The sequence below is a fragment of the Panicum hallii genome, chromosome 2 (genome assembly GCF_002211085.1).
Source record: "Panicum hallii strain FIL2 chromosome 2, PHallii_v3.1, whole genome shotgun sequence".
Classification (NCBI taxonomy): Eukaryota; Viridiplantae; Streptophyta; class Magnoliopsida; order Poales; family Poaceae; genus Panicum; species Panicum hallii.
In genome coordinates this window covers 8,464,370-8,534,083 of record NC_038043.1, presented here as the reverse complement: position 1 = coordinate 8,534,083, position 69,714 = coordinate 8,464,370, and the positions used below count along the sequence as shown (strand labels likewise).

The 69,714-nt window shown below is 45.7% G+C and overlaps 7 protein-coding genes and 1 non-coding gene across 10 annotated transcripts; 2 read left to right on the top strand and 6 right to left on the bottom strand.

The window, feature by feature from the left end:
* Window positions 1-797: 797 nt before the first annotated feature.
* On the bottom strand, window positions 798-2,902 carry LOC112883592 (BTB/POZ domain-containing protein At5g41330). Its single transcript, XM_025948917.1, has 2 exons — window positions 1,357-2,902; window positions 798-941 (listed from the first exon to the last, which is right to left on the bottom strand). Exon 1 carries the CDS (start codon window positions 2,822-2,824, stop codon window positions 1,379-1,381), a length of 1,446 nt encoding a protein of 481 aa, XP_025804702.1. The 5' UTR covers window positions 2,825-2,902; the 3' UTR covers window positions 798-941; window positions 1,357-1,378.
* An 18,807-nt stretch (window positions 2,903-21,709) lies between these two features.
* On the bottom strand, window positions 21,710-21,791 carry TRNAS-GCU. Its single transcript has one exon. It is a non-coding gene; the product is annotated as a tRNA-Ser (tRNA).
* Window positions 21,792-22,409: 618 nt separating this feature from the next.
* LOC112882488 (putative cyclin-dependent kinase F-2) lies at window positions 22,410-23,806 on the bottom strand. The gene has a single exon (XM_025947558.1). It carries the CDS (start codon window positions 23,590-23,592, stop codon window positions 22,576-22,578), a length of 1,017 nt encoding a protein of 338 aa, XP_025803343.1. The 5' UTR covers window positions 23,593-23,806; the 3' UTR covers window positions 22,410-22,575.
* Window positions 23,807-25,212: 1,406 nt separating this feature from the next.
* Window positions 25,213-28,291, bottom strand: LOC112879335 (ATG8-interacting protein 1-like). The gene is made up of 3 exons (XM_025943570.1): window positions 28,088-28,291; window positions 26,155-26,833; window positions 25,213-25,586 (listed from the first exon to the last, which is right to left on the bottom strand). Exons 2-3 carry the CDS (start codon window positions 26,821-26,823, stop codon window positions 25,470-25,472), a joined length of 786 nt encoding a protein of 261 aa, XP_025799355.1. The 5' UTR covers window positions 26,824-26,833; window positions 28,088-28,291; the 3' UTR covers window positions 25,213-25,469.
* A 1,520-nt stretch (window positions 28,292-29,811) lies between these two features.
* On the top strand, window positions 29,812-33,308 carry LOC112881385. Its single transcript, XM_025946042.1, has 9 exons — window positions 29,812-30,127; window positions 30,220-30,300; window positions 30,902-30,991; window positions 31,126-31,292; window positions 32,092-32,161; window positions 32,420-32,499; window positions 32,588-32,650; window positions 32,796-32,872; window positions 32,971-33,308. The coding sequence occupies exons 1-9, from the start codon at window positions 29,849-29,851 to the stop codon at window positions 33,069-33,071; spliced, it is 1,008 nt and encodes a 335-aa protein (XP_025801827.1). The 5' UTR covers window positions 29,812-29,848; the 3' UTR covers window positions 33,072-33,308.
* A 1,698-nt stretch (window positions 33,309-35,006) lies between these two features.
* LOC112883630 (probable alpha-1,6-mannosyltransferase MNN10) lies at window positions 35,007-37,627 on the top strand. Its single transcript, XM_025948968.1, has 5 exons — window positions 35,007-35,536; window positions 35,645-35,677; window positions 35,802-35,892; window positions 36,254-36,514; window positions 36,946-37,627. Exons 1-5 carry the CDS (start codon window positions 35,105-35,107, stop codon window positions 37,044-37,046), a joined length of 918 nt encoding a protein of 305 aa, XP_025804753.1. The 5' UTR covers window positions 35,007-35,104; the 3' UTR covers window positions 37,047-37,627.
* Window positions 37,628-37,831: 204 nt separating this feature from the next.
* Window positions 37,832-39,274, bottom strand: LOC112883631 (thaumatin-like protein 1). Its single transcript, XM_025948969.1, has 2 exons — window positions 39,181-39,274; window positions 37,832-38,566 (listed from the first exon to the last, which is right to left on the bottom strand). Exons 1-2 carry the CDS (start codon window positions 39,236-39,238, stop codon window positions 37,878-37,880), a joined length of 747 nt encoding a protein of 248 aa, XP_025804754.1. The 5' UTR covers window positions 39,239-39,274; the 3' UTR covers window positions 37,832-37,877.
* Window positions 39,275-61,239: 21,965 nt separating this feature from the next.
* Window positions 61,240-64,493, bottom strand: LOC112883613 (thaumatin-like protein 1). 3 transcript variants are annotated; one of them, XM_025948945.1, is made up of 6 exons: window positions 64,087-64,493; window positions 63,570-63,683; window positions 62,703-62,733; window positions 62,395-62,470; window positions 61,842-62,206; window positions 61,240-61,756 (listed from the first exon to the last, which is right to left on the bottom strand). In XM_025948945.1, exons 4-6 carry the CDS (start codon window positions 62,450-62,452, stop codon window positions 61,442-61,444), a joined length of 738 nt encoding a protein of 245 aa, XP_025804730.1. In that variant the 5' UTR covers window positions 62,453-62,470; window positions 62,703-62,733; window positions 63,570-63,683; window positions 64,087-64,493; the 3' UTR covers window positions 61,240-61,441. The 3 variants fall into 3 exon arrangements, with proteins under 3 accessions (XP_025804730.1, XP_025804729.1, XP_025804731.1); XM_025948944.1 differs by having other exon boundaries at window positions 62,395-62,733; window positions 64,087-64,492; XM_025948946.1 differs by lacking the exon at window positions 62,395-62,470 and having other exon boundaries at window positions 64,087-64,492.
* Between the last annotated feature and the right edge of the window lie 5,221 nt (window positions 64,494-69,714).

Here is a 69,714-nt window from a genome sequence, read left to right as displayed (position 1 = left end):
ACTTGACATACAGAGCGCGCATTACGCGCCAATAAGTCAAGTCTGCAGGACAGAATCACAGAACCATAACAAAAATGATCACAACCAAGTTATTCCACACACCCTTTCAATAAAAAAAATTATCCCCCCCTCCCCCTCCCCCTAATGTTTCATCTGTACAATTTCAGCACATATGACAGGAAACTGTCAGTGCTGCACAACTAGGGTATCCGTAAAAGGCATAATATTACACTTCTTTTTTTGAAATGGACAATTTCAGTTTCAGCAAAAGTAAAGTCTGAAAGCTAACTGCACATTTCTTCTTTTTCCCCTTTCTGAGGAGATAATGGTAGAAAAAGCCTCTACTGTGCATAGTATTGGTGATTGTATTCAATGATTCAATTGCAATCTAATGAGCAGAACACAAATGACACCAAATCTGCAAATGTTTTATCAAACCTTGTGTTCATCCACACAAGGATAATTGTTCATAACTCAGGAGGCCAATGCAAAAGATGCTGCAGGTATTATTTGTCGATCTAAGAAAAGCATCAAATCTATTATATTGACTAGATAGCAAGTTATCGCTTTACTTCTTTATTGGTCATTTCCACTTGATGTGCTCATCTAGTTAGTTAATTGCAGTGTTCACTTTAAGATGAACCAGGGCTAACTCTATAGTGTTTGCTTGTATCACCTCCAAATCTGAACTTTTGGCACATAAGAAATCAACTTCCATGGCCAAATACCCCCCCCCCCCCCCCCCCCCCCACAAAAAAAAAGAAAAGAACTATCCATTGCCTGTTTTCAGTTTCTGAGCAAAGGAGTGATTAGCTTCTACTCAATCTTCATACCTAAATGGTACACTTAATCATGTTGCTGAAACTCCAACATAAGTTTAGCCAAAGGTCACCAATCTGCAAAGCAGTAAGCATGGACTACTGCAAATCATGTCCTGGTTCCTGAATCATACGGGAACTGTGATGAGCTTATAAAGGCACCAAATCTAATATCTATGTAAGATAATTATACGAATTTACATCTATTTCTTTTAGGAAGTAAGATTTTCAATACTAGAATGGAATAACCTGGTTATACAAAGGAAGTTATTTCTGGTTAGCCAACAATTCTTTGTTCACATTTGCTTAAAAAGAGACTGCTCTTTGCCTAGGAGCTAGGTTGATCACAAACTTTGGCAGATTGCATAATCCCAAAATATAGATTTTATTCAACCTCCATGAGATCATCTTATACCTTCCAGGCAATTGTGTTCAACCATTCAGGAACCTAACTCAAGGATAAATCACAAACAACATGGAAAAGGACATGTACAGAGGAACAAGATCAGCAATTGAACATTGAGAAGCATCATCTTACTTTTGCAGTGTTCTCCCTCTATTCAGGGATTTGCACAGATTTTCGCCAAAGCACTATCCCATACTTCCACAGATCTCTTGTCAGCTCTGGCCAATGCCATCCTGCTGCCTCCAAATGCCCAGCTCACAATCTTAGCCTTCTCCTTGACCGCTTCCTCGCCAGCCCCCGCATCCATGTATGGTCCGCTGCCGACCCAATTCCTTTTCATCACCTTCTTCCCACCAGCCTCTGGTGCCAATTCGACCTGACTCCACACCTCCACATCTGCACCGCGTGTCACAAACACCCAATTGCAGTAGCACTCAATCATACAGCCATTCCCCTCTTTCCTTCTAGATGACGCCGCAGCAGCTGCCCTCTGTCCATCACCAATGCACACCCACGGCTCCAACCCAATGCCACCACCGTTACCAAGCCTCCTCAAGTCTGCCATGAACACCTCGCCAGATGCAGCCCCCACCTTGAACAGTGCAGACAGTGTGTCAGATGCGGCAACATCCGCAAAGCAGTCCTCCTTCTCCCTGACCTCCCACACAGGCACCGTAGCGCTGGCCCTGATATCCCACAGGCGTATGTCCCCCACCACCCCGCCCGGGCTGGAGTGCGAGCCAGCAGCGAGCAAGAGATTGTGCTCACAAAGCCACCCCAGCTTGGTCGCAGGTATCGCGGCCTCGACGTCCGCACCGAACACCTCCTTCCGCCCGATTTCCGCCACAGGAGACAAGGAATTCAGGTCGAACGCCACCATGGCGCTCGAGTTGCGCCGTGCGGACTCGAAGCTGGCGAAGAGCCATGGCGCCGATGGGGCTCCTGATGGCACTGTGGCCGCCATAGACAGCACGGTGGCGGAGGGCGAGCCCGGCCAGGAAAGCACCTCCGGAACAGCGGCGGCGGCTGGGTCGTCGTCAGAGAACCGGCAGAGGTGGACGCCGGGGAAGTCACGGGCGCCCGCGAGCGCGAGGGCAGGGGACACCGCGACGAGCGAGTCAACGGCTGGGAGCGGCGTGAGGACGCTGGCGCGGGTGGCGAGCGCGGCGTCGAAGCAGGTGACCACCCCGCCGTGCGCGGCGACGAGGGAGGCCGGGTGCGGCGGCGAGGGGCACACCGCCACGGCGGAGGGCGGGACGCGGCCGGCGAGCGGGAGGAGCGCGGAGGGCCGGAGCGAGAGCGGGGCGAAGGCGGAGGCCGGGGAGAGGGAGGCGAGGAGGGCGCCGTCGAGCGCGAATCGGCGGGCCTCGGCGAGAAGCGCGGCGGAGGGAGGGGCCGGCGCTAGGAGGCGGCCGTGGCGGAGGAAGGAGAGGAGCTGGGCGAAGAGGCGCGGGTCGCCGTCGAGGAAGTGCGGGGCGGATGGGGATGAGGGACCGAGGGAGGCGAGCGGGGACGCGGCCCCGGCCTGGGAGAGCGTGGCGGCAGTGGTCTGGAAGAGCTCGCCGCCGACGTTGAGGGCGACGGCGGCGGCGGCGTCCATGGCTGGGGAGTGATCCGACGGTGGATGTGCGTGGTTGGGTTGACTTCCGCTCCTTGGGTCTTGACGGTAGCACCGATTGAGTGACTGAGGCTTCTCTGGGCCTGCTATTTTTTAAGAGAGGAGGGAGGGAGTCCCTGGGCCTTGTCGTTGGGGGCCTGCACACAATGTTTCGGCCTTTTCAATATCCGCACCACCCCGCAGATTCTGGCCCATGACTCCTTAAACTTTTTTATTTTTATGTTTTTCAATTCCGCCTTTAGCAAAAATAAATGCTTATTTAAAAATCTTACAATTTATACCTCTCCCACCTATTCATCCGACGGGGAAGACCGCCGCCGATTCATATGGCTATAGCCTATAGCCAATTGAACCAGCTATAGCTGTTTTACTTGCGGATCCCGGAGCCTTGCAGACCAATCAAAAGTCAGTATATTGTTTCTTCGTGCAGCCTATTTTGAGAACAAATTCATAACTTTTGCGTATGATCTTTGATGAGGACAAGATTTATATGGAATTTGTAGAGCTCGATAGTACTTGCAAGTTTATTTATAGCTCAACACCTTTTCATTTGAAAGACATCTCAATACTAAATAATTGATACAAAGTTTAGATCTGTAAATACAAATATGATTATTTCTTTACCATCGAGAAGGTGACTGGGACCCACCTAACAAAAATTTGCCAATGCGGTAGGTCTGATTTTCATCATATGACAGCAGGTGATAGGGAATCTCGCCAATGTCAAGTGGCGGGGAAGATTTAGATTTATGAAATTTTTAATCGGATATTTATTTTTGCAAAAAAAATCATAATTAAAAAATGGAAAACATGGAAATTCATGGTTCCTTTCCATCCCCGCATTTCTTATCCTTCACTCTCTTCGGTCATATATTCTCTCTTCTCTCCTACTTAGGGTCTGTTTGGATGAATGGGAAAGAGAAAGAATGGGAAAGAGAATTGAGAAAATACAAAACTTTTGCTCTTTTGCACTTTTGGATCCAAACACCCCAAAGTGCAAAAGGGCAAATGCTACCGTAATTTTGCTAATTATGGATTAATTAGGTTTAATAGATTCGTCTCGTCATTTAGTCCTCATCTATATAATTAGTTTTTTAATTAAACTATATTTAATACTTCTAATTAGCGTCCAAACATCTGATGTGACAGGAGCAAAAATTTTGCCATTTGCCCTTTTGCCATTTGGGGTGGATCCAAACAGGCCCTTAAAAAAAGCTCTGCACTCCGTCATCTCCGTATCATGACTGGCGCTGACACGCGGGCTCACGACTCATGGGCTGCATTCCACTAAACTTAGCGAAGAGTTTTTCTATTTTAGACGAAACTCTAGGGAAGAGTCAGAGCATGTTTGGATAGGCTAAAGTTAAATGCTAAACTTTAGCACCCATTAACACTTATACTTCTACTAAAATTTTTAAGTCTCGATTAAAGTTTAATCTACCCTCTTAACTCTCATGTTTGGATGAGCTAGCGCTAAAGTTAACACTTTTAAACATTAACACTTAGATCCAAACAGCCCTTAAATACATCGGATGATAGTTTATCTGGTCTTAGTTTTCGTGTTTCAATAACTTTTTTTTGTTGGGTGTGATAGATGGCCATGCTACAATGATCTCCGAGACACATATCAAATTTGAAGGAGCAGAGTTTAGGAGTGAAATGTGTTAATTGTTCATGTTATCACGAGGTTATTAAAAATAAATAAAAGCTGCTTCGCATGCATAATAAACTAATAAACATTACAATTCGCACTAAAAACTAACTGAAGACACCACGACGCATTCGCATGAACCATCTGCCAAAAGGCGCGGTCTTCGTCTCCGCCACGGCGACGTCGCACTGGACGCGGAGCAGGTCGTTCCTGATGAGCAGCGGCGGCGACGTCCTGAGCTCCTCCGTCGCGACCAGCCGCTCGATGGCGGTCTTCCCCAGGAGCTCCTCCGTCTCGGCCTGCGGCTGGCCCCACGACGACGACGGGCGGCCGTAGCTGCCCCAGAAGCTGCGCGGGCCCACGGCGCCGCTGGTGCGCCGGGAGGCCCGCGTGGTCCAGGATGCTCACCCGGTACGACGCCGTGACCTTGGAGCCCTGCCCCCAGGCGAGCAAGAGCTCGGCGGAGACGAAGCAGCGGTGGCCGGAGTCGATGCCGTTGGGGTAGTAGAGGAGCTACCACCAGCGGCCGCCGACGAAGAACGGGCTGGAGCTGACGGACTCGCCGGCGACGATGGCCCCCTCGACGAGCGAGTAGCCATCGATCTGGTGCAGGTGCGTGCCGGCCGGTCGCCATCCGCGCCGTGGTCATCGTGCCGCTGAGGAGATGCCGGCCGCTGCTGCGTGCCAACGGCGGCAGGAGCTTGGCGACCGATGACATTATTAGGGGCTAGGTCGCTGGGCGACAGGATCAAAAGACCTGAATTGATTGTTGGAAAGAACTGTTTCTGCCGGATATAAATAGGACCTTGCATGCTCATCTATCAGAATTGCATGGATAGGTAGTGCACGCGTACCTATGTAGGACTAGTCCAAAACAACAAAAGGCACGCCTTTGATGTGTCCATCCTTCTTGCTATTAGATCCGGATTCTGGAACCTGTACCGGGGCTTTTTGTGACTCATTATCGATCAACTAAAGACATGATATTTGTTCATCATGAATACAACAAAACCTGAAAGTTCTTTGGGCATTTGTACTTAGGCATCGATTGCATTTGCGTTGAGTCAGACTCGGCCGGGAAAGCAAAGAGTAAGAGAAGATTAGATAGGTCTGAGGAGCTAGAGCTCTTGTACAATGCGGAGTCGGAGCAGACGGACCAAAATTTTGGGCGTGCATTATTTGTCAGGCGCGGGTTAAGGGCAAGGTCGTCTAAAATAAACCATTCCCAAGGAAGCATCAAGTTTCAAGGACTAACAGTAGAAAGCCGAGAAACAGGCAACAAGAATTGCAACATTTGCTGAGAGTATCCAACAAGTGGCCGACCGGGAAGCATGTTTATTATTTATTAGGTACTCCCTCCGTTTTAAATTATAGATCGTTTTGGAAAATTTAGATATATATATTTTCTATAAGCAAAATCTATGTATCTAAATTTGTCAAAACAATTTACAATTTGGAACGGAGGTAGCATAATTTTAGGCCTAATGGCCGAAGGTGATTAAGCCTTGCAGTGATATCGCCTAGAGCTAGCGCAAAACAACGACGAGGAATTGCCGACCAACATTAGCTGACGTGATGGGCCGGGAAATAGTGGGCGAAATGACTTGTTTCCCGTCAGCCACTTTATCAAAACTCTAGGCAAAAGTTTCGAATCTTGTAGTAGGAGACCAGCGAGCTGAGCCAGAAGGCAGTCAGTAATCTAACCAAAAGGCAGTAGCAAGGTCCTCACGACCTCACCTCAACCTTTTGTCAAATAAAGATTGGTAGCATTTCAGCTTGGTTTACACGCCAATCGCCCCAATGCAAGAAGCTGTCCGGGACTCCGCCACCCATGCCAGGTCTTCGCTGTCGGGAGTATGAACAAACCAATTACTCGTCCAAAGGAAGTTTTCACCTTGAAGGATCTTGTCGGCAATGGTTATGTCCGGGATGCCGTCATAAGGATATTGTTTGTCGGCAATGGCTTGAAGCAAGATTTGGATTGGTTGCTTGTTTTAGTCATCATCCGGTCGTAGCTAGAAAGCCTCACATTTTCCAGCCTACAAATTACAGATGTAACTCCGCCTTAGAGCCACCAGAGATCTTGCATCGCTTGGGGGGTTAGCTAATCCAAGGTGACTTAGCTTAACTTGCTCAGATCAATGTGGTTGTTGCGGAGCGTCACAGAAGTCAAAATTTACCTCACAGAGTATATATTCTTGAGGCATGGTGTGTCGTTGTAACTAATTCTGCATGCCGTGTAGCTTGCCAAATAAGAGAAGTTTTATATTCCCTAACAAAACCAATAATATCCATTAGTCCCTACACACATTTTTTTCTTCTTACCTGATAGTCTCGATCGTACCGACCACCTGCTCCTGTTTTCACTTCTTGCACTTCATCATCTGCTTAATTGATGAACAAAGCAACAGCACTAATTCTAGTTTCTCAGCTTCAAAAGCTTTGATAATGGCAAAAGGTACATGGCATGCACGTGTCATTTGGTATGGATCATTTATCATATTTTTGGGGAATGCAGTGCCGTGAGATTTTGAGTATCCACAAGCAGAAATTTGGGCAATAATTTCAAGATGATAATGTAGTTAATTTACAATATTATGATACCCATAAGGCACTGCATGTCTTCCTCATGGGCTGTGTGTAGTGCAAGGCTGGATTGATGAAAGGACATGCATTGCTTGGAGATGAGTGGCTTCGAGAAAAGCTTGTCAAGAAGAAAGTAAGGGTGTGTTTAGTTACATATACAAATTGGTTCGTGAATGGAATGGTTCAAGTTAGATGGTGATCCTTTTATTTGGTTCGGTCACAGCTAGACAGCTGACTTCTAATACCGGGTGTAAAACTCCGTTAGTACCGGCTGTGGCGACCGGTACCGCCTGGCTGGTACTAAATGGCTGGTACCGTACCAACTCATCCAGCATGAAGCCATCCCACCACTTGATATAATATTTTTACTGAGAAGATTCAAGGAAATTATTTGAACCACTCCATCCAAGATCATCCATGCGTGCAAGTGGAGCATGCAACCAAAAACACCCTGTTGTACAACAGTTGTGGTGCAAACCATGGAGCGAGCATATATTAGAGTGGCGTCCAAGATCCGAAGGCACCGGCCGGATGATGCCTAGCCTGCTGCTTGTCAACATGTGTAAACTAGTACATGCATTGGTGAACAGCTTCATATAGATGTGCCGAACTTAATTTTGAGTATAATTATGTCTTAACATTTGATTTGGAGTGTCAAATGTTTCAATTCCTGTCAAATGTTTCAATTCCTAGAGTTGTTTCTTATTGTGCCATGTATGTTCCTTTGGAGATTATCTACACAAATATTATTAGATACAAGGATTTCTAATTTGGGTTTTAAGAGAACTACCATTTGCTATTTGAGAAAATCCTAAATTTCAACTGCACTAAAATAGCTTCCTATAATTGTTATCTAACAATCCAGCCGACCATTCCACTCAATCAAGAGACTCCCGTCTCCATGCATGGCTCTTTAGCCTTTAAAGGAAACTCCAGTGTACACGGCTAGCTAGGCAATTGTTTGGTGTTTTCATCCAACAACCAGGGAACAACGACTCGTAGTGGTTATTTGTCTTTAATAAAGGCAATGGATGTTTGCCCTCACCCCCTCCCTAATTTTGTAATTTAAGACTATATTACTAAGGAGGGTAGATATGCATTTAGCGACCGATACCTTCACTCGAAGCATCAGAGATGAAGTGTTCTTAAAGCCAACAGCAACCCCATCCTTGGTTTCTAGATAATATTTCACCTTATTCACAAAGAGGCTGCCACTGATTTGGGCCATTGCATTGGTAGATGCCCACAAATTGTAGTTCACAATTCCCACTTGTCCCACTTGCTGGTCTTCCTCATGAACCTACATTGTGTTGGGTTAGATTGATGAGAGGGCATGCACGCTGCATATGAGAATGAGTGGCATCAAGAAGAGAGGAGTATGTAACCTCATGGACTGTGGCGATGTGTTTCCACAGTTTTGTCCATGGATCTGTCAAAATGGCACTTCCCTCCAAAGACGGCTTGCTGCTGTGGATTTCTCCCAATATCATGGGTTTGTCCTGATCTTCGAGTTCATGCCAGCAATATCGTTCATCATGCTCTACGTGATCAGGCATCCTTGCTTTCTTTTTGACTGGGCGTGTAGGATAACCGCACGCCTGTGCGAGTAGGTGTTTGGGATTACTTCTGACCCACCTACAGCTTAGTGTGCATGGCCGGTCGGCCACAACACAAACCATACACGGGACATGCAGAGGGTTCCAACTTCCTAAACTACGAGAGGATGAGATCAAGATGTCCTTTTGCAGGGTAGTCACAGCATGCCATACTTGTTATTAATTCCATTGAGTTATGATGGTCGATTGCACATATTTGCATGGTTGTTTATTTGTGTAGTGATTAGCAATGTCAGCTTGCCATGGTGTACAGTTAAATGACCCATGGAAATAATTTGAACCTCTGGTGCATTGAAAGTAGGTGTTAGTAGCAATGAATTATTGTAAGTTTTTTTCTTTTCTTTTGATGAACCCACTTTAAAGCATGTGAAAACTCCAAACTCACAATGTATGAATGAAGGTGAGTAACCCGGGATGCCATTATGAGGATATTGTTTGTGGTCCAACTTCATGTAAATAGGGACTTCCGGGCACATATGCTTCGTGTGATTTGTTATTTATGTATATTGCATATCACAACAATAATGTGCAGATATATTTGCACAATAATTTCCAAAGAAACTTTCTTACTCTGAAATATATACCACACTCATGTAGACACTACTGAGATGTTCCCTTCGTCTAAAATCCCAATCTCATTTGGAGTCGTTGAGTATGTGATTTTAGATGAGACAGTACATATAGAAGGACACTTATTTAGAATGAGTTGCACCAGGAATATGAATTGAAGCTAATCTTCAACTGGCTGCTTGTTTTAGTCATCATCCAGTCATAGCTAGAGAGCTTCGAATTTTCCAGCCTAGTCACACATGTAACTCTGTGAAGGACCGGATAGGCGACCAGAGGGGGGGTGAATGGGAGCCTTTAAAAAAATTCTCAAACAGAACAAGGCCTATGTCCCGAATTCAACCCGACGCACCTCTCTTCTAACCGTCATGGTGACACAAGCCAACTCGTGACGAGTTCACCATAGGAACGGTTTGAAAAAGCTCGATGCAAAGCGGAAGCACGCGAAGACCTATTTACTCGAGCTAGGTGCAATAGAAAGCGGAAGTACCGAATATCAGAGCGCTAAAAAGGCTTTTCCAATTAGTCTCGCAAAAGAGGCTTTCTCCAAAAATATTCGATGATTCAAGAACAAACAGTAAGGCTCAAAGCAAACACAAGCAAAGCTTGTTCAAATACTGACCAAACTCCTCACAAGAGAAACCAGAACTAAACACAACGAAAAGGACTAAGGCTCTCTCTAGAAAGGCATGTAAAGATCTAGAACCAATTAGCAAGATCAAAAACTAATTAACTCAAGCTAAGCAGGCAGCAAGTAAATTATTTGAATTACCACCGTCACAAAGATCTAGATTAGCAATAGCAATGATTAGGCAATGATTAATGACTATAGCATGAAAATGATGTTTGCAAGTGACTAAACAAAACTGCAGCCGTGCTCACCTTTGCCTGCTCCATTCAGGCTTGCTGATGCTCCACGCACGCACACGCTGCCGTCGGCCTGCAATACAACCACGAACACACGCAAGTGCAAATAAAAGAGCTAGTTGGAAATTTTCTCGAACACCTTGTGTGCGTTGCTTGTCTCCAGCTAGTGGCCAAGGATGTGCCTGCCCTGTCTTGCCCGCGCGCGTGCATCAGGTCACATGCGCGATGGGGATGGCGCCCTGGGACCGCGCTACCGCTGCCCGCTGGCCACACACATGCTCCTTCGACTGCCTGGGCCAAGAAACAGAAAGGAAACGAAAATAACAGCAGCAAGACAACTCGAATCTCCTCAAATCAAAAACCCCAAGAGGGCATAGGAGAGTAGGGCCTCCATTCCCAGCGAATCCATGGTACAAGGTCTCAAATTTTCATCACAAAATCCTAACCCTAGGGGAGAAGAGGGAGGAAAAGAAAGAACAGAGAGAAGGTTACGGGAAGAGCAGAGCCCTTCTGTTCTTGCGTCAGGGGAAAGAAAAACTGGCCGCACAAGAGGAAGGGGTGAGGGGATTTTTTTTAACCCCAACAACTCTCACCCCAAAAAAGACTACATTACCCCTAGACTCAAATAAACATTAGAAAGCCCGTAGGGGCAAAACCGGAAAAAGATACATGATCTCATCCGACGGCCGAGGTTTTTTTTTCTTCGAGTCGAAGTCTTCTCCGCGATGCCGCCGTGTGGACGAAGATCCGGTCCGCGGTTTTGGAGGGTCCGCGAAACCCGGGTAGGTGGCCGGTTTTGAGAAAACCGCCAAAACTCCACGCGCGGGAAGATTCCCGCCTCCACACCGTGGCCCTAGACGCCGTTCCCGCCTCGGCCTTCTGACGACCCTAGACGCCGCCCGACGCCCGTCACCTCCTCGCCCGCAGCGAGGCCCTAGACGCCGTCGACGCCCGTCGCCTCCGTCAGTCCCGAGACCGACGCCCGTGCCTCCACGACTTGGCGTCTTCAACCGCCGTCAGCTTCCTTGGTTTTGTGGCGCAAACCAAGAAACCCGCCTTCCGTCGCCGCTTGCGTCCTCGATCCAGGAGTGGATGCCACAGCTGCCGCCCGGCCCGAGCTCCTCCACGGCAACTCTCCGTCGACACTCGACGCCCGTGTACCTGCAATCCAAAGACCAAGCGCACGATCACACCGCACGGTTGACAATTCACTCATCACAGGCAGGATAGAGTACTCAACATTCCTCACTCTGCTTCAGCTAAAGCCAGCAAAGACATTGCTTACAGGGCTAGCTTGTTCAGGGTGAGACTTAGCTTAACTTGGTCCATGTGGCTGTTGGTCAGAGTCACTCGAGTCGCAATTCCATCACAATATACTTCATATAGAGTACTCTTGAGGCATGGCGTTTTGTTGTATCTTCAGCGTGCCATTATAGGTTGCTTATTAATAAAACAAATTAATCGTGCATGCCTCTAACAAAACCAGTACCCATTGCTCTGACCTGATAGCCTCGATCGTACTGATCATCTGCCCACCTGATTGTTTTACGCACGCGCGAGCGCACAAGTAGAAACTAGGAAGGGAGAGGCACACCCGCATGGAGTTCATTTTGCCTCACTCGATCGGTAGCCAATACTCCCCCTCTGATTGTCGTTCATTCCACACACGCACACATTCTCATGCATGTACACGAACATATCTTCTAAACTCTAGCGACAAGATTATACCTTTTTCCAAAAAAAAAGATTATTCCTAACAGTGGATAATATACATTAATTGATGAAGCATTTCATATGTCATGCCTCCGCCGCATCGAAATGAGTGTACAACAGTTGTGGTCCAAAGTCCAAACCATGAACCAAGCACCGTAATCATGCAAATGGAAGGAAACCTGCTATCATACCATATTTTAGTTCGACGCATGGACGAAGAAAAAGAATGAAGCTTAGTCTTCTATTTCTTTTCTTAGAGTTTTCCTTCTTGTGTTTTTAGCTCTTCGTTATTAAAGATTAGAGTCCAAGAACTCTCTGTTACCTTTGGTTGTATATATCCATAATGTGGATATTGAAGGCTGGATTTTATCCTTAATCTAAAAAAATACCGTATTTTAGTTTGTTACTATATGTGGCCTGAAGTTGGCACCAAGAAGAGTGGCGTCGTTCAACGAAACCAATGGCAGCAGATGTTGGCCAACCTGCTGCTTGTCAACGTGTGTAAACTAGCACATGCATTGATGAAAGGATTGACAGAGATGCGTGGGAAATTCTTACTTTAATTTATTTGATCCGGCCAAGAATTTCAGCGGACACTAACAGAAGGCTTGTTTAGTGGCTATCTCCGGGTACCAGCAACTATATCGTCTAAGAAAGTGTAACGGCAACAACCAATTATCCTAGCTGATCCCATTCCCAGCAGTTATATCATGTAGATAGCCGGGGATCTAAAAGCTTGATTCGATTAGACCCTCCAGGGCTCTAAAGGCAACACTACTGGAAAATAAGCCCTTAGTACCAGTTGAAAATCGGTATAGATCCTGGTTTTTCAACCGGTACTAGAAAACCGAGACTGAAAATCTCAGCTTTATACACCGAGTATTTTACCCGGTGCCCAAGGCACCCTTAGGTACCTGTTGGTCCGGGATGCCTCAGGGACCGCCACGCTGACGCAGGTTGGCGGCCCCTTAGGTACCAGTTGGTCTTTCCAACTGGTACCTAAGAGTTTTGTCCCCTTTTTCACAAATCATATTTTATTTGAATTGTTTATTACTATTTATGTTTGCAGAATTGCTACGCGTATCCGAGTTATATACTACTATATGTTCATTAGTCGTGTTCGTGTGAAAATAGTTAAATGTTGTTGACAATCATGTAATTAAGTTATTTAGACATAATAATATTTACAAATATACAAATATCACGATTACAAGTTCTAAGCCCTCAAGATGTTGATGCGGATGCTACTCTATTAATAGGGCCGTCGTGGTAAAACTCGCCTTTAGGATCCAGGATCTCCCTCATAATGAATCCTGCCAGCTGCTTCGACATGGCATCAATCGTATCCACATGTAGAACTTCATTCTTTATTTGCATCATCTATCATTTTTAAAAAAATAAAGCTCGATGAATTCGTGCATGCCATTAATAAACTCCATTGAACGCCGTTCGGTGTTGTACATCCATTGCCGACTCATCTGGAAGAATAAAGAGTAAATCTATAAATTACTTATGTTCAAATGTACCCCATTTCAATGCAATGATCAAATAAATGAATAAATTCTAATAATTTCAGTAACATGAATAATTATAAGGTCCAAATATCCATCACACACCATGATTAATTAAAAGGTCTAACCGATAATTACTCATTAACCTATAATTGAATATAAAAGTTAATAGAATTATTTTGACACTCTTCAGTTTTTTTTCAAACCGCATCTCCATAAATAGACTTTCAGAGATGACTACTTGTTTCTGAAAAGATTTATAAATTTCTTCCAACATAGCCTTCGGGATATTAAAATCTTTTAGGCTGACACTAAACCCTAGAGAATTAAAGATTCTATCAACACTAGCTGTAGTAGATCCAGAAATTGGAGAGTCTCTCCTAAACCCTTCTTAGACTGAACAGAGGACACCAAATCAATGAAGGAGTTATGAACAAAATTTTTATGAAGATACAACTTTATAACATCATTTATGAAGTTGGATCTTAATAAAATTGTGTCCATGGCTACTGATTTGGTGTCCTCTCTCTTACCGAGAAGGGTCTAGGAGAGTTTCTCCAGTTTATGGATGTGCTACAACCATTCTCAATGGGTTATAGTGTAAGCATGAAAGATTTAAATGTTCCTAAGGTCATGTTGGAAGAAACACGGAAATTTTTTAAGAAACATACCATATATACATCAAAATAATTTATTTCTAAAAACATAATTAGAACCTAAAATTAAATACACTAAAACCACCTCATTAGATTGTCTAAATAAATTAATTATAATATGTATAATAATTATTATAATAATAATAAACTAAACCAATTGCTAACTACATCTAAATCACATGGTATCTACATTAAAAAATAATTACCACGTCTAACAATTATTATATTAATAATAAACTAAATAGATAGCTAACTACATCTAACTCACTTGCAAACTAAAACTACAAAAATTAATTAGCAAGTGTATAACAATTATAAACTAAATCAAAGTCTAACTGCATAGAAGAAAATTAATTGCTAGCTCAAGAAAAAAAATTGAACCTTTTAAGAAAAAAATTGCCAAAATTTCCCTCCCCTCTCCTCACCCAGCTACCATGAACAGTGCTGAGTTTATGGCAGCTCGGGGAGGGGAGAGGGTCTGGTATTTATAGGTGGAGGCATTAGTACCGGATCGTGGCATGACCCGGTACTTATAGTCAATCATTAGCGTCGTGTACGACCCGACACTAATACTGCTGGAGCTATTAGGCACCGGGTTGTGGCATGAACCGCTGCTCATATCCGCTGCATAGGCACCGAGTCATGCCACGATCCGGTGCTTGAGGCTCCGCGAAGCCTTTGGTATCGGGTCGTGGCACGACCCGGTGCTCATATCCGCTGTATAGGCACCGGGTCATGCCACCATCCGGTGCTTGAGGCCCCGCGAAGCTTTTGATACCGGGTCGTGGCACGATCCGGTGCCTATGTTGGAGCATACGCACCGGTTCGTGCCACGATCCGGTGCCTAAGGCTCTCCCTAGGACAGCGGCTGTTGCAGCCGATACCGATGCGAATCAGTACCGGCTGCAACAGCAGCCGGTAATTAGAGCTGAATCTTTAGTCCGTTTTTTAGTAGCGCAACTCTGATGGTTATATATGGCTCGCTACTCGTAGTGGGTTAGTTGCCTTTAGTAAAGGCAATGGGTGTAGTACCCTCACACCCTCTATAATTTTGTAATTCAAGCCTATTACTCTAAGGAGCTAGGTGAGATAAGCATTTAGCGATCCATGCCTTGGTAGGCTACCTCCATCAATAAAAGTTACATAAAAGGTGGAGTGTTAGTTCTTAAGGTCAACAACAACCCTATCTTGAGTTTCACGATTTCACCTTATTCACAAAGAGGCAGCCACTGATTTGGGCAATCGCATTGGATATATAGAAGAATTCTAGTTGCATTCTGATTCACCATATGAAACTGAAATGCTAATAGTGTCATATACAACTGTATGTATGTATATCTGATCAGATTTAAATTACACCGTACTCTACTTCCTTTTAATTATGGCGGTGTTCAAATTCCCAACTTATAGGTACTGTAGGCTTTCCTCATGAGCTGCCCATAGTGTTGGGCTGGATTGATGAAAAGGCATGCACGCATTGCTTGGGAATGAGTGGCATCAAGGATAGCAGGTTATGGAATCACAGGGCACGTTACCGTGTTTGTCTACAAGATTGTCCATGCATCCATCAAAATGGCAGACCGCGCTGAGTTTCTCCCAATACCAGGGGCCAGGGGGGTTGCTCAGACATTCAAGTTCATGCCAGCAACATTGTTCGCCATGCTCTGCATGAGCAGACATCCTTGCTTCTTTTTGACTGAGCGTGCATGCCCTCAACCCCCTGGGCGAGCAGGTCTTTGGGATTACCACCGACCCACCCACAGCTTTAGTTTTGTGCATGGCCCGTCCGCCACAACACGAACCATATACGAGACAATGCAGGGTTCCAACTTCCAAATTATGAGAAGATGAGATATATCAAGATGTCCTTTTCTAGGATAACCACAGCATGTCATACTGTTACTGATTTCATTCAGTAACGATGGTTGATTGCATATATTTGTGTGGTTTTTTTGTAGTAGTGACGAGCAATGTCAGATTGCCATGGTGTATTGTTAAAGGACCATGGCGCAATAATTTGAAACTTAGGTGTATTGAAAGTAGGTGTTAGCTAGTAGCATTGAAGTATTATCAGTTCTATTTTTTCTTTTATGAACTTATTTTAAATCATGGAAAAAAGACTCACAAACTCACAATGTATGAATGTAGGCGAGTGAACCGGGATGGATCTTAGGCTACTCCTAATGGAGAATTTTATTATCATCAATTAGCATGCCACATAGGATTTTCTAGTGATATGTCATCAAATTTAAGAAGATAGAGAATGAACTAGTACCATCTAGATGAAACCATCCTTACACAAATACCAACTATTGATGAGTAATGAAATTTAATGCTATATGGTACGGTGCCCATGAAACTACAACATGAAATTGTGCACTAGAGAGGTAGTAGTTTCAAACACCACCCCTGGTCTAAAGTTCGGACAGACGGCTAAAAAAAAGTGGTGTCCAAACTCCAAAGCCCAAAGGCGGCGGATGTTGGACAGCATGTCAACAGCTGTATTCTAGCACATGCATTGATGAAAGGCTTCACAAAGATGTGTTGAACTTAATCTCCAATAACACTTTAACTTTTAATTTTGAGTGTCAGTTGTTTCAATTCCTGGAGATTTTTCTTCTTGTGTGGCATGTATGTTCCTTTGGAGATTGTGTACACGAGCATTGATATTGTTAGATACTTGAACTTCAAAATTCAGATTTTAGGAATTGCCTTTTGGGGTTTGAGAAAAATCTAACTTTAGACTGCAATATAAGAACTTCTTGCAAATCTATTAATCTAATCCAGTTGATGATCACTACATTCAATCAGACATTCAACTCCATTGTATACGGCTCGCTAGACAATTAATGGTGCTGTACTCATCCAAGCAACCAGGGAGCAACGCCTAGTGGTTATTTGCTTTTAACAAAGGCAATAGAAATTTGCCCCATCTCCTTCCTAAATTTGTACAAAGGCAACAGAAATCTAACCCATCTCCTTCCTAATTTTGTAGTTTAAGCCTATTGCTAAGGGCACCCGCAACGGGTCGATAGGCGTTCTGTATAGTAGAGCCACGTCAGCCTTCAGGCGAGAGAAACGAATAGAGAGAAGAAATTGTCGCAGGATGTGGTGAGAGTCGCTACACGCGATTCCACACTTAGCGGGCCCCACCCACGCTTTTCCCACACCGAGTGAAGGGAGATCTAGAGATCGAGTGCGGGTGAGGCGTATCTCCAATGGAGTCGCAGCTGTCAGGCCAGCAGCGCAGGTGGAGGGCGCCAAGCTCCAGCAGAGCCACGGTTGTCTAGCCACCGGTGCGAACCTAGGTGGGCAAAGCACGCTGAGCTCTAGTGGAGCCTCGCCGAGGAACGAGTGGGGTCTACTAAAATTTAGAAATAGATGTTATAGCTATCTTGTTGCGGGACGAGTCTCTAGTGTTCTTTATAGCTGATGTGGATAACATTATAAAGAGCATGCTCTCTATACTATTGTGGGTGCCCTAAAACGTGGAAAGCATTTAGCAAACAATGCCTTGGTAGGCTACCTTCTTCAATGCTCATCCAAAGCTGCATTAGAGCTGAAGTGTTCTTAAGGCCAACAACAGCCCCATCCTTGTTCTTTTGATTATATTTCACCTCATTCACAAAGAGGTAGCCACTAATTTGGGCAACCACATTGGACGGAGACCTATACGGATTGCACTTGCATCGTCATTCACCGTATGAAACTGTAGTAGTAATAGTTCTCCGTAGTACTGAATACCTCATGAGATGTAGATTACATCGTACTCTACTTCCTTTTATGATGTTCAAATTCAACATACAAGTATTGCAGGTGTTCCTCATGAACTGTGCATAGTGTTGGGCTGGATTGATGAAAGGGCATGCATTGCTCCAGCTGGGGAACGAGTGGAATCGAGAAGGGGGGGAAGTACGGGATCACACGGCATGTATGCGTTAAAATGGCACCGCAACCCTCGGTCCTCGGAGACGCCTTGCTACTGGGTTTCTCCGAAAATTCAGGCCGGGATTATCTTGATCTTCAAGTTCAGGCCAGCAACATCATGTCGTTCAAGATGCAGATTTGGATTATGGACACGCTCAATGAGCAGCAAATGCAAAATATTGAAATTGGACAATTTTTGCTGCTTTTGCTGTGCGTGCAGACGAACCGCCTGGGGGTGCTTCGGATTCTACCGCGCAGGTTTTGTGCGCAGCCACAACACAGACCTGACCTGCGACAACAATGCTATGTATTCGAACGTCCAAGCTACAAGGGAATGAAATTAAGACAGTTTTTTCCCATATAACAACGTTATGTCTTTGATTGAACCACGATGGTGAATATATATATATATATATATATATATATATATATTTCATATTTGGTTATAGTGACTAGCAATGTCTGCTTAATGGTGTATTGTTGAAGGACCATAGCAGTAGATTGGACCTTTGGTGCACTAAAAAGTATTACTCTCTAAATCACTAAAAAGTATTACTCCCTAAATCTCAAAATATAGCTACGTTTAGAATTATCCAAAGCCAAATATTTTCATCTTTGATTAACAATATCTCCAAAAATAGTTAATTTTAAATAGAAAAGATTACATGATATGATAGTTGGTTTTATGATGAATTAATTAACATCAATTTTATACTATCAATCTTTATGATTTGTTTTTCTATCCATAGTAAAACTATAAAAGATTTAGCTTGGAAAAAACTAAACATAGCTATATTGTAGGATAGAGTAAGTAGGAGTTACTAGCATTGAACTATGAATGAGCGTGTGTATAACCTAGGATTATACCTTATCATCGATGAACCTAATCCGATCCACTCGAAAAAAATCCTAATCCGGAGCTGACCCAACAATATGTGGACCAGGCTTGGCCGAGATTTGCAACTCGCAACAAAAATCAGGGCTGATTTTTGACACAAAATCTGAAAAAAAATTCCAACCCGACCTGAAAATTGTATATAAAAAGTCAGATGTAAGTTGTAACCCGACCTGACCCAACCATGTGTCGGTTTAGGCTCAAGCTAAAAAATCTAGCCCAACGGTCGTATTGGACTAGGTTCGAGCCGAAGAAAAGAAACAACGATTTTGTTTTACCCGACCCCAGGCCACCCATGATCAAGTTACCCAAGATGGATGTCAGATTTTTTTTTACAACCTCCGTGGGACAAGCGAAGTGATTAAATGCATCAATCAATATAGCATGGCGTGGGACAAAGCTGAGTTATGCCATCCACGAACTCATTCTACCTTCATATCTTATTATAAGACCTTCGAGTAACTCTCTCCCTCATCTGATTATTTAGTGTGTCCAGCATACCATAAACATAAGGAGAAGAGTGCTGTTGATCTATGATCTATGCACAACACTAGTTCCTCTAAAACCAAAACCATACTCTCGTACAGGCAGCTAATAATATAGCACATATAGTCTTCACAATTCTTGATGATGACTGCTTGACTTCCGATGAGGCAATATAGGTGCACACTTATTCGGGATGAGTGGCATCAGGAAGACGAATTGAGGTAGAAGTCAAATCCATTGCTTGTTTTAGGCATCAAAGGATCCCCCAGAGTGCCAAAACACTTGCCCAACAAAATATTAATGCACGTTCGTCCTTTATACATCTGAAGACATCGCATTATGGGGCTAGATTGGAAACTCTGTGAACACCTGAAGAGTCGGTCGGCTAGAGCCCCTCCTGTTTCATAAAGAAAAAACAGTCATGGCTCCGTCTCAATTTAGTTTTCTTATAGTTATTTCCAGTTTGGTGTACAAAACATTTCCTTTCGTAACCGATCCATACTTCTGCCATTTGGTTCAAACCACAGCCAAATATGCCTCTAGCTTACTACTGCACCGTAACCAAGCTGACTCGATCGAAGAAGACAATCAGTCAAACAATTCAGTTGTTCTCCTTTGATTTGTAACACTTTTCTACTATCTTCCCCAAGAAGAAAATGAGGACGGAATGGGTTCCCTAATGCTTCCAATCGAGAGACACATTTTTCTAGATCTAGTGATTGTTCTTCTTTTCTCTTTATGCCCAATTGGCATAGAGGTAGTTTAAACAGTACATTTTTAATATAGATCCTTTATCCATATTTCCATTTGTCATATATTCAAGGTTCGATCAAGTTGTACAACATTGTGTAGAGCTTCTTTAATATCGGATTTGTCTAATTTTCAACTGATTGTGAAAACTACATAATACTATTAGCAGTTCCGATATCTTATATTTAAATTCTGAGAACTTCGAGATGACCACATGCGTCCTATACTATTTATCATGTGGGGGCAGGTCCGTGTAAGGAGTAGACATTGGGTGCTTCATCGAGGGAAATTCTGCTTGCATTAGCTTCATTGGTTATACTTTTCTACTTCGTCCTAAATGATATCTCTCCGTTCCATCCAAATTGTAGATCGTTTTGATAAACCTTGATATATAGTTTTTATTATACATCTAGATATAGGCTATGTCTAAATACATACCAAAATTTATATATCTAGATTTGTTAAACGATCTACAATTTGAACTACAATTTGGAACCGGTGAGTAAATTATTTGGTGCCAAAAGGATATGGTTCGGGGTGAAGTCCTAGGTCAAAATCGAAGACAATACCAATGCGGCAGGCCCCGCACATCATGTACAAGAAAGCATGGGCAGTAAATCACAACCACAAAATAGAAATCATTGCGCGCGATCTGGAGGTGACACGTCACAGAAAGTATCCTCGTGCTCGTTCTTTGCTTCTTTTACGTCCTTTATCTTGGCCGAGTAACCCATATAGGTGCAATGGCCAGCTGACGTATGCATAGGATTATGTGCAAACGAAGATTCAAAGTAAAAAAAATTTGTAGTTTCAAAATTAGATGTCCAAATTAAAATCGGATTGTACCGTTGTCTTTTACAGTGAGATCTTAAAAATAAAACCACACTTAACCATATTTCGATAAAAACTTTTGGAACATTTTAATGAGAGGAACAATTTTTTTGTTAGTTTGGAACAATTATTCCCAATTCATAATAAAATTGTTCTACGTTCATAAAAAATACTCTACCAAAAAAATCATTCAAACATATTTAATTTTGATCTTATTTCAAAGATCTTGTCATAAGATATAGTGGTACAATTCGATTTTAATTTGCATATTTGTATTGAAGAAAATAGCTTTTTAACATTTGTACGAAGATTTTCTCTTATCTGAGGCCACGTGCGCGGCCTACAAATTCCTCTTCTGCGGAAAAGGGCCGCGAGCACCACCAGCCCAAACCGAGATCAGGCAAGGAGCCCAAAGTAGCACTCAAAGAGATCCACAACAACAGAGTAGGTGGGTTCCGTTGAGGTGGGGGCACTTGTGCTATGCGGCGCAGGAAGACACCACACGACAGCGTGCCGACGCAGATCGTGATTGCGACGAGCCGGCGGACGGCGGCCTCGGGCAGCTGCGGATGGTCGGCGGCAACTGCGCGTCCCGGCGGGAACGACCTGAGCTGAGCGGAAGAAGAACAGCAAGCCAGCAGCTTGGCGGAGGACGATGACTTGCCGCCGCCGCTGCCGCCCGTCCCGCATCCATCTCTGCACGGTCGCCGACGCTCAACGGCGGCCCGCCAAGTTGCAGGCTTCATCAATCAAAAAACAAAAGAAAAGGGAAAAAAACAGGAGAGAAACGAATAAAAGGGGAAAAAAGAGACGACGCCTGAGAGATTCGAACTCTCGCGGGGAAACCCCATGTACTTAGCAGGCACACGCCTTAACCACTCGGCCAAAGCGTCGTTGGATGTCAGAGAAGGGAACTTTCATCCCTTACCTTATATTGAGATGCTGGAGATCAGGATTAGTCCCTGTGAATTGTGCTTGCTCCGAACACTTTGTGATGGCTTTATCCTAGCGCTGATGGTTTTGATTTCAGAGTTCTCAGGCAACCGCGTCTAAACTTTAGACTTCAGGGGTAAAAAAGAAAAGGGCAAGTGGTTCCCCTGTTATTTTGCTCATGTTGGAGCATGCGCAAGTGCTGCAATGTGCAATTGTTCAATAACACCGAAGCTTAAAGGACTCAGGACGAAAAGCAGGGTTCTCAGAAGTCAAGAACATTCAGTTGTCAACGCAGCAGAAGAATGAACCTGTGTGTGTTGTCCCAGATCAACCAGCCCAGCTCAGGCAATATCACTGTAGCACAGAATAGTGCTGCACATCTGGCTCTGTAAACTGCTTGCCTAATTTCGCTCTCGATGTCTGAATACATAACATTTTGCTTATCTAGGACTAGGAAGAGGATAGATAACATTGTTGACAACCACAATTGCATCACAGTAATAAACTATTTCTTTTTATCAACCCATAACAGATGTCTGAATACAAGATGCTCAAAACAATTCTGTTGCCAAATCACATGGTAGCATTAAAAGAGTTTTATTGAACAGCTAACAACGGAATAAAGGGATCAACATATGCATTGCTTCATCTTCATGGATCATGCCAGCTGGTAATAACCAAAGATTACAAAAATAATGAACAAACGAATTGGATTACAACAGTCAATTCAATCCTCAGGAGCTCTCAGACCACGACGGTCACTACGCTAGCACTAGTGCTACTCCGAGCTGCTCTGCCTGCGCCGCAGCAGGTGGCGGCAGGACGTTCCTCCTCCTCCTCGGCGAACCACGGATGCTGGAGGGCGGCCGTGGCGGTGAGCCTGTCACTGGGCTGGACGGCAAGCAGGCCGGCGAGGACCTCTCGCGCTCCCGGCGACAGCTCCGGCAGGCCCTGGAACGTCGGCCACTCGTCGAACGCCTGCAGCCCCCTCTCGGCGAGCGCGCGCCGCAGGTCCATCACTTTGTCCATCATCTTCTCCTCCGTGTCCTCGTCGAACATGAACTGGCCGGTGAGGAGCTCGGCCATGACGCACCCTAGCGCCCAGATGTCGACGCCCGGGCCGTAGTCCCGGCGGCCCGCCAGCTGCTCCGGCGAGCGGTAGAGCAGCGTGCCCACGCGGCGCTCGGGGTACGCCGTCCCCTCAGGCCTCGCCGGCGTGGCGAGCCCCAGGTCGCAGATCTTGACCGCGCCGCCGGGGCCCACGAGGATGTTGTCCGGCTTGATGTCCCGGTGGATGATCCGGGCGCGGTGCATCCGCTCCGCGCCGCGCAGGAGCTGCCGCATTAGCGCGCGGGTCCCGGCCTCGGGGAGCCGCGGCCGCGCCTCCGCCCGCTGCAGGCGGCGCAGGCTGGCGCCGACGAACTCCATGACGAGGAACACGTCCCCGGTGGTGGCGTCCTCGACGACGTCGCGGATGCCCACGACCGAGGGGTGGCCGCGGCACGCGGCCAGGCAGCCGGCCTCGCGGAGGACCGCGCGGAGGTCGGAGGCCCTAGCCCGCTTGACGGCCACCGCCTCGCCCGTCGCGCGGTGGCGCGCCTTGACCACCACGCCGAAGCTGCCCTCCCCGAGCACCTCCAGCTTCTCGTAGTCGTAGATGCTCCCAAGCGTGATCCGCGCCAGCTTGCTCTCGCCGCCGGCCGCAGTGGCGGCGTGCGTGCCGTCGGGCGCCGGGCGCTTGCGCGTCGCCGCCGCCGCCATGGCCACGAGGAAAGCCCTGTCGGATTCTTGGCGCGGCGAGGCGGTGCGGCGGTGGTGGAAGACGGATGATTCTTGGAACGCAACAGCTTTGGAGTGGCGTGCATCAATTGAAGTTATAGGGTTAGCGTAGCACTCAAATTCGAGTCGGATTCATGAGCCCGTGCATGGTTGGATGCGTGCCGTGCGCGCGGGGTTTCCCGGGGCTCCTGAGCAAGTCGCCAGTCGGAGAAGAGTACACGGAACTCTGACGGTACGCGTGGCAGCCACGTGGAGGATGAGAAAATACAGAGGACAACGTTAAGGGCCTGTTTAGTTCCCGTAGTTGTAAAGGCAAAAAACTTTTTGCAAAGAAATCTTGCTAATTTGATATACTAAATGAAGTCTATTTATAAAATTTTTTGCACAGATGGGTTGTAAATCGCGAGACGAATCTAATGATGCTAATTAATCCATGATTAAGCAATAATTAGCGGATGGTACTGTAGCATCACTGTTGCAAAATATGGATTAAGTAGGCTCATTAGATTCGTCTCGCGATTTACAGCCCATCCATGCAAAAAGTTTTGTAAATAGACTTCATTTAGTACTTCAAATTAGCAATATTGCTTTAAAAATTTTGCGTTTACGGTTTTTTTGAGTTTACAGCCCGGGAAACCCTAAATTCTAACCGTGTTGTCGGAAATTGGATAGGTAGGTCGGTAACGTCAATTCTTTGATAAAAACTAGAAAATAACTCCTAAACTACGGAGAAAATTGTTTCTCCCTAGAAATCCTCCTTTGACAACTCGCAATTATCCTGAAATGGTTAAACTGTACAATTCAATACACTCTCACATCTATTGGGTATCATAGGTTCCCTTGTACAATTCAATACACTCTCACATCTTCTCCCATCTCAGGTTCTTACTGAGTCCGTTTCAATCCACTCATCTAGTGATCATCACGTTCCTTTGTAACTTCTCTTTTCCCAGCTCAAGCTCTTACAACATGATACTGATTTTGGAGAGGACTAACTACGATGATGTAATCAAAGATTGTACTTTTCCTAAAAGTAATTGTGCGTGCTGTATGTGATTGTCTCATCTATACTGTACTTTTCGTCAAAAAAAACTAATATTTACAGTTACATAATTGAAGGAAAAGCCATTTCATTATTAATCTACTTTTAGCCCCTGTTATTATTTATAATAGTAGACTAAAGTTTAGGTCTAAAGTTTAGCAATGGGATTCAAAGAGGGCTGATTGAGAACTTGCTACTAGTCCACTAGCGCTGACACACATTCTCCTCCACTCCAGCCCAAAAGGTGCACAAATCATTAAAAAAAGGTACAAAAACTTTTGTTTCTCTGGCCGGAGGTTTTTACAGTCCAGAAGACAGGAAAGGAATATTATCTAATATCCAGATGCACATAAACTACAATTCAAAGTCCTCGATTCAAGAAACTCAACTTAAGGACCTTCAACCGAATAAAAACTTTAAGAATTTCAGGATAACTTTCAACTAGAAATTGAAACTTTTCGTTTGGAAATCCTCACCACTAGACCAAATATGAAGCTTCACAAGCTTATGAGCACGAACCAAAAACACAAGCGCATCACATCGAACATAGAGAAAAAGGATAGCCAAGCCCGTACACATATTTGAAGTGACTCAATGCCCCATAATGTGTGTGTTCCCACCTTGTATTTTACAGTTGCTACGGACTACAAAAAGTAATATTTCAGTGCCTTTGAAGTCTCAACCATAAATTTACAGAAGGATAAAATCGATGGTCGTACTAGAACAAGAAAGAATTGCACTGTCTCAAAATCATATGAGCAAAAAAAAATTGCCACTACAAGCAGTCCCTGCCACCGAATTCCGGTGCCTGTTGTGCTCAAGCGCTAAGCGGTTGTTGTGGGAGTACGCGAGTTGGCAGCAGAGACCTAAGCTGCTCACTCCCTGGAAGCCCATCCTTCAAACGGCTGAATGCTCCAATGACTCGGCTCATGCTCTGTCAAACAGAGTGAACATCATCCAACCATATGATTAGCTGGTTACCAGAAAATAAAAAGCTATTTTGCTTAAAGGATATGCAAATTCCTATCTATAAAAAAAAACCAATATGATATAGAGACAAATGACTACTTGGCAAAAATAACTCTATATGGCGAACTATGATATGATTTAACTGGAAATTTGTATTCTATCTCATCAATTAAAACGAACAGATCAATTAATATCCTTGTCAACAAACCTAGTACTGTCTAGAGATGTGTGTTCAACAAAACGGACAGCAGCAGTGAGACAAACTTGAATGCAATGGGAGCAAACTGTTGAAATGTTGAGACTAGAAAATAAATGTTAAGTGAGAGTTTGATCATTTTTGCAATGGAAGCACTTTGAACAACAAACAGGACACTGGAAGAGCATTATGTGATTCTTTGTCATCAGTATATTTCATAATGTATCGCAGAGTTTATATCGCCACCAAATAATTAGAAACATACAAGAAAAACAAGGTACAATGGAAAAAAGGCACTCCTAGCAAAGTTTTTACAGATAAAGGATAGATGGCATACCTCACCGTTGACACTGAACTGAAATTGATGAAGGTGCAAATGGTCCTGCTGCCACCTCTGACTCATCACAACAAAACCCACAACAGCACCAGCTGCCACAACTGAGCAGACTGTAGTCACTCCCTTTATATGGTGAAACAGATAAGTGGATTTCCTTTTCCACCATCCTTCACAAGGAATATCAGCCTTGCAGGTTGTGTGATCTTTATCTTGCTTAGCATTTGTTTCTTTGGATTTGGAATCTGGTAAAGGAGTTTCATTGGCAGCAGGCAACTCGTTGTTGACAGATAGATTCTCATTACTCATGCATTCAACTTCTTCTGGTGATACATGGCACCACTCATCATCGTTACTCCCAGCACATCTATCTTCCCTACCATTGCTGTTTGTAATTGATTCATCATGCTCAGATTGTACTGGCAAAATCTCATGCTCAGGTTCAATTGGCAAATTCTCATGCTCACTTGGAGGGAACACAAAGCCATCTGACATGAATAATCCAGTATGTGTGCCATCCTGACTATTACTCACATCCCCATATCCAGGCAAATTAATAGGATCAAATCCTTTCCGGAATAATGGGCTGGTATATACTGAAGAAGTCAGAGGTAGCATATCCCATTCATCAGCCACAGGTGACACTCCAGTGACCTCATTGTCATCTGCCATGCATACAAACCTACCACAAACACCAAAAAATCAACATTAGATGGGAAAATTCAAAAGAACGGATGTTAGTGCAGATCATTATATTGTATCAATGCATCTTATAATATATGCCAATCTACACAACACAATTAAATAGTTCATTCATTTTGGTGTTTAAGTCATGAAGAAATAGTTGCTTCTTCCCAGTTGTAGGCTTGTCGGAAAAGTTAGAACTAGAAGCAAACAGAGCAATACCAGATGATAATTTGCAAGCATCCATCCCCAATCATCATCGTCACCAGGCACATTATGGTTCATATGCTCACTACTTCACTTATGGCCATTAGATGCATTAGTGTCTAGGCTGATCCATGTTTTCACAGAACTCTCGAACTTCCCTCCCAGTTTCCCACCTCCCCTCACACCAACAAGGCCTTATTTCGAGCCTTCATATTGTTAGCACTTACATCAGCATTAACATTACAGGATCAGTGGATCACAGATTCACATATAGTCTGTAATGTCACTTAAAATTCAAGATCCAACGCGCTATTGACACTAACACAAGTCAAAAATTTCTCAAACTAAGCAAATAGCTAAATTTCTTGCATATGCCATAATATCCTGCAATGGGCTTATCCTTATCCCCCGTGTAAGGCCCTTATGATATCCGTCATGCTATCTTCCCTGCTTGACCAAATTACTTAGCAAACCCTTCACCAGCTTAAGTTGACAATCCTCGCAGAGGCAATGTTTGACGGTCAAGCCCCACGTTCAATTCAGCCTTTTTCTGACGATATTATCCTGGTTGGGAACAAAGGGGCTACAATGGGCTCGAGCATGAAAAGGGAACGAACTCAATGAGCGCGGAGGCAACTCATCAACCAGCTGGTGTACGCAAGTATGAGCAGCATCGAAGTATCGAACAACTCATTCTACACACAAGACCACCTCAGAACGCCCTGGTAGCAGGCTCACAGCTACGGACGTCATGGTGGTAGGCTAACAGCTACAAACGTCACCGAGATTTTTTCTCCGGCCTATTCAAGCCGCACCAGAATCAGCGAAGAACGCGACCGGCCACCCCGAACGCAGCCGCGCAGACCCTCGATACGGCCAAGGCGTCCCACAAGAACCAGCTGAGCCCGAGACCGAGGAACCGCATCGCGCGAACCTGCCGCACCGCAACTTCTCTCGCCGCCGTGGCGGAACCCAAGAACAGATCACGAACAGCGGACACACAATCAACGAACAAAGGCCGGTGGGGGCGGAGCGAGGCCGGTACCTGAGGTGAAGGCGACGCCGGGGGACGGGTTCTCCGGCGAGCGGGCAGGGTAGGTCAGTTCCGCCGACGGCGGCGGCGGCGCGGGGGATTTGGCTCGGGGGCAGGGACCTGCAATTTGGCAGTTGGAGCTTTTCTTGTTTCTTTCCTTTCACCCTTGGGTGTTGTGCACTAATTAATTTTATTTGTTCGGTAGGGGAGAGGGAACCGATTTACAACGCGAATCCGTATCCCAATATCCTTTTTTTTTTCCAAGTTACTAATTTTTTTATAATTCCAAGATAATAATAACTGGTGACTGATGGCAGCAGGGATTCGGGTGTCACGGTGGGCCCACGCGCAGGGACGTGATTCGGACATGGTACCACCGCCAGATGCACGAGTCCAGACCACCGGGTCTCAAACGATTCCGATTTCAAATCAATCATTGCAGACCGTTCGATTCTCCTTTTTTTTTCTTCGAAAAAAAGGTTAAACCCTCACCTCAGCAGAGCTTTCCCACTAACCAATCGCCAATCCAGCTCCATATCCTCGATGGGAAATCTTGGTCAAGAACAAAAATTGAAAATCATCTTTAGCCTTCTTGATACCACATGAATGTTAATTTGATTTGCGCGTCTAAGGAAATCACCCGAAGTTACTAAAGAGCATAATGCCCATGTACCCTAGTATTGTACCCGCCATATCAAGATTATAGGCTTTACCCATGCGGCGCCAGTCCATTCAAAATAAAGAACATGCTGCATCAAACGGAGGATACTAAGCTTGGCGTGCCCATGGCGCAAGTTCAAATGTATGAATTCAAAGAAAGATATCAATCCTATCATAGGCCAAGTTGAGCAACGAACTCCCAAGGTGATCCAAGGGAGGATGATTGAAACATCAGGCGATATAACTTTTGTGATTCTTAGGGCGCTTTCTGAACCGAGTACATAAATTATTCATAATTCTATTGTAGTTCCAAATACTTTAACGAAATAAAATAGACAATGTAATAGCACTAGCTAACATTGCATGGATGCTCTTACTTTCTTAGATGCACATACATACTGCATATGAATTGTAAGTAGGGGCGGACCTGGGCATCTAGGGACGTTCCATGGGTTGGGGTTAACTGTACTGGCTCGGTTAGGCTCCTTTGCTACAGAACTCTACAGTATAGAAGAAACAACCCAACACCTAGGGCCATGGCCCTAGGCCTTCCTCCGCCACTGATTGTAAGGTTGCTAAACCAGTGCAATGAACCTACAAACGGTTGTCAATTCGATGTACAAACCTAATGAGGCATATGCCACACTTCAAATTTGGAGGAAATAAGACTAGAACTTGGCATCATTGATTACTTAAAAGAACAAGAGACACCAATTTTCACTCAAGCCCCATCGAATCTTGCATTTTGTCAAGACTCAAAGTGTTTAATTGGAAAATTAAACGTAACATATAGTCCTTCATTCTCATGCACAGTTTTCCCAAATATGCTATAGTTGTTTAGTCGGTTCGAATCATTATTTAGCGTTAGGGACCTTGTAAAGTTACACAATGACAGATCAAATTCAAACAAACTTTCACTAACAAGAAAAAAAATAGTGATTGTTGTTAACATTTTGGAGAATTGTTTATAGTTGAATATAATCGTTTCTGTGGGCTGGGCCGTCTCTCACTCTCTCTCCCTTCCCTCCTCGTTACTTCCTGGCCCACCAAAGCTTAAAGCCCATAGCCCCGTCCCCATTCGGCTGCCTCTTCTTCCTCGGCCTCACGCACGCCATGGACGCCGTTCGCTTTCTCGGCACGGCACCTGGCCGCCTGGAGAGGGTCGTGGGGGTTTTACCGGCCGCCGGCAGCTTGGGCTGCCGCTCCACCTTGCCTTTAGGGAGGGTCCGCCCCTACTTCGTTCGGTCCGTTCCGCCGCCCGGTGGAGCGGGGAGGAGGGGAGTAAGGGTGGCGAGGCCCCCGTGCGCCGCGATGGGCAGCGACCTGTTCGCCCTCGACTTCGACGGCGTCTTATGCGACAGCTGCGGCGAGAGCTCCCTCTCCGCCGTTAAGGTCTCCTCCTCCGTCTTGCTTCTTGCGTGCTTGATAAGTATGCGTCAAATGAGTAATGGTGTTCGATTAATCGATTTGTTGTGCTTGTGCAGGCCGCGAAGGTTAGGTGGCCGTGGGTGTTTGAGAAGGTTGACTCCGCCATGGAGGAGTGGATAGTGGAGCAGATGTACACTGTAAGCCTTCGTTGCCCACATGGTTTTAGCTACCAAGCTAGCACACCCTAGCGTTTCAGAGCTCCATTTAGCATTGCTGTGATTTTGCAGAGCGCCCGATTTGTTTTTTTTTAAACAAAGATGAATGTATTAGTTAGTTGGAAGCATCTTTTATGGAGATGCAGGAACTAATAACCTTCCTCTGAGTAGTTAATATATTCCATGTCGCAATGCAGCTTGCTACACATCCAGCAGTTTTAGTTAACAAGAATATTACCAAAAAAATTGAAGAACTAAAAGAATGTACAAAAAAGTTAGGTTGATGGATCATTGAGTTTAGTGGCTTGGAACAATGTGCACCTGGCTCATCTGATTGGTTTTGTCATGTCTTTCAGTGTCCTGTCCTGAAGCACTGATCCCCCTTTTCTTATAAAACCCATGAAACTTAGATTTATGATTTAAAGAAGAATGGTGCTATGAAATAAATTAAGCTTCTCATCCTCATGAAGCATAATAGATGTTCTCATATTGGTTTCATGACAAGGAACACAGCATTCCTCTTCCCAATTCTATTGTTTACACAATGTAGGAGTAATACTTAAAATGTTTTCCACTATTTCAGCTCCGTCCAGTGGTGGAAACAGGATATGAGAACCTGTTGCTTGTTAGGTTGCTTGTTGAGATCCAGATACCGTCAGTTCGGAAATCATCAGTAAGTTCTGCAGTGTTCATGTGTAGTGTATTCATGACCAAATATTGTCATGCTGTCTTAGGTGGTAAAAGAATAGGCAAATGATTATAGCTTATAGATTGATTGAATTTTTATATTAAGGTGATATTTGCAAGGTTGCAGATGGGCTTAGCATCCAAGAAATATTGGAGAACTGGTTAAAACTGAAGCCCACACTCATGGACGAGTGGCAAGAAGATAGGGAGTCTCTGGTAGATCTCTTTGGTCGCGTAAGAGATGACTGGATTGAAAATGATTTGTCTGGTTGGATAGCTGCTAACAGGTGCCTCATCTATGAAATAAGTGGTGTATATTTTCATTTGGTCTGACCAATATATATTCAGAGAAATTAAGTTAGATCTAACTATAACTTTGTGTTTTACTGTTGGTAGTTGGGACTTGGGAGGTATATACTCCATGGGGACAACCATCTCTAGATATTCTAGTGTTCTGTCCTCACTCCTCAGTTGTGAGGAACACTTCAAAACTTTCAGAAACACCCTCAGGTCCATGACCACATGGATGAAATACAGATCCTACATTTCTATAGTAGTTCATACATAGCTTGCAAAGATAATTTGATAAATTAGCAGCAGAGGCCTCATTGTATCTAAGTGGGTCTAAGGTAGTAAACAACTTCTAGTTCGTATTACTCAATGTGATGTATTGATTAGTGGCTATGGCTATTAAATAAGTTGGAAAGAAAATTGACCACTAATCCCGAGTTCGATTATTGGCTCCATGTCTAGCCATTTCTGTGCATGTGTGTCTGCATGAGCATGCATATGCATACATATGTGCTTTGCTGTGTGTTATTGGCTCATTGCTTGCCTGTGTGATTGTCTTACACGCTAACTTAATTTTATTGCTGTATGTGAAAGTTTTGTTTGGATTGAATGATCACAAATTTATTAGTCGCTTCCGATAGGGTGCTATTCTTCCCACTGTTTCCCTTTTCAGTTTTACAGCTAATTCGCTCGAAAAAGTTGAAGGGATGTAATGAACCTGAAGTGTCTCATGTTCATTACACATACTGAACAAAGCCTATTGTGCAACTCATTGGTAGGTCAATGTGACTGCAGGTTTTATCCTGGGACAGCTGATGCATTAAAGCTTTCAAGCTCTGAAACTTACATAGTCACAACAAAACAGGTCAATCTCCTATATTTCTCTGCTGTGCGATGTAACTTTTCTCAATCTTCTAATTCATGTGTTCATGTTTTCAGTTTCTGTTTTTTTTGTAGATGTTTATAAAAAGCTGAACTTTTCCATCTAACAAACATATTTAGACTTTACCTTTTTATAGATATTTTTCGATAATGGATATTTCAGAATTTATTTTCACAGTTCTGCTCTGTAGGTAACGCAGAATGCTGATCTTCTGCTGATCACTTATTGGTCATCTTTCAGAGTAGATTTGCTGAAGCACTACTGAAAGAATTGGCTGGAATAGATTTTCCATCTGAAAGGATATATGGCCTTGGCACTGGGTTAGTATGGTGCTTATTTTCTTTTCCTTAACCTATGCTATGCCTGTCCATGATTTTTCAGTACTGAATATGTGATTTCATTCTTCAGTCCGAAGGTACAAGTTCTCCAGCAGCTGCAGCAGATGCCACAGCACCAAGGTCTAACACTTCAGTAAGTCCATAGTTTGCATGGTCGAATTTTAATACCATATACTGCATCCCATAAACTAGTTCTGGGCATCCATATGTGATGGACAACAGTAAAAGAAGTACGGAATGATTGTTGTTTCCTTTTGTTTTGGTTGTACCTTGAATAGTTTCATCGAGGATCGACTTGCGACTTTGAAGAATGTGATCAAAGAACCAGCACTGGATAAATGGAACCTCTACCTGGGTAAGTGATGTTTTCCTCCCTAAGACCCTAACCCCAATGGTTCACTCTTGGTGAAAATTAATTTGTGTTTCTCATATTACTGGACGCCATGTGGGCAGTGACATGGGGATACAACACACAGAAAGAGAGGGAAGAAGCACAAGGTATCTCAAGGATCCAGCTCGTTGATCTCCCAGACTTCGATAAGAAGCTGAAATAGAAGGCAATGACGGATCGCCCAAAGTCCAAACTGTGTCCTACTTTGGTTGATGTTCTTGCATTTTGATTAAATGCATTGCTCACGAATTTGTGAGCATGTCCAATATCATCTAATTTTATCTTCACTGCTCGAAGTTTCTGATGTCTTATATGATAATTTTCAAAATGTTATATTTCCTCCGGTCATGAAAACATAATTTTTTGACATCTTACCAAACTGTTGAAATATTGATTATCATTGTTATGGGTTTATTGTATCGAATATATTCTAAATTCTTCGAATAAGAGATACTTTGCCATTTGAATGTCTAGCCAAGGAGCCATGCAATGTTCTGTTGACCGCAGGTGGGGCGGGTATGTCATATGATAATATTCTCTTTGTAAAAAAAAATTCGTAACTAAAGCAGTCTTTGATTAGTCTCACCGCATTTATATTTTTCTTTGAAACGGGAAATCAAAAATCACTGTTAAAAGATTACTAAACACGCCCAGCGAGCTGGTCCTGTTTCTCAGCACGACGAGCATCCTCTATCTCGAGAGGATCTTGTGCAAAGCACTTGATCGCGGACCAAAAACTGGTACCAATCAACACTGCAACGGAGATGCTCACTCTCACTTTCCCTGACCTGTCCTTGGCCTCCCTCGCATAAGTGGCATAACCCACGCCCATCCATGGTCATTCCACATGTAATACAACCACTTGACAATATCATGAGCCAATACTGCAAACAAATCCAAGAAGAGTGCAGTGAACAATATAAGTGTGAAAATAAAGCTCTACCCGAGACACTTATCTTCACACCCATAATTCCTCAAAATATAGAGGATATGGGATATTAATACAGACATACACAGGTATAGACTCATGCATATTCGAGACAATATATATCTTTATCTATTTCTAAAGCACGTAATATTTCCATCTTAATCTTTAGTTTGGTCCAACTTCTATGATAGAGGGGGTCTTGGTCCATCCTGTATGCGAGTCGGACACCCTCTATCCATGACTCGAGCATGTAGACCCTATAAATTAATGCACATGCACTATATCCGATACTTATATAGTCTTTGCCTGTAGCAAGGTACGAGTATATTTGCCTAGTGTATATAAATACTAGGCAATTATGCCCGTGCGTTGCTATAGGCAAAGATTGTATAAGTATCGGATATGTCATATGTATATTTACTTGTATGGGGATCTGCATGATCGAGTTACGTACGAAGGGTTGGTCCGGCTCGTATACGGGATGAATTAAGGTCCATCTGTTAATGACATAGGGCGGATCAAACAAAAAATTTAGATGAAAATTTTAGAAATAGGTATATATATACAGATATAGATACAGATATATGTTACCTTTGACGATAAATATAATTGCCGATAAATATAATTGCAGGGTTGATAGAACGGGGAGAGTATTCAGCTCGTGCCGCATTGTACTCCTGGTCGTCCTCGTAGTAGGCCGCCGTGTGCCTGTGGTACCAGTCTACCAGACCTTGCCGACGCGCCCCTCCCGGAGCGCGAACAGCGGCAGCTTCGGCAGGCTATCGGCGGCGGGCGGCCCCGGCGTCCCTCCTGGTGACGACGACATTTTAAGGCAGCGGGTCTTGCAGATGCAGCAGCGCTAGCTAGTTTGTTCCGGTAGAAGAAGCGGATGGGCACGACGCGGTGGCCGCACCGCCCGACGGCCACCCACTCCAGGGCTCCGTGCACACGTCGCAGGGGCGCTCGCGGTCAGCGTCCTCGTCGTCGGCTTCTTCAGTTCCTGCGACGACAACATCCATGGCGTGGTGGTCGTCGTTGGTGCTTTGTATTTTGTGAGTATAGTTTCAAAATGTGCGTTGTCCATGGTAGGAGCGGACCCACGTAGAACCCAGCGATGCCACGTAGGCCTTCTGGATGTCTAGCCCTTTCTGTTGACCGGATGTTGACCGAATTTATATTCTTTGAAGCGGAAAAAAAAAATCAGAGCACTGCGCCGCCGCTGCGTAGCACCGCGCGGAGGCAGGCGACCCGCCAGGCGCTTCCCGGCGATGGCCGAGCGGTCGCGTCCGCGCCGCGCCGTGGACCACCGGCATCGCCTTCGCCTCCGTCGGCTCCTCGTCCTCCTCCCGCTCGCTCTCCTCCTCTCGCAGCTCCCCGCGCTCCTCCTCCGCCGCGCCAACTCACTCGGCCGCCGGTGCCTGCCCGGCGCCCCCGACCGCCTCGTCCGGGGCCCCCGCCTCAGCCTCGCCATCGTCACCCTCGCCGACGAGGGCGCGAGCGGGTCGCGCGCGCGGCGGTCCTTCCGCGGCGTGCTGGCGGCCACCGCGCGGAACAAGCGCGCGTACGCGGCGGCGCACGGGTACCGCCTCGTCGCGCTCCCCGCGTCCGCCGTCGACCCCAGGCGCCCGCCCAGCTGGAGCAAGGTCCTCGCGCTCCGCGCGCACCTCCGCCGCCACCACTGGCTCTTCTGGAACGACGCGGTGGGTCGCCGATGCTACTTAATTACTGCCGGACTGAATCTTGAGTATACTTTTCGGCATACGTGGAAGGTCTTGCACCTAATTGATGTTTTATCTTGGTTGTTACAGGACACCCTGGTTACTAATCCAGAAATCCCGCTGGTGAGTCTCTGATGCTTGCAACTTATGCTCTGATTGAGATGGGTACCCATGATGGGATGTTTACCTGTGGTTGCTTATCTTGTTGACATACTTTTGTCTTTTCATTACATTACATGGTTTGCAGGAGAGGATTTTGTTCTCAGTGATAGGACATAGTGATTTTGATGACTCACCTGATCTTGTTCTGACAGAAGATTTCGGTGGTGTGAATGCTGGTATGGGAGACTTAATACGTGAATATTTTGTGTCTTTTGTTTATTAGAATTGCTTTGAGAGCAAATTGTTCTGACACACTACATTTTCATCATGTCCAACCCCAAAGAGGCATCGTTATAATCCCAAATTGTCAACTCATCTTACTGCCAATATGTTGGAGTCTGAAACTGCATTTATTAATTTGAGTTTGAGTGTTCCTCACCTACAGTAATGCATATTCAGAAGAATCTGATGTTTAGAAATATGCATTTCGAATGGCCATTTCAGTTTTCTCTGTTGTCCAGTAGCATGATTTCACAATATTCCTTTTCTTTTTATCATCCACCATGACACTATAATAGCATACCGCTTCTCATGCAGGAGTTTTCTTCATAAGGAGGTCAAAATGGAGTGAGAGGTTTATGGATACATGGTGGAACCAGACTTCATTTGTTCAGTTTGGTTCCACAAAAAGTGGAGATAATGCAGCACTAAAGCATCTAATTGATCACTTATCAGCTGAAGAAATGCAAGCACATGTTCGAATAGCAAAAATGCAGTGCCTCTTCAATTCCTACCCTTGGGTCCTCACATGGAAGTCGGCCCATCGCCTCGTCTTCCACCTGCCAACTACATGGAAAGGTTTTCACATTCTCTCATCCACTCTACTAGTCTACAGTGCCATATGTAATGAGGTTTGCATTTGAATGTTATAATTCGACGTATTAAATTGAGGACATAGCTTCCTAGGAGTCCTTTAGGTTTATCTGCCGAGTCTTTTAATAGCTTTGACAAATTGATTTTATAAATCATTTGCTACATGATGCTGCAAGAACGATATTGCATTAAATTAAATCAGTATAGTTGTACTCATAAACAAGAAAATTAACATGTCTCAAGCATTCATGCACTACTTGTTCTCTGTCACCTTACATTGTCGGCTATCCTGCACTGATTCTCAATAAATTTCAATTATCATCTGAACTAAGTTTTCCACTTTTCTTCTTACGGAAGTTTGTTTACTATCATGTATGGCCTCTCTATGGTTTGTTCACAGCATATTGGATTTTCAGGGGCTTATTCAGATGGAGACTTCATGATTCATTTTGCTGGTTTGGATGACAAGAAAGGTTGGACAAATAAGATTGTTGGAGATATAGAAACTCTAAGATGAACCGTGTTAAACTCATAGTTAGTCTAAGGAGAAACTAGAAGATTAAGTAAAGGCCCTGGTTGATCTGATATTCAGTGTTATGGACATGGTACAGCACGCCAGGTTGCCTTGGTCAGTAGTCAAAATTGTGGCACCTGCAAGGTCAAACCGGGCAGCCAGAAGATATATTGTGTGGAGCCACCGACCGACAAGTTATTTCAATGCCAGAGTGCCAGGATGCCACTGTAAAAACTAACTCAGTGCCAACTACATTATTTACCAAGGCTGTGTTGACTCCCTGTCGAGAGTAAACCGTTCTCCAAACACAACAGAATCTGCATAACAGTGTCAGCATGGAGGAGTCAGCTTCAGCATCTACAGCAGAACTAAAGTAGACAGGAGAGTAGGTTTCGTGTAACAGGCTAGGCAGTTCCCATGTTGTACATTGTCTCATTCTAATTGTCAATGATTGCTCGACAAAGCAGTACAGGCGATCTGCATGGTTGTTTGTCCAAAACTTTTGGCTGCTACTAAACGCCAATATGCAGAGTGCTTGTTGAAAACTTGAATTGAGGCAGGGATCTGCAGTACGGTTAGTGCCACATTGTTGTTTATTGTTTCTGGGTGCTTGAAGGTGCTCTGATGTGAACATGATGCCGAAGCTCTTCAATCCATAGCACATTAGCACTGGTTTTTGAAGATCAAAGCCTTCAAAACACAAGCAGTAGCCTTCAGGAAAAGAGTTAAAACCATGGCACCAAACATGTTCTTGCTAAATTATGGTGAAATTCTTGGTTACACACATGATGCCAGCTTAGTTACACAAATTTTATTTGAAACACGGCGATCCGGTCAAGGGCAGAAGACGATGTTGTAGCCGGCGCCGGTGGCGCAGGTGAAGGTGCTGGTCCGGTCGTCGTAGGCGTAGCTGTAGGCCTGCGGGCACTTGTGCTTGAAGAACTCCGAGTACCTGCTCGGCCGGCACCTGCCCGGGGTCCCGTACTCCCCGCGGCAGCAGTGCTCGTCGGTGTCGAACGCCAGGCACGCGCTCTTGCACCCCACCGTGCCTCCGTCCGCCGCCCTCACCGCCAGCTCCAGCGGGCACGCCGCGTTGATGTCGGCGCCGCACGTCACCGTCGCGCAGCCGGCGCCGGCACCGGCCGGCCCGATCTGGAGGGGCACGTTGAAGCCGTCGACGTTGCTGATGTCGTAGAAGTCGTTGCCGCCCGAGCCGCCGAGCGCCAACTCGGCCAGCGTGCTCGGCGGCTGGTTGCCGGCGCCGGCGCACTCGAGCCTCCCCGCGCAGTCACCGGACGCGCACGACAAGCCGCCGCCGCCCGAGGCGCCGCCGGGGGAGCAGCGGTGGCGAGGCCAGATGCGGCCGGCCCAGGTGCCCGCGACGCCGCGGTATTGGGCCTCGGCGCCGGGCTGAAGCTGGAAGCCGGTGGTCGGGAAGGCCGGCCTGCCGGGGTTCGTCTGCACGCCGGGGTAGATCGTCTCGTTGCAGTTGTTTCTGAACACGAATGTTGCTGCCATTGCGCCTGAAATAATCCTCAGTTTGGTTACACTACCACAGTCCACAGGCTGATTGTTCAGTTGCTACTGAAAACGTGGTACGGTGGGACTTGTGTAGTGAATACATATAACATGTTTTTGTTCAAATTTTATATTCTCTAAGGCTTGTGTGGTACCCAAAAATTCCAATGTCACAAGGAGAGCATGAATTGATGAGTGAAACAAAAATCTTACAATCCACTAAGACAATGTTCCACGTGTTTGTATCTATGAGAGTAGCTACAAAATGATAACAAGGTTCCCTACTCTTATAGATGTTTAGCATTTATCTTTTTGTTATTTGTCACACAAAAATCTTATATAGCACTCAATATGCATGGCATAATGCAATGGGAGTAGCCCAATGGTCACCCAGGATGATATAGTGCACAAAATCCAGTATTTTGGTACAAAATAAATGTTTTAGGTCCTCAGACATAATATAGCAACAACTAACTGTTAAGCATGATACTACGCATTGAATTTGTCGTTTCATTTAATGATTTCGGTAAATATGACGGTCTTGGATGTAAAAGTATGATACTGTGCACTGAAAAAGTGAGCACCTACGGACTGGAATCAAATATTACAAGATCTGTACCTGCCGCAAAAACAGAGACCAAATAGAAGAGCAACAAAATGGTCTTCGAGGTTCCCATGATGACCTTGGCGGACAACCAGCAAGGTAGGGGGAGAAATTCTAAGCACTTTGGGCACCACAGAATTGTGAAGCTCCTATGTATTTATAGGGAGAGTTTGCTACAATATGGTCTATGTGCAAACTAATATAATCCGTAGCCCCTTGCCTAAGGATAACAACGTCAACAGGCATAAATTGCTGTCTTATTCTAAGATCTTTTAAATATGAATAATACAGATAGATAATCTTGGCATATCCGTTGGCGGACTCAGATATAAATGCTAACCTCATTTTATGAAACAATATGAGGGTGAGATTTAAATAGGAAAAAAAATCTCCATTGTAGATCAAGGTATATCCATTAGCTAGCTAACCATTATTGGTAGCTATCTTTTTAAATGGGAATGATCATGTGGTTTTCAAGCCATGACAACTATTCCCTCTCTCAACATCATATTAATAGTCATTTTCAATTTAGAAGATGTTTTAGCATGCAAGACCTAGACCTGCTAATGTGTTTAAATCCACCCCTCAACCACTCCAACCCCAACCCGAAGCTTATGGGACTCTACTGGAAACCCAAACCCACCCAAAGACTCAACTAATTAACCCACCCTATCCCACCCCACCGCAATGGGAGAAACCAATGTGGTGTAACATGATTATATCCGCCATGTGCAAGTCTGAGTCTAAACTTACCGTCATTACAAAAGGATCGTTGTATGCACATGCAAGAAACTGAAGAAGATCTTAGCAAATTAAGAGGTACAAATATTTCTCTATTACTCAATATCTTCATGATAACTAGCATAACATCACAGATCACTTTATAAATATTCTCTATAACGATAAGTGAGAATGTGAGATTGGAAATCACACACTCAGTTGTGCATGGTCCCTTACAAGGGACCGGTTTCATCGGGAGATCATGCGTCCACATTTACTAATTCTAGCTTTAGCTTTTAGGATGATGTGGTAGCAACCCCTCGACAAATACTACGAACGAGCTCAAATAGGCTTGTAGCAAAGCACAAATCCAGATCTCCAATTCATCCTGACAAAAGAACCTCAAAACCACTTCAATCGCAGAGGCATAGAGCACTAGAGCAGGCGCCGGTCAAGAACAAAAGCCGCGGGCCCGCATTGACCCGGCCATACCTTCAAACACCAGTAACCACCATGAATGATATGAAAAAGTCATCAGCAACACATATACATGGGTTCGTACTTGATAGAATTTAGCTGTTGAGTCAACAAGGTAGGGCACCAAATTAAAATTTACACCATAAAACCCATTTCTATTCCAAAAACACCTCTCTCTCTCTCTCTAGAGATGGAGTGTATCCACTTTCTATAGTAGTGTGTAGCGTTAAATGGACACATTTGTTGATGTTTTCGCATGCCCATGTTTTGGTTGTCCACAGCATCAAAAAATCTTTGCACTATAGCTATGTTTAGGCATGGCACACGTGGAGTGTGACCGGGTAGAAAATACCTGCACGCTCCAAATAGTAGATTTTCACAGTTACCTATTACTAGCCAAGTGGGCCCGTGCATTTGTGGGGAGAAGAAACTATAGGCCGAGCCATTTTCTCAACCCTCAACTATAAAACTGTTTACTTCTCAATCCTCAAAAAACCAACATTCACTTTCCAACCCTGATTGAACTTTGAGTGGTTTTGAGTGACAAGGTGACATGACTAATTACTAAGTAGCATTTAGAAGCTATAAATGGGTTAAATTTTTTAAAATTATCCAATAATATTTTATTGGTGAAATAAAGTACATAGATAAAGTCCATTTTTATCCTCAAACTATCATACTCTCATTTTGGTCCTTCAACTCTAAAACCAAACATTGAAACTGTATTTTCACCCTTGACCTGGTATTATATATGGTTTCTGCCATGTTACAGTCACATCACTTGTCGTCGCGCTGTCATTTCATCCTTTTCACCAGTAAATTTTAAATTAATTAAAAAGAGTAGTGGTGCCTGCTATCAATAGAAGAGAAAAGAAGGAATAAACGAGGGGCTGCTAATGTTTTTTTTTAAAAAAAATTCTGAGTAGCGTGAGCATGTAAGTAGGAAACAAGTGACCTAGCTGCCATCATGCAGAAAACCACCTACCAAACTACCAGCTCAAATGTGAAATATAAATGGTATTGGTAGTTTAAGTGTACTTTGTATGGTTTTGGAACTCGAGGGCTAAACTCCATACCGAATTAAAACATCACACACTTGCGGATATACCAAACGCTAAATTTCATCTAGTGATCAGCTACAACAATAATGGGACTTGATGTGGTCGATGCCACAATTTGCAGCGCTCTTCCTTCATGCAGGGTGGGATGATTATTCCATCTACTATCTCATCTCTTGCTCCACTGGAGAAGAATTATGGAGAGTAAAGGGTTCCGCTGTTTTGGACAAGAGAGGAGGGGGCCAGCAGGACACCAGGTCTAAGTGGTGTGTAAATACGCTGGGTCCACATGCATTTCATGCATAGGAACAAGAGAGATGACACAAGACAGGGGAAGCTGCAAAGTCGTATGCACAAGGGAGGCTTGACGCACACGATTCTGACCGAGAAACGACAAATCCTGACTTTTTTTTAACTATTCATACACGTGACTTTCCTTTTTCAGAAAGTTTCCACCTTTTCGGAGAACCTTGTTGGATAATTTCATCAATTTTCTGTCACACTACAAAATATTTAATTTTGGATTGTGAGTACCTTTTAGGATGTTCTAATCTATCATTTAGGTTTTCTGAGAATTTTTCAGATTTTTCTAAGATTTATTCTCATTTTTCTGAGAGCTAAATCTATTTATTGGAAGGCTCAAAAATATTTTTCACAAGATCCAAGTATTTTATTTGGACTCGTTGTGTCCTAGATTTTTCCCCAAAATTTTTTGGATCCTCAGGTTATATTTTTCGTGGTTTGAAATATTTATCTAGACTTGTCTAGATTTGTTTTAAGCTAGAAAATATATTCTTGAAAAATAAAATCCTTTTTATTTTCTTCTCAGGATGGATTTAACTTGTATTTGGCCCAATCCAACTTAAATCGTATAACCGTGCTATTGAGCTTGACCACCGCTGTAATCTCATCATCTGTCGTATTTTCTCAATAAAAAGTAAATCAAAAGCTTCTCTTTGATGCACCGAAGGTAGCACCCTTGTTTTCGCCTTTTGCCTTTCCTTTCCGAAGCTTAATAGCTCGGCAAAGTTACTGAACGACACACCGTCGATCACCTTCCTTCACCAAGTTGGTGTTATCCAAATATTTTCCTGAAACTTCCAAGGTTGTTTCCCCTTTCTTTCTTTTTATCATTCTGATGTTCTCAAATTTCTTATCATAGTCGAACCGATCTGTTATATCACCATCCTTCTTTTTACTCTATCATATCTGACACCCCTTAATGTCCAATCGAGTTCCCCATTCTCCAATCTGTTCTTGATCAAATCACGCTCGAAACGAAGTCGTATCTCGGTTTTGATATTTTTCGACGATACTTTGCTGTCATCACTGTGAACTTTGACTCCCAGCACCGTCGCTCTAAAACCCTAGACCAATCGATCTCCCTTAGCCGCCCATCCTTTTTCCCTCTCTCGTTTACCCTTCTCTCCGTGACTTGAGTTCTAAGCCTCGACCCAAATCAATCTCGACCCAACCGAGTGCCCTTTGTTTCCCTTTCTTGAAGCGTCCCCTCATCAGAGGTCACTAAATGTGATACAAATATCAGTCCCAGGAGGCTGATAACACATTTATTACATCAGATGGTTCATTACCGTACAAACTATCAGACCCGGGGCCACGGGGCTGTGTATATAATGTAGTTTAAATAGGCTTAAGAGATAAAACCCGTCTTATCTCTTATTTACCTCATTTATCTCTTATTTATCTTGTATGAATAGGAGATAAAGCTAGTCGGTACAGAAGGAATCTACTCGAGTTGTATTCGGTTACGATTCCTTATCTAGTATTGGATTAGGATTCTTTTAACCCTGACCTCCCGGATATATAAGGGGGCAGGGATCCCCTTAAAATAGATCATCAAGATCATTCTACACTTAAGGCAATACAAACCACCACACAGGACGTAGGGTATTACGCACCTCGTGGCCCGAACCTGTCTAAGCTTTGTGTTCCTTGCACTTTCGAGTTCCTGATCTCGGTGTCTCCTCACCTAAACTTACCACCTTGGGTATACCCTTCGGTGGGCAGCCGGTAAAACACCGACAGCTGGCGCGCTAGGTAGGGAAGCGCATCGAAGATCCACCGGCGAACTCGATGGCATCTTTCCAATTCACCAGGTCAGTTCCTTCTCAGGGCACGACATTTGTTTTTGGCTCGTGGGTCTGCATCGCAGATGGTGCAGGCAGTTTCCGAAGATTCCTCTTCAACATGAAGCCAAAAACTCCCGCGGCGGGTCTTCGCAGCGACCTTGACACGTTCATTGATGATCTCGACGACTTGTTAATCCATGCATCCGCCGCGAGAATCGAGGTGGAGTCTGCTTTCGGTGCGACTTCATCCGGCGCTGCGGCAACCTTCCTTGGGTTGGACTCGTTTCAATCTAAGGATTCGCGTAGCCGATCACGACTCGGTTCACGCAATTTGGCTACTGATCTCCAGGAGGTCGACATCTCCGAGTCCCTCTCCACATTAGAGAAGGGCTTGGACTCTCAGCTCCAACTTGGAGGGCCCGAAGCCACCGCACGTCGGGGGGCTTCGGGTTGTTTCGGTACCAGCGATCTGATGATCACCTCCACCCCGGAGGGCGTTTCGTGCATTGGAAAGGCATGAAACCTTCTGATCTACTCAAGGCTGAGGATCGACTTGTGGCCCACCTCGAGCCTTTGCCTTTTCAGGAGGGCAGGCCATTAGCCACCGTGGTGGAGGAGTCGACTGAACTAGTCGACGAGAGCTCTAAGGAGCTCATCTCCCGCCAGGTGCTGATGGCAGAAGAAGGCGAGGACGATGGCGACTTGCCCATTGACGAATTTGATGCGATCTCCGAAGATGAAGCCACAGCCAATGCCGGTGATGAAGATGACGCTGATCGTGAGGAACGAAGGACCCGGAACAGGGCTCGCGCAGCTCGACGAAGGAGGGTCAATGAGCGCATGCGATCCATGCATCGCGAGCTTGACGCCGAATTTGTTGCCGTAAGCGAGCGGGGCTTCCGGACTCCGGTGGCTAACATCGCCAAGGTTACAGCCATACTCGAGCGCAGTAATGATCTGAACGTGCGTCAAGCACTTCATTACGCGTAGAGGGCCTGGATTCAGCTTGATCAGCAAAACCCGGCGTCTACCCTCAGGGAGGAGCGCGTGGGCGAAAGCCGAAGCCAGGCCCACAGCCGAACGGCAGGCGGTCGTCCTCGACCTCAGCATAGAAACAACAACAACGCTCGCGGGAGTCAGGCTCCTGGCGGGAGGCAGCAGCCACCTCCAGGAGGTAACCCGCGACAGGCCAATCATCGATCTCCTCCAGAAGACCTGCACCAGCATATCAATGAAGGCTGTGATGCGCGGTCCGTGATCGATTCCCGGCGCAAAGTGCGTGAAGAAGTCGAGATGGAAGGTACTGATTGCAGTGACTGTTTCTCAGCTTTCTCCGCACGATTCAGCAGCTACAAGTATCCTGAGGGCTTCAAGCCGATCGGCATCACCAAGTATGATGGTAAGCAAGCTCCTCAGCAATGGCTACGTTGCTACTCCACCGCCATTGAAGTAGCAGGGGGCTCCAACATCACCAAGGTCATCTACTTCCCGATGGCTTTGGACCCCGCGCCGCTCACGTGGTTGGAGAGTCTCAGCAACAACTCGATCGACTCCTGGGAGTGGCTCAAGAAGGTCTTCAACTTCCAGGGGGCGATCGCTAATGAGGTACTCGTCACGATCTTGCTCAGTGTAAACAGGAACGTAACAAGCTCCTATGATCCACCATCGCGAATATCTCGGAGGAGGACATCATCGACTGCTTCTACAACGGCATCACCGATCCAGGCATCTATAGAGACTTTGGGCGGAACAGGCCCAAGACTGTTGCAGGGTTGCGTGACATGATGCACGACTGGTCTGAGCAGGAGGAGAAGATGCGGGAGCGGTTTCCGAGGCACCAAGATGGTAATCTGAGGTGTCCTCATGACAACCGCAACGACAAGAGCCAGCGGGACTATCCGGGTCCACCCCAAAAGCGCAAGCCAGATGATCTCATCGCGGCTGTGGATCGTCCCTCGTGAGGCAAGAAGTCGATGACGCAGGAGGAGTTCAAGAAGCTCCTGTAGAAGAAATGCCCATAGCATCCAGGTGCCAACCATGCGGCAATTGATTGTTACCACCTCCGGAGAACTTTCAGCAATTCTGGCGGTGGCAAGAAGAACAAGAAGCCGATGGACAAGGAACCCGAAGACGACGATCAAGGGGACCAAGGGCACAACCCGAAATTTTAGGATGCTTTGAAGACCGTCAACGTCATCTTCGGGGGGGATGGAGACTTCGGTTGCAGGCGGGAACAGAAACTGCTTCTCCGGGAGATCATGTCCGTTGAGCCGGCGGCACCACGACCACTCCGCTGGTCGGAGGTGCCCATCTCGTTCTCCCGCGATGATCAGTGGACAAGCTTCTCAGAGTCCGGTAAATTCCCCCTGGTTCTGGACCCGGTGGTGGTAGAAGTCAGGCTCACCAAGGTGCTCATCGACGGTGGGAGTGGTCTCAACGTCATCTTCGCCAGCACTTTGAGGAAAATGAGCCTGGACTTCTCGGACATGCTGGTTCTAAGCAAGTCTCTGTTTTATGGCATTGTCCCAGGTAATGCGGCGCACCCACTTGGCACGGTGGTTCTTCCAGTCACTTTCGGCACGAGGGAGAATTACCGCACCGAGTTCATTAAGTTCGAAGTTGCTAACTTCGAATCTTCTTACCATGCTATACTGGGTCGTCCGGCACTCGCCAAATTCATGGTAGTGCCGTATTATGTTTATCTGCTTCTTAAGATGCCAGGATAAAGTGGGGTACTCACTCTCCGAGGCGACTTGAAGAAATCATATGATTGCAACCAGAAGGCGATCCAATATGCTTCGACTACGCGTGTGCCAGATGCTTCAGGAGAAGTACTCACGGCCGTGTAGCAGCTCTTCCAAGCTGGGTTGGAGATCCCTTCAAGAAAGGCCAGCAAGTCGAGTATCCAGTCGAATGGTGATGTGGCCCTCAAGTCGATCCGTCTCCAGGAGGGTGACTCATCTAAGACCGCCGTCATTGGTGCGGGCTTAGATGAAAAATAGGAACTCGCGCTCCTCAGTTTCATTCGGGCTAACCAAGACATGTTCGCATGGAAACCAGCGGATATGCCAGGGGTGCCCAGGGAACTGATCGAGCATAGTCTGAATGTACACCCAGAACCTGTGCCCAAAAAGCAATGCCTTCGAAGATTTGCTCACGACAAGCGTGAGGCCATTAAACGGGAAATAGCTAAACTCCTCGCGGCTGGTTTCATTAAAGAAGTGATTCATCCAGAGTGGGTAGCTAATCCCGTTCTTGTAAGAAGAAAGAATAATGAATGGAGAATGTGTGTTGACTACACCGATCTCAACAAGCATTGCCCAAAGGATCACTTCGGGCCACCTCGCATTGATCAAGTCGTTGACTCGACGGCGGGTTGTGTACTCCTTTGCTTCCTTGACTGTAATTCAGGATATCACCAGATTGCGCTCAAGGAGGAGGATCAAATCAAGATTGCATTCGTCATCCCGTTCGGGACTTACGCCTACAAAACTATGTCCTTTGGTTTAAAAAATGCAGGAGCAACCTATCAGCGCGCCATTCAGATGTGCTTTGCCGATCAGCTGCATCGAAACGTTGAAGCCTACGTGGATGACGTGGTCATCAAGACCAGGAATCCCGATGGCCTGATTGCAGACTTGGAAGAGACGTTCAGCAGCCTACGCAGGTTTCGATGGAAACTCAATCCAACTAAATGCGTTTTCGGAGTACCATCAGGGAAATTGCTCGGGTTCATCATCAGCAACCGGGGAATTGAAGCCAACCCTGTGAAGATTTCGGCCATCAATGATATGGGGGCTCCGGCCACAATCAAAGATGTGCAGAAGCTAACAGGCTGTATGGCAGCTCTGAACAGGTTCATCTCCCGGCTCAGGGAGAGAAGACTACCCTTCTTCAAGGTCCTGAAGCGCCAAGACAAGTTCCAATGGATGGAGGAGGCCGAGCGAGCCTTACAAGACTTAAAGCATCACCTTCAGTCCCCTCCGGTCCTTACAGCACCATTGCCGGGAGAAGATCTACTACTCTACATTGCTGGCGAAGAAGGCCATGCATTTGGAGTGCAGAGGCCTATATATTTTGTCAGCGAAGTACTCTCCGAATCCAAGATACGATACCCGGCAATCCAGAAACTTTTATATGCAATTTTGATTTCATCCAGAAAATTGCACCACTACTTCAACGAGTACAAGATCGCTGTGATTATGGATTTTCCGTTGGCGGATATTCTCCATTATCAAGATGCCACGGGGCATATATCAAAGTGGACAGTGGAACTGGGGGCTTTGTCTAGCGACTTCAAGCCACGCACTGCAATCAAGTCTCAAGCTCTAGTCGATTTTATGGCTGAGTGGAGAGAGAATCAAATTCCAACTCCAGTCGACAAGCCAGAGCATTGGACCATGTACTTTGATGGGTCTCTTAAGCTCGATGGCGGCGGTGCTGGAGTTCTATTTATTTCTCCAAGAGGTGAACAATTGAAGTATGTCCTCCAAATCCTTTGGGAGGTATCCAATAATGAAGCCGAATATGAAGCACTCCTTCACGGGCTATGTTTGGCGGTATCACTAGGTATCAAGCGACTTCTTGTATATGGTGACTCACTTTTGGTCGTTCAACAAGTCAACAAAGCGTGGGACTGCAACAAGAAGATGATGGATGCTTATGTACAGGAAGTGCGCAAGCTGGAAAACAAATTTTTCGGCCTGGAGGTTCATCACGTGTTACGGGAGCATAATGTTAGCGCAGATATACTATCCAAGCTGGAATCTACTCGTGCACAGGTTCCAGCGGGAGTCTTTGTTCAGGAGTTAAAGCAGCCATCCATCAAGTCTTCACCTCCGGTAACCACCGGTGCGAGCCCTCAACAACCCGATCGGGAGGTTGTGCTGCTTGGTGAGGACTGGAGAGAGGCTTATATCAATTTTATCCGGGATCAAAGGCTACCAGCAGGGATGGACTCAAGGAGCGCAGAGGCAGCTCGTGTCATGCGCAGAAGCAAGGGGTTCGTCCTAGTCGACAGCAAGCTTTACCGGCGCGGCGCACAATCAGGCGTTCTCATGAAGTGCGTCACGAAAGAAGACAGCTACGACATACTGCAGGAGATACATGAGGATGTTTGCGGCAACCACGCAGCCTCAAGAACGCTGGTGGGGAAAGCATACAGAGCTGGTTTCTGGTGGCCACTGCAGTGTCCAATGCCAAGGATCTTGTGCGGAGATGTCAGAACTGCCAATTCTTCGGCAAGCAGTCTCACATCCCAGCTCATAGTCTCATCACCATACCGCCATCCTGGCCGTTTGCTTGCTGGAGCTTTGATATGATTGGCCCCTTCACAACGGCGCCAGGCGGCTTCACCCATGTGTTGGTGGCTATCGACAAGTTTACCAAGTGGATCAAGTACAAGCCGATAGCCAAGCTCACACCAGATCGAGTTGTTGATTTCATCTCTGATATCTTGCATCGTTTTGGTTTCCCGAATACCATTATCACGGACTTGGGATCAAACTTCACGGCCAACCAGTTCTGGGAGTCCTGTAGAAACGCATGCATCGAGATTAAATATGTCTCTATTGCACACCCAAGGGCTAATGGTCAAGTCGAGAGGGTGAACGGCATGATAATTGATGGCCTCAAGAAACGACTCTATGATGAAAACAATAAGAAAGGAGGTAAGTGGATACACGAATTACCACATGTCGTTTGGGAAGGTCCGTTCGTCGTCAAGCAGGTTACAAGACTGGGGTCGTATCGACTACAATACCCCGAGGGCCAAGATGTTTCGAATTCCTGGAACATTCAGAACCTGTGCAAGTTCTACCCATGAAGAAGCATGTATGGATAGCGGTTCTCCGGACGCCTAGGCGGCCTCTTTCTTCCGAATCAATTTGGAGGCTACGTGTCATAAAATTCGGAATGTAAATTTTTCTTAACAGACGGAGGCTCCGGCCACGTTCATGTTTTATAATTCGACTTCTTGCCATGTCTTGTGATGGAGGCTACGGCCACGTTCCTGTTTTGTCGACTTCATTTTATAAGTTTTGACGGAAGCTTCGGCTATGTTCATGCTTTATATGAATCGACTTCCGCCGTGACCATTGATGGTCGCTTGTGACGATGATCGCATTTTTCCCAACAAATTCGATCCATTCGATTGGTTTATACCTAACTTGTTGGATGGGCTCGCATTAGGAGCTATTTTGACTACATCTAGAGTCGTTGCACTCGGGGTAGTTTCGTTTTCTCCGCCATAAGCACAGCGGTCACGAGAGGATGCTCGCGTTCTTTCCCAACAAGTTTGATCTTTTCGTTTGGTTTCTACCTAACTTGTTGGACGCGCTCATATGAGGAGCGATTTTGACTACGCCCAGAGTCATTGCACTCGGGGTAGTTTCATTTTTCTTGCCATAAGCACGACAGTCTCGCGATGATGCTCGCGTTCTTTCCTAACTGGTTAGACCTGCTCGATCGGGATATGTCTAACTTGTTGGATGGGTTCCTACTCGGAGCCACTACGACTACTTCCAGGGTCGTTGCACCCGGGGTAGTGTCTACTACTTCGCCCTCAAATCTGGATGATAGTTCAGCTAAGGCACATACAAGTAGAGACATCAAATAAAAACATATATACAAGGCAAGAAGTACTTGTTTTTACAGTCTAATCCTGCAATACATTTTTCACTATCTGTTCCGCTATAGGTTGGGCTTCTTGGAGGTACTTGTTGAATTGATCTTCAGTGCACTCCGCAGCCACTCCCTGCGCAAATGCCTCTAGTGGAGCCTCCGGCCAAAAGGATTTTACAAAGGCGAGGGCGTGGCTGACACACGCGACCGGGGCTTCAGTGAGGAAACTGGCGACCTTCTGCGGTGCTCCAAGAAGTCGCTCCAGCAAGGTTTGCTCGCTTGGTTCGCCTTCTTCAGGAGGGTTCACCATATCCACAAGCTCCTGGGCGGCCCTCCTGAGGTCCTCCAGCTCCTTTTGCCGCCGCTCATCCTTCTCGCCCAGCATCTTGATCTGCTGAAGGCAATCGGTGAACTGTTGTTTAGTGTCGGCGATTATCTTCTGCAGCTTTTCAACGTTATCTGTACGGCGATACAGCATATTCTTCACATCAGTAAGTAGCTCTTCTTTGTATGTTAAGATTTTCCAAAGCTCCGCGGTGAATATATTTTCAGAGTCCAAGGAAAATTGTTAAGGGAAAGTACTCGAGAGAAGGAAGGGGCCTACCTTGGTGCGCTTTCTTCTGCTCTTTGAGTTGCTCCTAGAGCTTGGAGTGGGCCTTCTCAAGGTTGCAGAGGTCGTTCTTGAGGAGCCACATCTCTCGAGTCCGCTCTTGTCTCAGCTTGTCGAGCTCTCTTTGAAGATAGATGTTTTTCGTCCGCTCTTCGGATATGCGCTTTTCCTTGGCAGCAAGCTCCTGGTGACCACTCACGACTGCTTTCAACTTCTCGGATGTCTTTTGTGAGTGAGTGATCACGTTCTGCATAAAGAGGGAGGTTAAGTCAAGCAACTCGACAACGTATACAAGCAGACGAGTTATCACGTCTTACCATGGCAAAATCGTACAACTCCTTGTAGGCCTTCTTGAAGGTCCTTATGTTGCTGTCTGTCAGCATTGGTTCATCCACCAGATTGGTGGTGATGATGTTCTGGTACCCGAGCCCGGCCATCAGCAGATCACAGGACTTCTTGAGGTCCCTGCGGCTTCTTCAGAAGGTGGTTGCTGGGCACCTGCAAGTCAAGATGCATTCAGTACATAATGCCTGGGATCTAAGCAGCTAGTCGTGGGCGGTCGGACACTTACCTATACCATCTGCAGGAGCGGCATCAGGAGCCTCGACTTGTTCCTCACCACCAGCTCCGGTTTTGGCTTGTTGGGGCTCGGGGGGTGGCAAGTCGGGCAGCGTCGTGTCTGCCTCGGGGGTTGGCTCTGTGGGCGTGGGCCCCTCTAGGGCTGATGGCATGGGGGCTGGGGTAGCTGCGGCCGGTTTCGACTTGTGCCTCACAACGCTTGCAGACCTAATGAAGCAGAGTCAGTTACATCATTACAAGTTGAAAGGGACAGAATGTTCATTATGCAACAAGATGTACACTTACAGCGAAGACCTCTTCATGACGGCCTTCTTCACCCTCATGGCCCATGGTGTCCCAACCATGGTACTTGTTGCTAGCGGCGGGGTGACACCAGCTGGTGGCGCGGTGCCCGCCACGGCAATGGTAACTGATCCTGTGGCCAAAGCTGCTGGATCCGTTCCCATCTCTTGGCACCCGGGCTTGGGTGGAGAAGCGGGTGGACTGCAAATGGAAAACGTCAGCATGCAACAATATTGATATATGACAACAAGGCAGCATATTCAAACCTGGAGGACTAGACTTCTTGCGATTTTCGTTTGCGCACAACCCGGCGACCCTGCGGGACCGAAGGCAGAGTATCGGTCAACTCCACGGATGGTCCGAGGGAGTTGCCTCTTCTCGCCTCCCTTTCGGCTTCCTTTTCCGCCAGGGGGCTTCCGCCTTCAGTGGACTCGCTGCCGGGCAGAGCCTCGGCTACTCGAGCCCTCTTCGCTTCGGCCGCGGCGCTGGGTAGAAGATGGTCTGGTCGAGGAATGTTAGGTTGCGGAGGGTAGCTCCGGTACACTTCTGTGTGACCCTGCGGGAGGTTCTCAGTTAGCAGTGGCAGAACAGCAGAACTGGTGTTCAACAAAAAGTAGTCGAATTCTTACCGGTTTTGGAGGATTTTGTGCAGAGAACAGCTGTGGGACGTAGGGAACTGCATCCACATCCAGTAGCACTCGCCTGACCCGGGTGAGTGCAGCTTTGTCCTCAGTTCCTCTGCGCACATGCGAGGTGGATCTTCAGCGTCCTTGTACTCGAATCCGAGTATATGGTGTTGCTGGATTGGCTGGACTCGGCGCTTGAAGAAGGAAAACATCACGGATGCGCCGGTCACTCCCATTTCCTTATGAGCTGCTATGGTGTCTAGCAACTCATCGACCTGATCCATGTCCCCCCTAGGAAGTTCGATATTCCACTCCGGCCTTACAACAGGTGGTCTATTTAATTTTACCGGGAGTTGGGGGGCATGATTTTCGATATAAAACTAATGATTTTTCCACCCAGGAATGTTGGAGGGGAATTTGTACGAAAGGTACTTGTCGCCGGCTTGTTGTCTAAGTTGGATGCCGGCGCCCCCTACAACAGTGGGATTTTTGGAGGTGGGTTGTGGTTTTACTCGGAATAGGAAGCGGAAAAGATCCCAATGGGGTTCGATTCCGAGGAAGGCTTCACAGAAATGGATAAAGATTGAGATATGGCAAATGGAAATCGGGTTGAGATGATAGAGCTCAAGCCCGTAGTAGTAAAGAAGGCCACGGAAAAAAGAGCAAGAGGGGAGGGCCAGACCCCGTTCGGCAAAATGGTAAAATGTGATGATTTCGTCTACATTTTCCATGGGGAAAGGTTCGCGAAACGAAGGGCGCCAATTGATAAGATTCTTATCTTGGAGCAATCCCTCAGAAACAAGCTTATTGAGGTCGTTGAGGGAGCACTTACTGTGTGTCCACTCCCCGGACGGCGGCTGCGCCTCCTTCTTCTTCCCACCCTTCTCCGATCTCTTGGGCGCCATTTCCAGATCCGCTTGCCACGAGTTGCTCGGGGGCTGCGGGGAAAGGAGCGGGGAGATTTGGGTGGATTGGGGTTCTCCAAGAGTGTGAAGGCGGAGTGCAGCTCTGTTTGTGGGATTTTGGCGGTTCTTGGCGGATTGCAGATTGGAAGCACAGTTTTTACTCGGTGTTACCGCGGGGTTAAATAACCAGCGGCTAGGTACAGTTTCACTGCTTTGAAGTTGAAGAGTCATTTTAGGGAATATTTAGAAGTTGAGGGGTCATTTGGTGGATTGTTTAGATAAAATATTCGATTAATCATTTTTTCAGGGTTAACTATCCAGAAAAAAGGGGTTTTTTGAATTCCAGATCTAACTTTCATCATTTGTACCATCACACCAGTTATTTACCATGTGGACATTTTTATATTGCATGCCACGACTTTTGGATCCTTATTTCCAAACCTGGGAGATTTGAATTGAAGGCTCGGGGGCTGCGGGATACGTGACATCGACTACTTATTTTTCAAATTTATTTGAAAAGTAAGGAAGATTCAAGATTAATGCGACCCTCAGCCTGATTCTCCGATTCAACCTAAGGCTCGGGGGCTACTCCATATGGAGTGCGATTTTTCAATCGCACACCATACCAAAGAAATAATTCGGAGCATGAGCACTCATAGCTTCAATGCAGCCAAGTAAGTACTCGAATAAGAACTTCCAGACGGAGCTTCAGGAGAAGCCGAAAATTACTTCAAAAGTACTCAAGAAGCCTGCAGTACTCAGACCCGAGGCCACGGGGCTTGTCAGACCCGAGGCCACGGGGCTGTGTACATAATGTAGTTTAAATAGGCTTAAGAGATAAAGCCCGTCTTATCTCTTATTTACCTCATTTATCTCTTATTTATCTCGTATGAATAGGAGATAAAGCTAGTCGGTACAGAAGGAATCTACTCGAGTTGTATTCGGTTACGATTTCTTATCTAGTATTGGACTAGAATTCTTGTAACCCTGACCTCTCGGATATATAAGGGGGGCAGGGACCCTCTCAAAACAGATCATCAAGATCATTCGACACCTAAGGCAATACAAACCACCACACAGGACGTAAGTTATTACGCACCTCGCGGCCCGAACCTGTCTAAGTTTTGTGTTCCTTGCACCTTCGAGTTCCTGATCTCGGTGTCTCCTCACCTAAACTTACCACCTTGGGTATACCGTTCGGTGGGCAGCCGGTAAAACACCGACACAAACTGTCGAGGTAGCGGGCACTGAAGCGCCACTATCACGAGGGACAACATAAGGACTAAAAGCCAAACTAAAGTGTCAACAATATCTAAGATAACATCAGAGTGTTGCGCCATGGTAAGCTTCCTGTGGAGACCCTGAACCACAGGCAAGGTTGGGTGCAGAACGACCACCTACTCGACGTCTTTAGTAACGAAGCTCGGATCCTCCTCTGTAAAAACTAAGCAAGAGTGAGTACATACGTACTCAACAAGTCTGACCACACCCACGGAGGGGGATAATAAAGGTCAGGCACGGGATATATCAAGGATAAGGCTAGACTTCATTTACGATAGAGCACGATTTTACACATGCAAGGGTTCATTTAATAAAAGGGTTTTCTCAAAATATTTCTGTAGTAATCGAATAATAAGTGGGGTTGATCCTACACAAAGGATCCAAGTTTTAATGCTATCGGACTCCACATCCACAATAGCTCACGGCACAACAGCCGGACACTTTCAAAACAACTCACGCCACAAAACCAACCATCCCAAAATATCTATTGAAGTGACCATGCCGTAACTCGTCCAATACCATGGACATGGCTATTCAAATAGATTTTACACTCTGCAGAGGTTGTACACTTTACCCACAAGTAGGGTACCGCACTACAAACAACTTAGTGTCGCTGCGGATCCTAACAAAGCTATTACCCACCTTAGCTAAATCTAACTAGCCAACACGAAAGCAACCATGGGGTTAATGACCTATCAACAAAGTCATTATCGGGATATAACTTACACAGATCGTATTCCTTCTCCATGATCTCCCATTGCTCACCAGCTCTCCTTTTAGCTAGCAGAACAACTAGTGGGGTTTAAGCTAAACCGTTGCCCACACAAGGGTCGAGTGGTTGTACGATAAGTGGGTTAGGCAAGATGAGACCTCAGTTCATCCTTACATTGACAAGACGGACACCTCCCAACCATGCTCAACCACAAAGGTACAAGCTCACCAGTGGCATTTCACACAGGAAACACCGTCCATCTCATCAGGTTATATCTTTCTTTTATTTTCCCGAAATCCCATTTTATCTATTAAAACACTCACAACTTTATTTTCAATAAAGCGCGTTGTGGTCATGATTAAAATATAATAAAGGGAATAAAAGGTCCTAAGCATCTCTAGCAGTAGTTAACGTCCTACAGAGCAAATCCTATATAGACATTAACCTAGGTCATCAAGGAATAGTCATAGCAATCAAGAGGTGGCTATGCAACCATATCTTGCAATAAAACAATGCATTTTATAAAACAGGCCAATAGGTTGTGTTTATAAAACTGGGATAAATATGCATCAAAGGATGGGATTGGACTTGCCGTCCTCAAAGCCTTCCGGAAGCTCCTCCTCGAGGTACGGGTCTTCGGGCTCCGGCTCGCGGTACTGCTCCTCCTTGGTCACATTGTCGGCTACGACACACAAACAATCACACAACAAAAACAAAGTACGCCGACGAACTTAAAAAAAGAGAGAGGGAAATAGGGAGCTTCGATTAAAAAAATAGAGAAGACTATTATATTTGTCGGATGTGGATCCTGAGACTTGGAGAAAATATTTGGAGATGATGCGTGGTGGAGTTTGGAGTCGATTCGGAACAAAATGTCATATGAACTGATGAGTTAAAGGTCATTTAGGGAGTAGTTTAAAAGGACGAGGACCTATTTGTAACGAAATAAAGAGATAGAAGGAGCTCTGATTAAATATTTGAGAGAGGAAGGTGGAGGGCTGCGGACTGCATAAGTAGGAAAAGTGGAGGGGGTTATGCACAAGTCTGCCTTTCTTCTTCCTCGAGACAGAATAGGAGGGGGGAGGGGAATGGTAGGATAGGGGGGGGGGCGGCTAGTCCATGGGCGCCGGCCCCCTGGTGCATGGCGACGCCCGGGGAGGAGGGGAAAACGGAGAGGAGGCCGAGGGGTCCGATTCCGGCCCTCACCTCGTGCGGAGACGGTCTATGGAGGGTTGTCCATGGAGATGGGTGGTGGCCGGCAATGGTGAGCGGCGGCGGCGAGCTGCAGCACGAGGTAGAGGAGGGGAGGTGTTGGGGCGGCGTGGGCGGAGTGAGGGGCAGCTCGGGGGCTGATTTATATGCTGAGAGGGAGAGGCCGGCATGGGAGGGTCACGGGCAGTGCAGGAACCTCGCTATTAATGGCGGCCGGGATGCTCGGGGACAAGGCGCAAGCTACGAGGGCGAGGGGATAGAACGGAGATGGACCGGCGCAGCAGCGGGTCGCACGCCGGCTTGGCGTGCACGGGCAGCAAGCACACAGTAGCACAGCGAGCAGCAGCGGCCGCGGCGTGACGCAGGTGGCGCGATGCGAGCACGCGTGCACAGCTAGCAACGGGGGCAACAGCGAGTCGTGCACTGGCCCGCGCGTGCGCGCAAGGAGCGGGCTACAGCTCGAGCAGGCAGCACGCATGTGTTCATTTAAATAATAATAAAAATTTATTTTTTTATTTTAAATTTCACACAGTAACTCAACAATTTAAATAAGCAAAGATATGAAATTTAAATTGTTGCGTTACACAGTCTCTTCGATTTTCTGGGCGTTACACACAAAAAAAAATTATTGCCTTACTCAACAATTTAAATAAGCAAGCGGGAGAATTAGAAGAGAGAAATAAAGAAAAGAAAAGAGGGGACACGCGCGCAGCACCAACGATCGCGGCCGGACAGGCGTACGCGGCCGACCGCGACACGATGGTGATGCGACGGGACGGTGGGGCCGGTGGAAAAGGAAAAGGAACGGGCGGCTTCGCGGAAAAAGAGGAAGAGACTGCGTGATGTCGAGACAGTGGAAAATCGGGAGGTGTCTTCGAGAGCTCGAGCGGCGGAAAAGATTTAAAAGATTTTCAAGCGAGTGATTGGTAATGCAATTTAAATAAGATAAAAACGCGGGCGTTACATTTCTCTTCCTTGGCCCAGTGGCCAACCTATCGCTTCTCTCCCTTGTCATTTCTTCCTATGACGTCGCGGTCCCACTTGCCATCCCCCTCATCTTCCTTTCATTGTCACCATGACAGCCATGCCATGCCAAGCTCAGTTTTCCTATGTGAGCATGCTAGGACTCATTGATCGAGTCTGATCTTTCCACGCATGCCCGACCTCATCATATGCCCATACACCACTTGTAGGGTTGAGCTAGTTATTTGCTCCGTGTCTATTTTAGACTTCATCATCCGAGATCGGAAGACTCATGTTGCCATGTTCAGCGTGTGCATCATGCAAGCCTTGCTGTCCACATCCTATGAAAAGATTTCCGTCTGCCTGATCTGTCTCTCGTTCGTTCTCCTTGCCTTCAATTCCTGCTCTCAAGTAGCCCTTTCGTCTTTGGTCAGCATGTTTTCTTTTCAGCCCACACCAAATCCCTTCGGCCCAGCCTAGTTCCACCCGCGAGCTGCTTGGTCCACCAGCAGTCGGCCTCAACCAAGTCAGGATGCTGCACGGCGCTGCCTCCTCCTTGACGTGCGTGCCACGCACGGCCAGGCCTCACGTCCCCTATAAAACTCGTCCAAAAGCCCCTCTTTGCCAACCCCTCGACCGCGCACCCTCCTACACGCTGCCCCCCTCCTGCTCGCCAAACCCCAGGCCTGCACACGCCCCCCTGCATCCGCGCCTTCACCCCCTGAACGCGTTTCCTTTCTGCATCCCCGCACCCCTTTTGCCGCGCCCTTTCGCTCGCCTCTATCGTGCAATGCCGCCACCAGGAACGCGCCAAGAAGTACACCGCCGCCTCCTTCCTCCCAACCGTGCGCCTAGGCCTCCCCTCTGCTGCACGCCATCCCTGCTCGCCTCGCCCCCCCCACATGCTGCCTGTAGCCAGCCGCCCCACGCGTCGCCCTCTACTGACCGGCGCCACCCTCCCACCTGCACCGCCTGCTCACCAAGATTAGAAGCACCGCCGCCTCTTCTCGGCAAGATTCCCGCCGCCACGGTGCCTCCCCGCCATGATTAAGCGGTGAAACGGAACCCCCTCGTTATCCTCTCTCCATTCCCCCGCTCCTTGCTCTCTCTCGTGCCCTAAATTGCCCGAATTTTGGACGACAGCGAGCTCCTGTCCGCCAGCCATGGAGGTGCTGAGGCTTTCTATTTTGGTCCCTATGAAACTCTGTAATTTTATATATTTGTTTGAGTCTATGGAAATCTACAAAAAAAACCCCTAGATCTATTAGATCTTTACAAACCAGCCCCACCGGTGATCTTTTTCAGATGTAACCCATCTTTCTCCTAATTTGCGAGCACAATTACTGTGTCTTGTTGCAGATCTTCCTTGCCCTAGCCCCTAAATCTACACTTAATCGCGACTAAGTTCCCGAAACCTTATTTCTTTTGTAGATTCGTGTTTTGATATGTTTTGGTCCATTCCTTTTGCGTTAGTCTTTTAAAACTCTAAGTAGCGTTGTTGTACCGTAGTTCTTGGTTTTAAATAAACATAGATTTAGTTTGCTTAATGATCTCTCATGTAGTTTTTCTAAATAAAATCCAATTAAATCTTTACCTCGGTTTTCTTAATTAATGTTAACATGATTAATACCAACATAAATGTGTTTTAATCGTAATTTGTTAGTTCAACACGAATCATAAAGTTATACGTTTAGATGTTCCCATAAGTCTTCTTTCTAATTAATTGTTTAATTTGTATAATTTGTACATAGATAATTATAAATAAAATTTAATTAAGTTCTACTTCGTTTTTGTAAATGTAAATATAATATGAGTTAATTATAATTTTAGATATTTTCTTCAAATATCCTTTATATTTATTTTATAAATAAAATAAATGAAGTTTATAGTTTTTTTGTTCTCTTTTATAATATAAATCTTTCAATAGCCGTTTGTTTGGAATCCTAGCTCCATTTTTCTCGTTTCTTGTGCTCTCATGACCGTAGCAACGAGCCCTATCCTACAGTATAATTTTTTTAAGTTTTGCTTTTATTTGGTGTATCTGTTCTTAGTTGTTCTTATTTGATAGTTTGTTGCTGTGTTTTGGTCCAAAGCTCGTTTGATGTTAGAAGGAGCATGATCGAAGAGTTTTGAAGATTAAGAATTTCAAGAACAAGAGTTGAAGACTCTGAGCAGCTATTCTTTGGAAGAAAGCAAGTGTTCCTTGATCATTCTTTTATCCAAATAATCACAATAAATACAACTTTTATTTATGCATGCATGTATTCTAATTTTGATGGATGCGTAGTCTTTATGATAATTCCTTGTCAACCTGGGTTCTACCTTTCTGTTGGGTAGCTACTGCTTAGTTGCATAACTGATTCCAGTTTTGAAATGTTTATAACCATGATGATAACAATGATGATGCTACACCTATTTTATCCATATTCATGCTCTTTGTTTTATGTTGTTAATCGCAAGATCATATGTTTAATTGGAACATGGAGAACCACTCAGGAAAATAGTGCAACCACAATACTATATGGCTCTGGTCTAGAAACTCTAGCTTGTGATGATCTTACCGAAAGGGCAAGAGGGGAATGCGTTGATGGGATATAGCTCGGTCCTCTTGAGGTTTAGATATGATTCTGGTTAAGACGTCTTCCTTGTCAGGGAGAGTTATGATCACTGCGGTCTGAAACTTTAGCAGATTGTTATAAGTTAGGGAATATTTGTAAAGACCTCGTAGTGAATCTCTAGCCACTCACTTTGAAAGTGTTTAAGAGGCCCGTGACCTCGGGCGACATGGGAGACACGAATCGTGGGTAAAGTGTACAATCTCTGCAGAGTGAAAACTGATATATCAGCCGTGCTCATGGTTAAGAGCGGTTTGGACCCTCACATGATTAGTAAACTTGAAGATGAATTAAATTATGAACCATGTTTATGGTTTTGGATATGCTTATGTTGTATCTGTTCTCTCTCTTTTAATGTGGGTTGGTATATACTTATACAGGTGCTAATAAAATTTGACCAACTAAAATTGCATATCGCAGTAAGCTATCAGTCTTTCCTTGCTTTTGGCCTTCATGTCATATAATTTCCAACACTTGCTGAGTACGAACTATAAGTGTACTCACGCTTGTTATAATTGCTGCTCAGAAGAGAAAGCTGATGTGAAGTCTCTTGAAGATGATGTTGAGTTGTAGGCCTATGCAACCTCCAGTCGATTGCCTGTGTAGTTTGAAGCCTTCGTTTTCAGGATAAGCTATATAACTTTGATAATCTTTATAGTTTTTAGTTCTCTTTCTGTAATATTGTTACTGATTATTCACTGATGAAGTCACTATACATATTAAACTTGATCCTGGCATACATATAGTTATGCATTCGGTTTTATCCTAAACACCGGGTGTGACATTTTCCATGAAAACATTTTCCGGAAACTTTTAGGGATGACTTTTTTCGAGAGATTGTCATGGGAGTTGGACAAACTCTTATTTCTTCCAACAACAAGTGGTGGAATTTTTTGAGTGAATCTCCTTCAAATAGTTTTTTCTCAAACATGTTTTGTGAAAAAATCTTCTTCAATCAAGTTATCTGAAAAAAATTATTTGAATAGGTTCTTCTATTTTTTTTGTGGAGAACTTCTTCCAAATAAATTCTATAAAATATATTCAGAAAACAGTGAGGGAGTGGGTGCTGAATGTCAGGCGGGAGTAGATCCAATTTTCGGACAGCACAAGCAAATGGTTAGGATGAGTAGTGTACCCAGAAGAAAAGTGCAAAAGGAGAAGAGAAAGGAAGGAAGAAAAAAAAAAGAAAGAAAGATAGATGGAGGTCGGGGCGGGGTGTTTAGCTCTTATATGTACCAGTGATTTCGCCATATGGATGACGAGCTGGCTAGATGGGATGAGTAATTTCTTATTAAACTGCAGCAAAAGTAGCCTGAGATCGAGTTGAAGGCACTAGTGCCATTGAAACACACAGTAGTCTGATCTTAGGAAAAGAGTTGAAGCCGTACCAACAAATACGGGCATGTTACAGTGAAAATCAGTTAAATCCTGAACCTAATTAAACAGTAGCTCGAGAGATGCAACAACGATTATTCAATTTGAAACACAGTTCCGAAATCCAGCAGGAAAAACTAGATTAATATAATCAAGGGCAGAAGATGATCTGGTAATTGCCGCCGGAGGCGCAGGTGAAGGTGCTGCTCCCGTCGTCGAAGGCGTAGCTGTAGGCCAGCGGGCACTGCGCCTTGAAGAACTGCGAGTACCTGCTGGGCCGGCACCTGTCCGGGCTCCCGAACTCCCCGCGGCAGCAGAACTCGTCCGTGTTGAACGCCCCGCACGCGCTCCGGCACCCCACCGTGGCGCCGCCCGCCGCCCGCGCCGCCAGCTCCGGCGGGCACGCCGCGTTGATGTTGGCGGCGCAGGTCACCGTCGCGCAGCTCTGGCCGCCGTACGGCAGGATCTGCAGCATCGTCACACAATCTGTCATTGGCTCATTGCAACTGTATCGTTTATCAGATGGTGTATCTTGTTGCTAAGTTTGTTACCTGGATGGGCACGTTGAAGCCGTCGACGTTGCTGATGTCGTAGAAGTCCCTGCCGCCCTGGCCGTTGAGCGTGAACTCGGCCAGCGTGCTCGGCGCTTGGTTGCCGGCGCCGTTGCACTCGACGTGCCCCGTGGCGCAGTCGCCGGACGCGCACCCGAAGCTGCCGGAGGCGTCGGTGGCGCAGCGGTAGCGGCCCCAGATGCGGCCTGACCAGCCGGCGGGGACGCCGGGGAAGGCGGCGTCGGGGCCGGGCGGCAGCGCGAAGCCGGTGGTCGGGAACGCCGGCCGGTTGGGGTTCGTCTGCACGCCGGGGTAGATCGTCTCCGGGCACCTGTTTGTGAACACGAAAATTGTTGCCATGGCGCCTGGAAATAAATGCGATCAGCTTCATCAGTGGCACTAGTACATCGACATTCAAGATACTTTTGGATCAAAATAGGTTACTCCCATCCCATCCTCAAGGAAATGACCATGCTACTAAAACCTTAAAATAACCATGGGCTACATCACAGAAAATCAAGATTATTCCTATGTTGGATGATTAGATCAATACCTGGCAGAAGAACTGGGATCAAGAAGAAGAGCAAAGAAATGGTTGAGGAGCTTCCCATGGTGGCCTCTGTGGATAACTAGGCAGCAGGCACCAAAAAGAATTTTGAACTTGTGCAACAGAGATGGTGTGGTGAAGTGCATAGGCGGCAGTAATTTATAGCCGAATTTGAAAAAAAATGTTATTATAGGAGATCAATGCATATTAATTTCAAAGGATACTCATCAGTAAATTGAAGATCATCTACGATCTACAAAGCTATATTTCGAGAAGTAATATAAGTGGAAACAATTATCGTCCGGACGGCTCACCTGGCTACATCCATTGGATGCTTGCTGTACCCTGTTTGGATTTTCAATGCGTTAGTATATCCAATTTGTTTTTCTCCTAGAGCAAAGTAACTCTTTTTTAGATAAAGAAATATTTCAATATCTCAGCTTCTACATCACTATTATATTAGAAGTGCGATATAAAAAACTTCCCACTTGCAACTATAATCTTCTCAAATATAGAGTGCATCTATAATCTCTAAAAAATATATAGAAGGTTTGCCATTTTAGGCTTCATGCTTATCAAACTTTTTAAGCTTATAAACGATTACAAGAGTAATACTACAAGATTCATTATGAAATTTGAAAATGCAACACGTTTCAGTGCTGGCAAGCTGGGGATTGGCAATGCACATCGTCGTTTCTTCATCACTGATGATATAGCTAGCACATTAGGTATTGCTTAGCACATTGCGCTGCATGCTCTGTTGGCCTACTTGGGGATTTCATCACCACGCGTTTCCAGTTCTAGCCCAACTGTATTTGTTTGATTCTAATTCAACAGGGGCACTCATCACTGAGACAGAAACTGTAGGGTAGTACAAGTACTATGTAGGACCCATCCTTTGGCTGGGTTCTCAGTTTCTCTCACAGAAGCTCATCGCCTTAATCACGTCATTACTACGTTTTTTCTGAAAAACGTGTAGGCCACATGTACACAGCTCAAATCCATCTAGTCTAAAGATCCTGCACGCCACTGACCAACTAAACACTTCACCACAACATATTTCTAAAAGCATGCGTGGTCAACATGGAAAAATCAGTGATGGGTCAAATCTTTTACATTCTAGTTTTGTCTTGTATGAGTTATGAGATTGAAGCATATCGTAGGGTAGCAAGTTTACGGACCACTTATTTGGAGTGAAGGGGGCTTGTTACAGTCGATCTCCAACAGCAGCAGGTCCGGATCGTCCCCCTCCTGACCACGTTCTCTGCCTCATGTGTGCACCCCTCTTCATTCCCCTTTTAAATTTAAACAAAGAAATGTCATATCCAAACTAAAATTATACACAACATTTCTACGCGTAGAAATTGTATAACAACCTTTTGTAGAAATTTGTTCAAAATACGTAGATTTTTAGACAAACTTTTCTAAAAAATAAATTTATGAACATAAATGTAGAAAAATAAAACAATAATTATGGAAAAAATTTCGAAACAAATATTTCGGGCAAAATTTTGAAATAGATTTTGGGAACTTTTTAGAAACAAAAAATTGAAGGGAAAAATCAAAAATAAAATTTGGAAGCAAAAATAGGGAACAGAATTCAAAAATAAAAAAGTAATAGACAAACACTGATAAAATTCAAGAACAAGACTACAAAGAAAGAAAGTTATAGAAAAATATTCAAGAAAAGAATAAAACCTGCCTCCCGGCGGCATCCGTGCAGATTAGGTTGCTCAGACGACCGGATTAGATGGCACCCATACAGATCTGGTCCCTCTGGTGAGTGGATCTGGCAGCACCCTACACCCCGCATGGATCTGGCCACTCCGGCCTTGGAGCCATCGTTCTCGCTTTGGGAGCTTACCATTGTGCCTGCCGCCGCTACGCTGATATTAGTTTGGGTGGGATCTGCCGAGTCACTGTTTTCGAGCATGTTGCCACTCGCCGCCACTCCAGCGTGTTGCCGCTCGCCACGGCTCCTTCAGGTAGCGCGCCCTCCCTGCAGCTAGATCTAGGGAATGAAGGAGAGTGGGAAGGAGAAAGAAATTGAGAGAGGACAGAGAGACGAGAAAGTGAAAATGGAGAAATGAAAAAAAAAGAAAGAGGCCGAGGTGAGATTTATATAGTATGGCCCACCATGTGCGGAGGAATTGTGGGGAGAGATAATTGGTCGCGTGCGTGTTGTTAATTTGATAGTCGAAAACTACCAGCGTAGTTTTGGAATGGCAACATATCATGTCCTCGAATTTCTTTATTTATCATTTACTGCTTCCTCAACCAAGATTTTCTCATGTAGATGGCATTTTCCCTCTAAGATGGTAGGCTCAGATCCCAAGTTTAAAGAGTCGTATCCTTCCAAGCAGTGGCGGACCAGCGGGTAGGCCGTATTGGCCTGGGACTACCCAAAATTCTGAGCAAAATTTCCTTTACTAGTTAGATTTCAACGGCCCAAACACAAGAAATGGCCCAACAACCGGCCTCAGCAGCTCTAGCATGCACGTTCCTCCTCCCTACCGTCCTGCCAGCCCGTGCGTGCAACCTCGTGTCCAGCATCGCCTGAGCACCAGACACTGTTGTCCAACCCGCGCAGTTGTGCCCTGCTGCTCCTGCCTCAAATCCCCTCACGACGTGACAGCCTCACTGCTGATGTTTTAAGTCTGTCTCCAACGGTGTTCTCATTCTGTACCCTATATATAGAGAAGATTCCGTTCTCTATTGCTCCAGCAGCGTTCTCTAAATGGTACTCTAAAATAGAGAACGCTACAGGTTTTCTCTATACATAGAGATTCTCTCTCCTCTTCTCTGCATCTCCTATGAACGGGGACTATTGACTACGTTGTACATATTACTCTACTTCAATTTCAATTGTAGATTTGCGTAATTTATCCTGAAATTGTTGTGTGCGTGGACATGTGAACCTGATTTGGTATTGTCGTACCTGGGATTACGGGACTGCGTACATAACGTAGTTCATACAGGAATAAGGGATAGGACATGCCTTATCTATACGGAAGAAAGCTGCTCGAGTTGTACTCGAGTACGGTTTCTAGCCTAGTGTCAGACTAGGATTCATGTAACCCTGTCTTCCCGGATATATAAGGGCGGGCAGGGACCCCCTCAAAACACAACATCAACACCCAAGATAATACAAACCATCAAACAGGACGTAGGAAATTACGCACAACGCGATCCGAACCTGTCTAAACCTTGTGTTGCTTGTACCTTCGAGTTCCTGATCTCGGTGTCACTGAAGCGTTCACTCATCAGAGGTGACTAAATGTGACACAAATACCAGTCCCAAGAGGATGATAACACATTTATTACATCGGATGGTTCAGTACTGTACAAACCGTCGAGGTAGCGGGTACTGAAGCGCCACTATCACGAGGGACAACATAGGGACTAAAAGCCAAACTAAAGTGCAACGACATCTAAGATAACATCAGAATCTTGCGCCATTGTGTGGAGACCCTGAACTATTGGCGAGGTTGGGTGCAGGACGACGACCTACTCGACATCTTTAGGAACGAAGTTCGGATCCCCCTCTTTGAAAACTAAGCAAGAGTGAGTACATACGTACTCAACAAGTCCGACCACACCCACGGAGGTGGATAATAAAGGTCATGCACAGGATATATCAAGGATAAGGTTAGGGTTCATTTGCGATAAAGCAAGGTTTTACATATGCAAGGGTTCATTTAATAAAAGAGTTTTCTCAAAATATTTCTATAGTAATCGAATAATAAATGGGGTTGATCCTACACAAAGGATCCAAGTTTTAATGCTACCGGACTCCACATCCACAGTAGCTCACGGCACAACTGCCGGACACTTTCAAAACAACTCACGCCACAAAACCAACCATCCCAAAAAGTCTATTGAAGTGACCATGCCGTAACTCGTCCAATACCGTGGACATGGCTATTTGAATAGATTTTACACTCTGCAGAGGTTGTACACTTTACCCACAAGTAGGGTACCGCACTACGAATACCTTAGTGTCGCTGCGGATCCTAACAAAACCATTACCCACCTTAGCTGAATCTAACTAGCCAACACTGAAGCAAATATGGGGTTAATGACCTATCAACAAAGTCATAACCGGGATATAACTCACACAGATCGTATTCCCTCTCCATGATCTCCCGTTGCTCACCAGCTCTCCTTTTGGCTAGCAGAACAACTAGTGGGGTTTAAGCTAAGCTGTTGCCCACACAACGGTCGAGTGGTTGTACGATAAGTGGGTTAGGCAAGATGATACCTCAGTTCATCCTTACATTGACAAGACGGACATCTCCCAACCATGCTCAACCACAAAGGTACAAGCTCACCGGTGGCATTTCACACAGGAAACACTGTCCATCTCATCTGGTTATATCTTTCTTTTATTTTCCCGAAATCCCATTTTATCTTTTAAAACACTCACACCTTTATTTTCGAAAAAGCATGTTGTGATCATGATTAAAATATAATAAAGGGAATAAAAGGTCCTAAGCATCTCTAGCAGTAGTTAACGTCCAACAGAGCAAATCTTATATAGACATTAACCTAGGTCATCAAGGAATAGTCATAGCAATCAAGAGGTGGCTATCCAACCATGTCTTGCAATAAAATAATGTATTTTATAAAACAGGCCAATAGGTTGTGTTTATAAAACTGGGATAAATATGCATCAAAGGATGGGATTGGACTTGCCATCCTCAAAGCCTTCCGAAAGCTCCTCCTCGAGGTACGGGTCTTCGAGCTCTGGCTCGCGGTACTGCTCCTCCTCGGCTACACCGTCGGCTACGACACACAAACAATCACACAATAAAAATAAAGTACGCTGACAAGCTTAAAAAAAGAGAGAGGGAAATAGGGAGCTTCAGTTAAAAAAATAGAGAAGACTATTATATTTGTCGGATGTGGATCCTGAGATTTGGAGAAAATATTTGGAGATGATGCGTGGTGGAGTTTGGAATCGATTCGGAACAAAATGTCGCATGAACTGATGAGTTAAAGGTCATTTAGGGAGTAGTTTAAAAGGATGAGGACCTATTTGTAATGAAATAAAGAGATAAAACGAGCTCTGATTAAATATTTGAGAGAGGGAGGTGGAGGGCTGCGGACTGCATAAGAAGGAAAAGTGGAGGGGGTTATGCATAAGTCTGCCTTGCTTCTTCCTCGAGGCAGAACAGGAGGGGGGAGGGGAACGGTAGGATGGGGGGGTGCAGGCCAGGCCATGGGCGTCGGTCCCCTGGTGCATGGCGACGCCTGGGGAGGAGGGGAAAACATAGAGGAGGACGAGGGGGTCCGATTCCGGCCCTCACCTCGTGCGGAGACGGTCTATGGAGGGTTGTCCATGGAGATGGGTGGTGGCCGGCAATGGTGAGCGGCGGTGGCGAGCTGCAGCGCGAGGTAGAGGAGGGGAGGTGCTGGGGCGGCGTGGGCGGAGTGAGGGGCGGCTCGGAGGCTGATTTATAGGCCGAGAGGGAGAGGGGAGTTGGCCTGCATGGGAGGGTCATGGGCAGTACAGGAACCTCGCCATTAATAGCGGCCGGGATGCTCGGGGACAAGGCGTATGCTGCGAGGGCGAGAGGACGGGACGAAGACGGACCGGCGCAGCAGCGGGTCGCACGCCGGCTTGGCGTGCACGGGCAGCAAGCACACAGTGGCACAGCGAGCAGCAGTGGTCGTGGCGGCCGTGGCGTGACGCGGGCGGCGCGATGCGAGAGGGCGTGCACCGCTAGCAACGGGGGCAGCGGCGAGTCGGGCGCTGGCCCGCGCGTGCGCGCAAGGAGCAGGCTACAGCTCGAGCAGGCAGCACGCGTGTGCTCATTTAAATAATTAAAAAATTATTTTATTTTGTATTTTAAATTTTCACTCAGTAGCTCAACAATTTGAATAAGCAAAGATTTGAAATTTAAATTGTTGTGTTACTCAACAATTTAAATAAGCAAGCGGGAGAATTAGAAGAGAGAAATAAAATGGATTTGAACAAAATATGAGAAAAGAAAAGAGGGGACACGAGCGCGGCACCGACGATCGCGGCCGGGCAGGCGCACGCGGCCGACCGTGACACGATGGTGATGTGATGGGACGGCGGGGCCGGTGGAAAAGGAACAGGGATGGGCGGCTACGCGGAAAAAGAGGAAGAGACTGCGCGATGTCAGGACGGCAGAAAATCGGGAGGTGGGCTTCGGGAGCTCGAGCGGCGGAAAAGGTTTAAAAGATTTTTAAGCGAGTGATTGGTAATGTAATTTAAATAAGATAAAAATGCGGGCGTTACAAACCTAACCCACTTAAAATGAATCTCATCCTCGAGATTCGGCTAGCTCCTAAATAGATGGGGAAACTCTTTCTTCAGGGCATCTTCATGTTCCCATGTAGCTTCTTCCACTCCATGTCTGCTCCACTGAACTCTGCAAATCCGTACTTCGAAGTTTCTTGTCCTTTTTGTGACAGTGTCCAAAATCTTGACAGGTACTTCCTGGTACCGCAGATCTGTCTATAAAGCTATTTCTTCTTCCAGCACACGCTCTTTCTCGGGTTCCCTCAGACATCTTCTCAGTTAGGATACATGGAATACTTGGTGTATGTCAGCCATTCCTTCTAGTAGCTCTAGACGGTATGCTACGGCTCCAATTTTCTTCTGTACTCGGTACGGTCTAATGTACTGAGGGGCTAGTTTTCCATGTACATGAAATCTTCGAGTCCCTCAAATAGGTGAAATCTTGAGATAGATGAAGTCTCCTAGATTGAAGCTTACTTCTCGTCTCTTCTTGTCTGAGTAACTCTTCTGTCGAGATTGGGCGGCCTTCAGTTTTTCTCTAATTTCGGCCACTCTTTCTTCTGCTTCCTTTATGAGTGCGGGTCCAACTAGGGCATGCTCTCCAACTTCTGGCCAGGGGGGTTCTGCACTTTCTCCCATAGAGAGCTTCAAATGGTGACATGCCCAAGCTTGCTTGATAACCGTTGTTGTATGAAAACTCAGCATTGGGTAAACTTTATTCCCAATCCTTAACATAAGTAAGGACACATGCTCTTAGCATATCTTCCATAATCTGGTTCACCCTTTCTGTTTGACCATCGGTCTGCTGGTGATAAGCCGAACTGAAATCCAACTTAGTGCCCGTGGCCTTATGCAAACTTTTTCAAAACCTAGAGGTGAATTGGGTTCCTCTATCCGAAGCAATTCTACTAGGCACACCATGCAGCTTCACTATGTTGTCCACATAGATCCGGGCTAGCTTTTCTCCACCATAATTGGTCTGTACGGGTAGGAAGTGAGCGACTTTTGTGAGCCGGTCCACTATCACCCATATGGAGTCATGTCCTTTCTGTGTC

Coding starts and splice junctions, on each gene's coding strand:
- LOC112883592 (XM_025948917.1), bottom strand. CDS start 2,824: ATGGACGCCGCCGCCGCCGTCGCCCTCAACGTCGGCGGCGAGCTCTTC.
- LOC112882488 (XM_025947558.1), bottom strand. CDS start 23,592: ATGGCGGCGGCGGCGACGCGCAAGCGCCCGGCGCCCGACGGCACGCAC.
- LOC112879335 (XM_025943570.1), bottom strand. CDS start 26,823: ATGGCAGATGACAATGAGGTCACTGGAGTGTCACCTGTGGCTGATGAA. Junction 25,587..26,154: donor AGTTCAGTGTCAACGGTGAG/GTATGCCATCTA, acceptor TCTGTTTGACAG/AGCATGAGCCGAGTCATTGG.
- LOC112881385 (XM_025946042.1), top strand. CDS start 29,849: ATGGACGCCGTTCGCTTTCTCGGCACGGCACCTGGCCGCCTGGAGAGG. Junction 32,500..32,587: donor ATATATGGCCTTGGCACTGG/GTTAGTATGGTG, acceptor TTCATTCTTCAG/TCCGAAGGTACAAGTTCTCC. Junction 32,651..32,795: donor CACCAAGGTCTAACACTTCA/GTAAGTCCATAG, acceptor TACCTTGAATAG/TTTCATCGAGGATCGACTTG.
- LOC112883630 (XM_025948968.1), top strand. CDS start 35,105: ATGGCCGAGCGGTCGCGTCCGCGCCGCGCCGTGGACCACCGGCATCGC. Junction 35,537..35,644: donor GGCTCTTCTGGAACGACGCG/GTGGGTCGCCGA, acceptor TGGTTGTTACAG/GACACCCTGGTTACTAATCC. Junction 36,515..36,945: donor CCTGCCAACTACATGGAAAG/GTTTTCACATTC, acceptor TTGGATTTTCAG/GGGCTTATTCAGATGGAGAC.
- LOC112883631 (XM_025948969.1), bottom strand. CDS start 39,238: ATGGGAACCTCGAAGACCATTTTGTTGCTCTTCTATTTGGTCTCTGTT. Junction 38,567..39,180: donor GGTCTCTGTTTTTGCGGCAG/GTACAGATCTTG, acceptor GGATTATTTCAG/GCGCAATGGCAGCAACATTC.
- LOC112883613 (XM_025948945.1), bottom strand. CDS start 62,452: ATGGGAAGCTCCTCAACCATTTCTTTGCTCTTCTTCTTGATCCCAGTT. Junction 62,207..62,394: donor GATCCCAGTTCTTCTGCCAG/GTATTGATCTAA, acceptor ATTTATTTCCAG/GCGCCATGGCAACAATTTTC. Junction 61,757..61,841: donor GCTTCAACGTGCCCATCCAG/GTAACAAACTTA, acceptor ACGATGCTGCAG/ATCCTGCCGTACGGCGGCCA.